This window comes from Rhamphochromis sp. 'chilingali' (assembly GCF_963969265.1).
Source record: "Rhamphochromis sp. 'chilingali' genome assembly, chromosome: 22".
NCBI classification, from domain to species: domain Eukaryota; kingdom Metazoa; phylum Chordata; class Actinopteri; order Cichliformes; family Cichlidae; genus Rhamphochromis; species Rhamphochromis sp. 'chilingali'.
The window spans coordinates 18443690-18514550 of record NC_137950.1 but is presented as its reverse complement, the minus strand read 5'-3'; the positions used below and the strand labels follow the sequence as shown (position 1 = coordinate 18514550).

The following is a 70861-nucleotide window of genomic DNA, read 5'->3' as shown; positions in this document are numbered from 1 at the left end:
GATTATACGAAAAATGTCCACAACTGGGAGTTAAAATAGAAGCCTCCTTCATCTTTGCCTTGCAGCATCTTTTGTTGTGATGCCTGTGTGCTGCAGCACTGGAGTGCAAAAGTATTAAAATACACACGAATTACAGAGCTGCAGGTTTAATGTCAGGCACTGCAATGCGAGTAATCGCTTTACTGAAGGCATCACCGTGCAGCTGATAGTGCTAACAGTTAACAGCCTTTCGGTAAATGTCATAATTAGTTGTGAATCTGCAGCTAATCAGCGCTCCTTGGGAGCCAACTAGGTCACTGTTTGTCTGAGATGGAAAATGGAGATATTCAGCGCTGACAAGTATTTTATTTTTATTCCTATTTATTCTATTTATCCCCTTCGTATATTTTATTTATATTGTCTCTGTATTTATATATATGTGTGTGTGTGTGTGTGTGTGTGTGTATTATATATATATATATATATATATATATATATATATATATATATATATATATATATAATATTCTGTAACTCTGTAACTTCTGTCGGTGCTGTGCTTTTTTGGAAATCGAATTTCCCAGAGGAACCCACCCGAGGGATTAATAAAGTTCTATCTAATCTAATCTAAGTAATTCTGTGATTGTGTCAGCAGCTAAGATACATAATTCAGTGCATTTAAACTGGACCTGTCTGGTGAAGTGAGTAGCGCCTGTGTTGTTGCTTCAGTACATCTGTCTCCTCGTCACTTCGGGAGTCTGACATCTCTCTCAGCGCCGTGGCACAATGGAGGAAAGTGCACTTCCGTGGCGCAGGTAAAAACCCGCCAAGGGATAGAAGGCCCCCTCATGAATAAATGATTGTGACACGCAGCAATAATTTGCATCCGTGTAAAAGTGACGCATCAGCGCTTTTGTCTGCCAAGAAGTCTAGAGGTGTGTTTTTTATTTTATTATTTAATGGAAAATGGCTTTCATTAACAGTGGCAAAGCAAAAGGTGTTGACAGCGATGCACCGACTTGTCAAGCCGATCACAGCCTCTGCCTTTTTTTCTCTAATTAGGCATATGCTGGAGGCATCATAACAAACACTGAAACAGGTTTGTCCTTGCCTAATCCGGGGAACTAATTTTTAAGGTTATTATGCAAATCGATACTGTTTACAAACATGAAAGCCGGCGTCCTATTTTTGATCTGCCACATCGGTTTTCGATGGCTTAAAGCCCGCCTCAGCAGGCGTCATGTCAATAACAACCAGCAATCGATCAGCGGCCGTCTGAGGGGGATTGGGACAGCAGGGCCTTGAGGTGTGGAGGGGGATTTTCATCAGCTAAAGGCTCAGACACAGCCACAACATTACATTGTTTCTTCGTGGACACGCAGCCGACACTGTGGCTATTGTTATGTTAAAACAGCACAGATGTTTATGGTTTTGTGGGACTTCTCATTTCACTGTGGTGACTTAGGTCTAAGAAGGAATAACATCATTTTAGGGTCACACAATTACGACTCTATGATCAATACTAGCCCCATGGCCTCGCATAGTGCTTACACGGACAATAAGATCTAGTTCAAGGTCTCAGGAAGATTAAAACATTCATTTGTTTGCTTATAAAATAAAGATAAAATTACATAAAACAACATAAAACAATGCAAAACTGTTGTTTTGGTGTGATATGACTTCAAATGATAAATATTCAAGCTAGCCTTGGTACTTTTGGCAGCTCTTCTGTGGAGTTATCAATATCACTGGCCCCTGTTTCTTAGTGAAATCTGACATTGACTCTGTGATCCTGACGTCAGAGTTCAGCGAGGACTATACCCTCAGGTTCAGGACATCTACAGGTAGTTATTGCTTCACAAAATATGCATCTGTTTAGAAAAAACTGGTCGCGGAAGATGGCCTGAGGTTTCTTCCTGTTAAAAGGGGATTTTTCCTTCCCACTGTCACCCAACTCCTTGCTCATAGGGGATCATATGATTGTTGGACTTTTCTTTGTATATATTATTGTAGGGTCTACCTTACACGATAAAACACCTTGAGGCAACTATTGTTGTGATTTAGTGCTGTATAAATAAAATTGATTTGAATTGAAAACTAGGCTAAATTTGAAATATACATACAGCAACAAAAATGCTCCGCCATATAGAAGAATGGTTTGTCCCATCAAGCAAATATTAAATATTTTTAAAATTCCCAGACAGAATAGTCTTAATAAGGTTGAAAGGAAATTTAATACAAATGGCCTATATTATAGTCCCCATTTGGTTTACCTAAAATCCTCTGTTCTTATTTGTATTTATGTTTAGATTTGAATGAAGAGGAGAAGGTGGATTTTTAAGTACCTTTTACAAAAGAAATAGAGAAAAGATATTTAAAGTCTGACTTAAAGGCTTTAAATAGTCCAAAATAGGAGACGGCACTTCTGAGATTATGGTCCATATGGTAATTGTTGAACCAGCACGAGACCTGGCTGTATGCCAGTGCTGTTTGCATTATTCTTTGCCCTTTGATGTATACCACATTAGCCATGTAATGCACTCGGAAAAGGTTTGAGGCAGGCATGGGAGTCAATCTACACTCAATTTACAACAAAACAAAAGCGCAAGTTGGGTTTGCAGCTGGTCTTTTTCTGAATTCTTGGACTTTACTTCGACCTGTTGTCAATTGTCACACGTGACGACTAAACATCTTCCTCGGCTTTTTCGGTTCTGCGAAAAGAGCAGAGCTCCTTTTGATCTGTGGTGCACCACAATGTGCACCTGCCCGTCACATGAAGGGATCAACAATGTACATCCATGATCAACACACACTGCAAGCTGTGTTGGCCAACACTCAGCCTCCACTTTCCCTGGATCATACGTACCAGCCTTTAGCCTTCAGAACTTCAAAGCTCTAAAGGCTAAAGAGAGATGTATTGTGTATACTTCCTGCCTCCGACATGTTTGCCCTCCTTTCCCTTCAATGGTAAATACATGTTGATAACTTTTTTTATTCAGCCTGGAAACAAAAGGTCCAAAATGGGTCATGTTTAATTGTTAGTTTATCCTTTATTTTAAATAATATATATTACTTTACTTGAATATGTTATTAAAAATTTGGCCTGAATCCTAATGTAAGTGTTTTATGAGTTGCAATATTGCTGCAGTAATCATGTCTTTTTACCTCTCTGCCATGAAATTACATTTTTAGTTGTAAAAACTACAGATCAGTTCCCAGGTTTTAGCCTTTTCCTTAACTTCGATGTCAGACATTTCCTCGTAATTTCAGTAGAGCTTTTCATTAAATCAATCAAAACTCTGCTTTTCTGAATTTTTAAACTGCAAGTTTTCAGACTGAAACAAGAGCACTTCTTCTTCTTCCTTTTTTTACCCCTGCCTTTCCTCTACATGCTCGGTCAAGTTCACATCTTTGGTTTTCCTCCTGTGATTTCAGTCCAGCCATTCATTTATCAAGTAATTTATTCATACATTTTTTTGAAGCATCGCTCAATAGCATCTGACCCTGGTGCCCCATCATCCAACTCTCCCTTCCGAGACAGAGCACAAGTGTTCCCTCAAGAGTGAGGGAATGCGGGTCAGAGGCGGCGTTTACTTGGGGTGGAAGGAGAGGGGGGGTGTGCACAATTTTCACATTGCGCCAGCGTTAAGCGGGTAATCATAATGTGATAGTGCTCTAGCTGCTGGGGTCATGTATGCTTATGAATGTTAAGGAGGACTGTTTTAAAGGCCTTCAAAATTACCCCTGATATCAAACACTGACCTTTTGTTGAGACTCCAACACACTATGATGATTAGAATTACAATGTGTGCAGTTTTTTGTTGTTGTTGCCAAATCAGGGAACGCTAACCCCCCTTCAAACTTCCTTGTATTTTTGTAAAAAAACTGTACATAGAAACAGATATTGACATATAGCTAGGTAGACACCTAGATAGCTAGAGGGATATGGATTTTAAACAATGTAACAAAAGTTGTAATAGTAGTTGGAAAGATATGCCCCATTAAACATCGACACATATTCACTGTCAACATGGGCGTTTACCAGAAGTAACTAAATGATCTCTCATTTGACACGGAGTGTCGGCACCGTCGCGAGGTTACCAATTAAGCTCCATGTGTCTTGAAAGTTTTACTCAACTGATCAAAACTCATGCTGCTATGTTGCACTTTAAATTAAAATACAAAGAGATTTATAGATCTATTTATAATATTCCGCATCACCTTGTTTTCTTTTTCTTTTCTTTCCCTTCACAGTAATCCCGCCTTCAAGTGCTATGAAACTGGGGCTTGGAAGTTAGAATACACAAGACTTTGTCACCAATGAAAACTTTCAGTTAACTCGACGAAGCACACTTCCAAAGGAGTTCAGCTCTTATCAGAGAGCAGGATAATTGTTGAAACAGGTGTAGCTGTCGAAGTGTCAGCGTGCCGCTGTCTGTGTTCTGGTCCCTGAACCAACCTCTGCCTATGACTCCATCTCATAAGTCTTTCAGACAACCTTGGTGTGATTTCTTGACAAAAGCGCGCTCGCTCTCAAGGTGCACTCGAGAGCGATATAAAAAGGGACAAAGACAGAGCCTGAGAGAAGATAGGAGAAGAAATGGATTTCTTCTCTAATTATGCAAGAAAAAGAGACTTTGTGAAGATAAAGTTGGGTGACACAAGGGCATATTGAGGGACACACTCACTTTAGGAAGATTTTTCAAAGTGGGAGGCACAAATGGATGTTTGTGCTATAAGCTATTGCTGCTAATTGGTACAAACTTAATGAATGCAGGGTGCTGTGTGGAGACAGATGCTTTGTGCAATGTGGCAGATTTCAGTGGCTGCGCGTCTCTCTCCATCGCTGGAACATCAAGAAGAGGAGAACATTTGGCAGGTCACGAAATTATGCGAGGAAAAGGGGAAGCCCGGGAAAAAAAAATGTAAACAGTTGTTTATTTTTTCGTTAATTTATGGGTGACTGTGTGTATGTGTACATTTGTGTGCGTGCGCGCGTGTGCGCTGAGCGTGAGAGTTAGCAGTTCTCAAGCGCTCGTCTATTTGTTTGAGCCCATCGCTTTTGTTTTGGCTTTCTTGCCTTGCCAGCTCTGTGGCTCTCAATTAGCGTGCAAGCCTCAGGGACCTAATTAACCAGTTCAATTAATAAATAATTTTCTTAAAAATCCCATACAAGCCATTCTGACATTTGTCAGCCACTCAGGAGCTGCTGTGTGTGTGTCTGTGAGAGAGAAAGAGAGAGGAAAGGAGGGGGAAAAGGACAGAATGATTAGCTTGTTTGCAAGCTCTGCTTATCCCCCAGGTGGCTTGATGCAGGGGACAGTGTGTGTGTGTGTGTTTGCATATGTGTGTGTGGCTGGATGGAGAGGGGCTTACGCACAGCGCTGGACCCCATAGCAGAGGAGGGCCCCCGTGACCTTTTATCGAGTGTCCAATCAATAATGTGCGAGCGTCCATCTCTTTGAGTTGCAGCCTGAGCCTGGGCTTCTGAAGGCCTGTGGCCAGCAGCAAAGCAGGATGGGAACAGGCTACACAGTGGGGCAAAAGAGTCCTTGGGGGGCCACGAGTGGAACAGAACCAACCGCCTCATGTCATTTACTCATAATGATGTCTTCCTTTGGTCGAAAAGGGAGGGGTGCATGGGATGGAGGAGGGGGCAGTGTCCCCCTCCTTCACTAGACACCGCAGATTCAGCCTCTCTCTTCCTTTGTCTGAATGGTGAAAGCATCCTCTTTGGTCTGTCACCGGGCTCTGTGATTAAGCAGCAGAAACAGACCCCAGCTTTTTTCACATTAGAATCCCATTTAGTGGTTCTTATCGCAGGCATCTATCCGGTCACATGTTGGGATGGAGTTATATTTCATTGTTTTGTGAACTGTAACGTATATTCCCTCGTGGGCACAATTGGACAGATGTGCTTGTTTAATTTGTAGCATTATCTCAAAACATCGACTTTACAGGATCCGGTTGTCACCGCCAAAGAGGCAGCGCTGATGGATCTGACTGTGTACCAGTGTTCATTAAACACACTCCAAACAGCCTTCAAACCGACTCTATTAGTGGCTGCCTCCAGAACAAGAGGCGCCTGAATGCAATTTTTGACCATGAAATGCTCTTTAAGCAGATGAACGAGACTTGAAAGATGAGCGGGACTTGAAGTTTCCTTTTTTTTCCCTTGAAAATGCCAGTGCGGAGTCAATCACTGGATATCAAAGCAGCGGGGACACGCACACAGACACACACGCAAGAAAATCCAGTGATAATAAAACGTAAGGCTTCCCACACCCACTGAAGCCCGCTAAGATGGCCATCACAAGTATGAGCGTCGACACAAAGAGCAGACATCGGCCTTTCAGCGAGCAGCTAGCTGTCGCTCTGCTTTAGCTGCAGGCATGCGACGACAGTTTGCGTGGAATCGAGATCCGGTTTTCCACGTAGCTGAGCAGGAAGAGACCAGAGACTTGTTCAAGATACTTGGCTGACCCACACTGCCTACAGCAGGCAACATATGGCTCCCTGGTCTGGCATTGCCTTGTTTATTATGTATGCTGCAATTTATTTCTGCACTGCTCTACTGAGAATACCCACACAAAATGAAGCTGCCTGACTAAGTGAGAAATATATTCTGGCAGCCAGATGAGATAAAAAAGTGAGTTAAATATACCAGCAGACAAATAACTATTAAAGTCTGCATGTTCATATTAAGCATCATCTGTGGTAGTCATTCCTTATCACAGCTGAGCTAGAGAGATTTCAGCCTATCGATCGGTAAAAGTAAGTGTGTGAAAGAGAGTATGAGTCAAAAGGGGATCTGAAGGTGGGCTGACAGATGCAATACACATGGAGGACCTAAAGATGGAGAGATCACGTTTGTTCTCTGTCAGGTTTGACCGAGGCCTTCTCTGCTCAGAGGTGACTGTTGCTCTTTCTGGTGCCCTCTAACACCCCCTTGGGATCCTTCCACTCAACTCCACTGCCTCCACTTTGATGCAAAAAAAAGAAGGGGGGTGGGGGGGAGTTATTGTGTAAATATTTTGCTTGAGCATTTGAGCATCTTAATCTTCCATAAGGTGATCTTTGGAGTGGAGCAACATGGGGTGCTGATGTTCAGAGGAGCTCCCAGTTGTAGAAAGAAAGAGGGAGCGAAAGAGACAGAGAAGGGAGGGAGAGGAAGAAGAAGAAGGTCTGTGTACTTGCTGGAGTGCTGGGAGCTAGAGTTCACTACGGGGGCGTAAGTGTGTCAAGAAGAGCGCTTTTCCCCCATCCGCAAGCCCCGGGCCCTCTCCACAACATTAAAAAGCATAAACAGTCAATACTGAATGTAACTCAGAGAAAGAGCAAGAGAGGGAGCGTGGAAAAAAAAAGAAACAAGTACGAGAACGCAAGGGTGTTTCAAGCGTTACACAACATAGTGAGATCAGAGAAATGGAGGCTGGGCTATAGTGTATAGTTGCAAAGCTTTCTGATGGAGGAAGGGAGCCTCTCCAAGTGAATCATTCATTGCGGGCGGCAGGGGTGTAAATATGAAGGGGAGGGTTGAAGGAGAGCGGGATCAAGGAAATGCACACCTGGTGCAAGACAGGGGTCAGATTGGCCCTACACAAAAGGAAACGAAAGAGAAAAAGAGAATGAGTTGTTTGGCATACCTCTGTTTAGATAGCAGCAGTGCTTCTATCGGCGCGCTTGTGCAAAGCAGGACAGAATGGAGTAGGTAGAAGGTGCATATGGTGGTAGGCTGTCTGTGTCGATACACATGCTGAAAACACATGCTTTCTATGCCGATGAGAGGGAGGCTCGTCTTATTTATAAGGAAGAAAAAAAAAAAGACTTTCAAACGTTCAACATTTTAGACTTCCAGTTTTGAGATGTGAGGGCTTGTTTATCTGTGGCACATTGTTCCTGCTCATAATCGCTCAAGAGTCTCAATCAGTCACTCCCTCTCTCTCCGTCTCTCACAAGTTTTTCAAACGACATCTCCCAAACACTCGACACCTGGCTGGCTGACTTCAGAGCCGAAATCAGCGGAGAAGTCTGTGTGTCTCTGTGTTTCTTTTTTTTAATCATCCATTCAGTCGCTCCTCACATGTTCAAGCCTATGCATTCGGGGAGATCTTCCTCTATAGACAGATCATAAAGACTCAGAGCTTACTGGAAAGCAGGTGTGGGCAGGTTGGTACGTGACGGTATTGAGGACATGTGAATTGTTTGTATGTTTGAGATTAAAACCAGCCTCTGTTTTTATTTTTTCTTTAATTAACTAAAATGCTCACCATTCATTTTTAGCCCTAAAAGGAGATCTAAACTGTGAATACTAAAGGACGTGTCAGGTGAGAATTATTTAACAAGAAACTGTTTCTTTAAAAATAAAAAGTGCGTGTGGCATGTGTGTTTATTTTCAAGGTTCTCCAGTTTATAGAGAACTTATGAACCGCTGCTTTCCTCTTAAAAACCAAGGACATTCAGACCACATGCTGTTTTTTTGTTGTTTTATTTCTCCTTGAGAGAATGTTCTCCTGGTTTATGGCCAAACAAAAGTTGCTTCAGTGCAAAGTACTGTTTGAGCCACTTCCCCTGCCAGAGCAAGACTCCATATTTTAAACATTTGGAGGAGGAAACAATATCTATGAAAAGTGTGAAATTTGATTTCTACCCCACGGAATAGGCCGTTTCCTTCTGTTGTCAAACAGAATGACTAAACATGCTCATTCACATGCTCCCATGGTAGGACGTTATTAATTTATCACTTCAGAGTTATCTGTGCTCTGTCTCTCACATGCACGCACACACACACAAACACACACTTTCGTACACGTTTGCTTCTTGATGATTGACAATGTGATAAATTTTATTTGAATATGGCTAACATGAATTATGTAACCATAGAGACTGGTGGCTTTGTTGCTTCCCTCTTGCTCTTCGCTTTTCCTCCAAGATAACATACAGTTGATAATTTACAGTAGAACACATTCTGAAACTATAAAGAAAGATATAGCGACAATGCCCCGCAGAGAACAAAACAGAGTGCTTCAGTGCAACCAGCCGAGCTGATTGTGAGAGTTGCAGAGGAGAGGAGAGCCAATGTTCATATTGTGGCAATGCTGCCATAAGATTAGGTGGTTGACACTTTGACACTGCTCTGATGGTAGCGATGAGGTCTCAGGGGAATGGGTTAGGCCAAGAGAAGAGAAAAAATAAACACAAATGAAAGGAGAAAAAAATCAGCACAGCACCCACGGTATCTGATGTTGATAGCTGTGGCGAAAGACAGTCTTTGAAAGGCTTGAGGGAAGTGACAATACAGTATGTTTTTTTCCTTGTTGATGCTCTTCCAGGCGGCTAACAAAAATACAAAAAAAAAAAGAAGAAGAAAAAAAACTCGTCTGATTGGTCTGAAAAGACTGTCAAATGTCAAGCAGTTATCAAACAGAAGACTTGTTTTCTTTTAAAAAGATACCAGCAGAAGGAAAAGCCTAACCTTTCAGCAAGTGAGTGGAAGTCACTCAACCCATCATGTGCGGTACTCTATACAAGCAAAAGCCCTCGCTCTTTACAAGGCTTACACTTTCCCCTCTGATTCAAATCCATAGCTGCTGACACAAGTTGTCGATGGCTGAAATAAATGGAACTCTAAAAATACCCGGTTCTGGGGAATTATTTATCGGTAGCTCACAACCGAGCAAAAGAAAAAAGAGGCCAAACTAACATTCACGCACAAAAAAGGGAGTTTTCTGTAGATGTGGGCACATAAAATTAAGTAATTTTACAGTAAGTAACCCACCCAGAACTCGTGTTTTCCCTCAATTCACGGTCACATTTAGATCTCAGATTTCAAGGTCCTTACTGCAGGTCCTTGCTCTTCCGTCTCATGTTTACATCTCAATAGGGCCCGTGCAGGATTTCACAGCACCGTCGACGACCCAGGCTGACAGAAACAGCTTGCTTAACACTGCACATACAGTTGTATTTCGGTGTTCCAGTTCCTGCAGCTGACGTTGTTCAACTCCCTTCACGCCGAGAGAGATGGGACGTTTTTTTTCTTTTTTTTGTCCTTGATTTTCAAAGCGCTGAGACTTGTTAATGCCCTCGTTTTTATGTAAACCACTGAATCAATCATCACCGCTCCATTGTACCGTTCAAACAAACTTCTGCACAACTTTCACATGAACCTGCGCTTCTGCTCTCATTATTTTTTGATTTTATTCGGAGGAAGTCTGCAGCTTTGTGCTCGCTGCACGGGGAGGTCAGAGATCAGGCTGGAGCTGGCAGCGATTCAGTGTCTTGCTCAAAGACACTCGAGCAGACTGGGTGCTCTGCTACTGTGGGCCCCGAGCTCAGCTACGCTGCCCTGCAACTCCAACACTGGCAGTTGATATGAATCTCAAAGACTGAATATTTTTATCCTAGACTTTTATTCTTGGGCTGTCTAGAGAGGCAGAGCGTAATCAGTGACTTTTGTCTCAGAATAGGAAATTACAACATCCCTAGAAATGCTTAATCTGACCTGCAATTCAGCTACACAACAGCTCGAGTGAGGTAATTACCTAAGAAAGCAAACAGAAGCATCTTGCGTATCTGCCAAGTTTAAAAAAAGAATATTTTTTACTGGCGATGGAAATAGAGGTGAGGAAAATATCGGAGGCTTGTTGTCACACTCTTCTCCATCTATTAACTGGTGCATCACATCAGGTGAAGAGTTTTCTTCCTGAAGATGCTATTGTTAAGAATTGAGTTGACTCATATCCGTTATTCCAGTTATCAACACTCTAAAGAAAGAGGATTTTTGTATTCTTCCACCAGATCTTGGCACTATCGAGCTTTTATTTAAAGGGGAAAAAACTACTGCAGACAAGGCCACAAGCATCACATCTTCAGTTTCAAACAAAGGTGAGTCCAGGACAAACTGTGTACTTTGGAATTTCTCTGCATTGAAGGGAGGTGAAAATGAACATTAATATGTACAGCTGGCTCTTTGTATCACTCGTGCTGTGCTGCCTTTGGTGTGCTGTTGAGAGAGTGTCTAAGCAGTGTACCATCAATAGCAGGGAACAAACCCAGAGAAAATATCAAGTCTTTTTCCACAACTGCCTCCCTGCCTTGCTCTGCCTTAAGATTAATCTAATTTGGTCTTTATTGAGAAATGGGTAAGAGCAGTTTTGTTTTATTTATGTATGTTTTTTTTCCTCCTCTGCTCCTTTCCTTTGTTGCTTCTCCTCGGCTGCCTCTGACAAAAGACAACCAGCCTGCCAAGCCCGGTGTTGCTCTGGGACGGACCTGTCAATCACTCCTGACGGCACCCTGACAACATGTACGTTAAAATTTCAAACGGGACTCAAAGGCGGCGCGTGACAGCCGAGCCTTTGAAAGTGGCTGTAGCGCTTGGCGACAGCCAGAGGAGTACGGATGGAAAACAAACTAGAAAACAACAGTGCGGAGGGAAAAGAGAAATAGAGTCAGAGACTGAGAGGGAGAGGCGAGAGAGGAAAAAAACAAACCAAAAGTTAAAAGCAAAACAGTGAAGAATGTGGGTCTTGATGATGGGAACTGGCATTAGTTTCTCCCTTAGTGTATCATTGTTTTTTAATTTGGTTGAAACTCCCCTGAGTGGAGCTTTCGGTCTTCCAGGGACTGTGCCGAGGGCCCGTTCTCTCCGCAGTCCAGGGACAGCAGCATCTCTCTCCTGCTCCTCCGAGGCCTCACTCAGATCAAGTCAAGCCTCACGTGCGTCTCGCTGCTACCCTTCAACGCAAAACAACTGTGCACCGATCTTAATAATATTCTTGATTCCACCTCGCATACATGCGCTTCATGGCTGCAATTAATTCCCAGTGGGAAAGGGAAAAACCAGCAGTTTTCACAGAGATAAGTATAGAATTTATAACTCTAAAACCTATAGTCTTCAATACCAACTAGAAAAAGGAGAACTCAATTTGGATTCTTTCCTTGCTATCCCAGAATGGTCAGGACAAAACACTTTTAAAGCAACATATCTGTGAAAAGCCTTTGCGGTTGCCATATGGAGTAAAATGCGCACGCACGAGCTTGAGGATGCACTTTTAAATGATCACCTGCCACAAAACAGAGAGAGAGAGCACCACCAGTCTCTTTACTGTGGCTAAATGAACAGTGTAAATGGTGTACGACACAAAAGGCCTGGGCTGTGCCAGACCCTATGGGAGAACTGCCATCTCTGCAGTCCTGCAGTTTGTGCACTGATCCTTCAGTCAGCATCCACATCTGCAGTTCAAAAACACACAGTGGCTTGAAACTGCTACAAAGCTAACTGTTCATTGTCTATCTGAGACTTTGTTTGACCATGCTGTGTGGGTGTGTGTGCGCACACAAGTGTGTGCCCGTCTAGTCAAAGTTTGTTTGAAACTAGCATTGTAAAACCAACTCTAGAGCGTGTGTGTTTGTGTGTACAGCGTGTGTGTTTGACTTCTACAAACAAGTGGACAAGCAGTGTGTGTGCTGAGGGACACAGGTCATGTCAGCCTGTTAGTGATTTTATAAAGTTCTCCCCTGGTGGAGCCATGTTGGACCACTGATAGGCGCCAGTACAGACACGAGTCGTGGCACTGACTTACACGGAGCCGTACCACATGAAATTGTGCCATTGTCTAACTCGTGTCTATATACATGTGAGTCCAAGCTTACCTACTAATGTATAGATGCAAGCAAACAAACACACATCGAAGCAGCTCTGAGATATGGCTGTTGTATAAAGGACTTAAAAACAGCCACCAGGCAGCCAGATAATGCTTTAGCTTCCAGTGCCCTCTAGTGCTTGGAGCTGATTGGCAAATATCTTCTGAAACTGGCCAACTATCAAGACAAACTGAGCCCCACTGAAAAGTCCCAGTATAACAGAAAAACAAATCTGTATGTGTCTATAGATTTAATAGTAAAGTTTGAAAATATGTAGTCTTTTAGTGGATAAGAACAAAGAAGCAGCTATTGGAAATTTCCTAATAAGTACACTGGCATTAATACAGGGAGTAAAGCAGAGTTTTCAAATAACAATAAATATACGTATAAATATGTTCGCTGTGCAATAATATAAAATCGAATTATCACGTTTCAGGCAAACAACTGATTATTAATAGATTCAGATCATGAAGCAATCAATCGTTTAACTGGTTGTTAGTGTGTAAAATATTCTTAAACTTTAAAATAATCATTTCGTTCTTACTAAATTGCTGCTAATAATAAATATTTGTCTAAAAATGATTTGGAAATTTTAAATCAAAATCAGTTTAAAAAATATACAATGTTATTTAAACGAAAAAAGGCTGTTTCATCTGTTCACTTTGTGATATTGATCTAATTTTTTTAAAATCACATAGCTTTTAGTTTGTATTTACCTTTCTAAAAGGTCAGATTTGGGGCTTTTTTTTGGATTTGACATTAGAACATAAAATAATCAAAGTAAGCTCTCACTTTCTTTTATATGATAAGGTGGGAAAATCTTGAAATCAAATGAGCCAAAACCTTGTTTAGATTTCAGTAACTTAAATGCTTCTCAAAGCTGGGATGTAGGCAGTAACATAATAATACACATAAAATAAAAAGGCTTTATTAGCTATAACAGTTTGTTTAAACTGAGTGTAATAGAAGCGAGTCATCTAGGACTTTAGGTTATTTTAAACCATGGGCCCGTAAGCATACGCGTGAGTCGCGACAGAAAATAGACCCTGTTATTATGCTCTTTGTTGTCTATTATTCATGTGCTTTGTGCACGCACGCACGCACGCACACACACACACACACACACACACACACACACACACACACACACACACACACACACACACACACCAAAATACAAAAAAAAATCTAAAAGAAGATTGGAGTGTCCAAAAATGTAATGTTGTTTGCTTAATCATGAAACTCATAGTTTTATTGTTTCTCTTTATAGCTTTATTATAGAGTTAAATAGTTATAATACACTTAAATCTCCCTTTTTGTCTTCAATTTCTTTATTCCTTCAAATGATTGAATTCCCTCACCTTTCCTCATTTTTGACACATTTGACATGTAAATATAGTCAATTATACTAAGGTCAGGTGGGCCAGTCACTTTTCAGCAACTGGATCCTCCACGTGAAGATATTAACGTAGTTTTATATATACTGCCTAATTTAATATAGTAATGACAGGGTTTAGTAAATGATATGCATGCATTTTTGTGCATGCATGACAAAGCTGGCAGAGGTGGGATTTGAGAGGCACCTCAAAGATATGATTATCCTGAGTGTCTCTGCTCAATAATGTTACCTGCTGGGACAGCAGCACTGCTCCTCTAAATAAATTGCAAGTGGCCTTGGGCAATAAGAGGAACCCTCCTTTGATCTGCCTGACTGCCAACGAGGAAAATGTGCAGGCAGTCAATCAAGCTCTTAAGGCTTTGCAACAATGAAGCTGACCCCACTTTATTATTTATTTTCTAAATTGATGTATTTCATTATCACAAGGTGTCTACTTGGTGGGGTAGTGGGGGGGGGGGGGGGGGTGGGGGGGGTGGAGGAGAGAGAGTGTGTGTGTGTGTGTGTGTGGGGGGGGGGGGGCAACATGATCAATAATTGATATGCGGTGTGAAAAAGCTGATTTGCTGCCTCTCCTCTGGTGCACTTGTCACTAGCTGTTGTCAGAACACATTTGCTTTGATGACAAATTTGAAGAAGTGAACAACAGCATCACATCTTATTATAAATTTAGTGAGTTGGTGAAAGGCACGGGGCCCTTCTCGCTGAGGCTCTGTTTGTTCAGGGCGCTCTGGAGGAATGACTACCAAGCTCTGAGGTGAGTTACAGTCTTGTAAGCAAAGAGATGAGAGGGGGGTTGAACTTTTTTGTCATGTGTCAGTAAACAGCGTGACTTGTTTGAAAGGCACCTCGATTACAGGGTGAAAAGTTGCTCTTTAAACCTTTAAAGCTCTGGGATACGGGAGACACGCCACGTCAAAAACAAAGTGTGAAGATGAGGAGTGAGAGCAACTAAAAGCCATCACTCCCCAAAGTGCGTCTGCTGAGAGACGAAGGAGTCGTCCTGCTTTTCACAGAGTTTGGGTCATGGCTGAGCATCTCAAACTGATCTCGTCAAATAAAGAAAGATGCTCGGTTCATTCGATCGGCACAGATTTGTAAAAAAAACAAACAAACAAAAAACAAATATACAGATAAGGGAAATCAAACACTGAAGAGTGCTGCGAATAACCTCTAAGCTTAAATTTAATGTGTAAGCACAACACAGAAAGGAAGATCTGACATAGAGGTTGGAAAGTGTGGCCCAGGTATGAGAAAACTGCCACAGCAGATAAAACAGAAGGTCATAAAAAGTCATAAACCAACATTAACAGTTGTATCTTTCTAATCACCTGTGGGCCATCAGCATCGCACTAAAACAAAATCTTTATGGTGATTTCATTGCTAAGAGAAGTTCTTAATTAGCCTACATATATTTTTTTAATTACATGTAGAGTCTGAAGATTTACTGCAAACTTTAAAACTAAATCCTGATGGAGAACAGTTCAACACAAAATCTCAGAGAAAGGAAAACAAACATATCAACAATTCAACATAATTGACAGCTGCATCCATTTGCTCATTCCAAGCCCCCGGCCCCTCCCTCCTCTCCTGCTTTTCCACTCTGTTCTTCCAACACCATTTCCTCTTTTAATTATCCCCCAGCAAAAAAGATGGAGCACATCAGACGCATCGCGGTAAATCCTGGCCCTGGCACGGGCTCACAGTGGCTCCTGCGTCTGGCAATCCCGATAGAGCCTGTGCGCTGGCAGTGACAAGACAGGGAGGATGCCTGGAGATTTTCTGACAGAAAGAATGGAGAGGATGATCTCTCAGCAAAAGAGAGGTCCTCATTCTACTCCCGGCGTGGGAGGCTTTTTGGCAAGCGCTTTCCCATCATACCACATTTTCAGCACCAGATTAGCCAGTTCTCAGGAGCAAAACTCACATAGAACCCTTGTTTACACCTCAGTACATAGTGTTTTTGTAATGACTGCACACTGCACACAAGCACGGTTGCTCTCCTATCTCCACCAGCAACATTTTAGGGGTGACACTTATTGTATGTATCAGGGTCAGAGAGACTATTGTCTGGATTAAGGGAATATGATTTGTTTCATACTGAAAGAAGTCTCCTCTGACCAAAAAAACTGTGTTTTACTGACTGAATTGCTCATTCAGATTCTAATTAGGTATCAGCAACACGAATGGGTTTTGCTTTGGGAAGCCAGATAGATGAAAAAGGTTGCAAGTTAACTAGTGTTGGGCTGCTATCTGTCAGAGTTTCTCCTCTATTCGTGGAGTGTGCATCAATCACTGAGGTCCCCAACTGACAGTCGTTCTGTGGGCTAATAGTGTCGTCATCTCCCATGCGATTACACAGATTGTGCAACGAGATCCTCGGACACAATGGAGCAGCGAATACAGCCCCCCTGTCTCCACCCCCATTCTGTTCCCCTCTACTTTCCTTTTCTTCCATCATTCTAAGATGAAGAGTGGAAAGCTCCGCAGCGGGTAGCTTTCTTCTCCTCCGGGGGGAACTAAGAAAGCAGGCAAGGGTCTCTGTGATGTTAGTTTCCCTTCAGGGTGGGGAGGAGATGTCTTGTAGCACAGCTAAAGATGATCATTTGAGAGCCCGTGAAACAAGGTGCCAAAGAAACATGGCGAGGTCCCGACTAATGAGTTAGGGTTAGCTGATGTTCCTCAATGATGAAAATGAGAACAATGACAGTAATGACAGTGGCAATCACTTTTTTCCCTCAGTTTAGACACTGTATTGCACCACAGTTACACGCTTCTCTCTGCAAATAGGTCAGGGGTCAGGCTTAGCTGTAGCCCAACTCAAAGACACCTCAGCACAAAAAAAGAATAAATTCTAGCAAATGCATCACGGTCTTAGAGCTTAAACGAGCATTTGACGGAGTACAATTTCTTGCCCTCTTGCAGCTAAAAAGGCTTTACGTTTAATTAGCGTGATGAAAGAAATGATTAATCTGTGAACATATGAGAAAAATCTAAACATGTTTCTTATGCATTCCGATAAAAACCTTTCTCCCAAAGTAAACATTTGCTCCAGAAACTCACAAAACAAAACAACATCCCATCTGATAATCTGCCACAATTACGCTACACAGCATGATGAAAGGATATCAATGGTCTACTTATGTCACAGAAAAAGAGAGGAGCTTCAAACATGAAACCTATTGAAGCCTATGAGAGTTTCGAGTCGATCAGTGATCAAAGGAGCAAAAGCTTATCAGTGCCGTTTCTTAGCATTGAAATAGTGTCATGTGGCTTTGGATATACTACCAGGGTAGGAGTGTTTATGCCTAGAAACATAATGGCTATTGTGTTTTCTGAAAACATTAGCCCTTTTTTTTCCAGAGTTAAAGCTGTAAAAAGCATACAGAGTGGAGAGGGGGCACGAGCTCTTTATCCCCATGAAAGGCTAAAGGATGGAACTGACCTTTCTGGCATCAGCTGGGCTTTGGGAGCACAATACATGGCGGCAACTCTTTCTGGCCTTTTCCCCTTCGGCTCTGGGCTATGCTTACAAGCCAAAGACTCAAGTCCAAACATCTATCATTTTATACAAAGACTCAAACGCACACATGCCCCGAACCCCTTCTTTTATATCATAAAAACACACACACACATACAAAAACAGACACACACTGAGCAGTCCTGTCTGTTCATCTGCAAACAGACCAGTCCCGTCTGACATCACAGTACAACTGCAGGCTATGGAAGCAAAAAGAGACAACAAATCACTTTAGATTACATCAACTCAAAAGCCCAACTCAGTATCAACATCAACTCCCTTTAATGGAAACTGAGCAACAGTTAAATTAGAAGCTAAACCTCGTCGGTAATGCCCCGATCTAAACTTGAGCTGGGACCGGATGAAAAGCGACTGTTACAATGTGACATCCAAGCAAGACAAAATGAAAAGCATGACCTCATTGAGTACAACTTCAGCGAGTGCTCTGCAAAAATGACCTGAGCTGCTGTACACTTTAGACGCTTTGTTGTCAGGGGGGCCTCACACCCAAAGAGCCTTTGTGTTATATTTGAAAAGGCTACATCACAAGGTCATGGCGGAACAGGGGTCACGCAAATACAGAATAGCACTTGTATGGTGGTCATTTTTGTGAGTGAGGGGGGGTTGCCAATTCTATAGGTAAACTCTAGCAGTTTGGAGATAAGTTACCCATAGGATATGAGACAAAAGAGAACAGTAGCTGGCATCTGAAAAGGTAAAGATAGTAGTCCCCAATGTGTCAGAGGCCTCATGGTCAGCAGGAGAGTATAAAAGGACCTCTAAGTGTGTCTAACTCTACGGTGCGCAAACATCCACAGTCCTACAACCATGGGAAAGGTATGAGCTCACCTGCAGTAAGGCAACAGCTTTGGACAGGTGGTGAAGGAGAAAATAGCATTAATTGAAAACATGCAGTCATGTATAGGAAGGAGATTCAGTGAAGGAGAAGACAGGGCAGCAGAAATACTCTTTTGTCTTTGTTTTGATGTGTTTGGATGGGACAAGCAGAACCCCCCCCCCCCAGCTCAAACAGTGGTTTTAGTTACCTTATTTTTCATCTGTTAAGCAGTGCAAATAAATGTGTAAAGAAGTGTAGAGGGTTGGTAGAGAGAGCCTATTCACGAGTCTACGAGATAGCATTTCTTTATGCCGAACATAAACTGTATTCTCTCTCTCTCCCTTCTCTCCTCGAGATCGTCTTCTACGAGGGCCGCAACTTCCAGGGCCGCCACTGGGAGTGCAGCAGTGACTGCATGGACACCTTTAGGCACTTCAACTACTGCAACTCCCTCCGTGTCAGCGGCGGCCACTGCGTGCTCTACGAGAAACCTCACTACATGGGATACCAGTACATTCTCAGCCCTGGCGAGTACCCTGACTACCACTGGTGGATGGGCTTCAACAACTGCATCCGCTCCTGCCAGATGTTCCCTCCTGTAAGTCAATCAAACAGACAGATAGAATTGGTAGCACCCTCCCACCCTCCCACCCCCCGCTACACTCACCTTGTACATCAAAAGCTGCTTTGGATATGGATGTCAATCACTGGCTTTTTGATGTCATTTACAGATACTCACACAGGTCATAGCATAAAAGTCTCTGCTGCAAGGCCCACAAAGGAGACCGAGTCAGCCTTTAAAAAGAATATGACATACCCCCCATAAGACTTGGTGCCTTCACTCTAATTCTGTTTGTCACATTGAGTGTTTCTGGCAGTTCAGGGAGGAGGAAAAAAACTAATTCTGTCATGCTCCGAAAGAGTTGTTGCTCAATCTCGTTTGTAGTTAAAGAAACCAAGTAGTACGAGTACTGAATTAAAAAGTTAGCTCGTTGTGGGAAGAGTTCTCTAGAGATTACACCTATTGAAAATAACATAATAGTCATGATTACCCTGTTTTCTTTCACAATGCAGTATAGGGGATCCTACAGGATGAGGGTCTACAACAGGCCAGACATGATGGGACACTCAATGGAGTTTATGGATGACTGCCCCAACGTGTATGACCGCTTCCGCTACCGTGACATTTTCTCCTGCAACATCATGGAGGGTTACTGGATCTTCTACGAGCACCCCAACTACAGGGGACGCCAGTATTTCCTTCGCCCTGGAGAGTACAGGGCCTGTGGCGACTGGGGCTGCCACAATCCCATGGTGGGCTCATTCAGGAGAATGAGGACTCTCATGTAAACTGCACCCGTGTGCATCTCAAATGAACATTAAACACAAAACTTTAAAATAATGATGTCCTTTGTGAGCTTTCTTTTTTGAATGTAGACATGAATGCAACTTGCAGTGACACTCTAGCAAGGCAGCATATTTGCTTCCTGATTATATTCAACCAACAAAGGCTGCTGCTTGAATGGGTTTATAATACAAGTCAGATCTCAGACTGTTTGCTGCTCTGTCTAGCTTCACAGTCTGCATGCAGGTTTCAAACATTCATGCCATTAAAGGCAGATGTTTGCAACTCTTATTGTAGGCCTTTGAGAAAATGCAGTTGGACAGTATTTTCCATAGACAGACAGAGCTTTGACAGAGACAAAGCGGCTGCGGTGGCTCAACAGTGCCATAGTGTTGTGAAGTCTATAGAGCGCACTGTGCTGACACGACAAAGCTTTGTTTCACTATTGCAAAGCCCTGATCTAAGCAGGGTCTATAAAGAGGTCTGGGAGAGCCCCGCATCTGGTCTGGTCTGAACTTAACGCAGTTACAATGGGCAAGGTAAGGAAGAAATTTAACAAATGTAATGTTTCACTGATATTTGATGTGCGGTATACCGATTTGTGTAGTAAATATAGTGCTTTACAAATTTGTTAGATCACCTGTTATATATATAAAAAAGAAAACACAAATATTTAAAAAGCATATTTTTATTTATTAGGAAATACCAAACTGAATTCACTTTTTCCCACTGGACTTCAAGCATAACATTTAACCACTAAAACAAAAGTTTATTTTCAGGAATGCAAGTAAATACCTATAATTTGGTAAAAAATAAGACTTAATTTGGCTTTTTAGTAAGACTGTAGATTTAAAAATTAATGGAGAATAACAATAACTATATTTTAGCATTAAAAATATCATTTTATCATTACCAACACTGCCAATTTAGGGTAGCTATGACAAAAAACTGACTTTGAGTCGTGATCTAATATATTTGTTAAGCACTATAGATAAATAATTAAGTTGAACTAATATATTCTGATAACGAGCTGTAAAAATATATACATCTTTCGGTCATATGAAACGTAAAAGACCTTTAAAGAGTAACAACGTATCGCTCTCTGGGTTAAACATACCATTAGTTCTTTAGGACTATTTACCATATTTACATAACCTATAAATTAATGTAAGAAATGCTAAAAGTGCAGGGAAATGTAATTCTTCTCTCAAGGATAGTAGAAGCCTCAAATATTTAATTGATCTTATAGTCCTATTTCCTGTGAAAACAGACAAAGAACTTGTGAAAAGTATTACACAGTTCATTCATTAAAATGTACCAAATGCTATACTTTATTTTATTCGGCTTTGCTTCTAGCACATCTTTTGGGACTTTTTTGTACTCCCTTAAGCTTATCTTTTTTTCAAATTTCTCCACTTACAAATTTTCTACTCAGAAACTTTTGTTAGATAAAACTAACTTTAAAAGTCTGGCTCAGAATACTGAACAGTGAACACTAAGCGTTCATGTTATTAGTGTTTAAGAGCCTGAAAACCTGACAGGTAACTACACGGTTACATTTCTGCGGTGGTCTTTGGAACATCTTTGTGGTGATACACTAATGCTGAGCCATCTGTTCTGTGCAGATTATCTTCTATGAAGACAGGAACTTCCAGGGTCGTCACTACGAGTGCAGTACTGACTGCCCTGAGATGCAAAACTACTTCAGCCGTTGTAACTCGATAAGAGTTGAGAGCGGTTGCTGGGTGGCCTACGAAAAGCCAAATTATGGCGGCTACCAGTACATGCTGCACAAGGGAGAGTACCCCGACTACCAGCGCTGGGCAGGCTTCAATGACTGTATCCGCTCCTGTCGTATGGTGCCTCCTGTGAGTTTAAACTCATTTTCTCTTCAGGATCATTTGGTTCTTATGTCTACTGCTGTTACTTGAAGCATCAATGCCAGTAGCCAGGATTATTTTAACACATCTCGAAGTGTAGACTGGGTAACTAGTCAGGATAATTTATCCTGGCTGACTGCAACAAAAAAGACATTTTTACCTTAATTTGTGGTATTATCTTATTCTCTTATTTCTTCCCTAGTATAATGGGAACTACAGGATGAAGATCTTCGAGCGATCTGACTTTGGCGGTCAAAACATGGAGCTAATGGAAGACTGCCCAGACCTGAACGAGCGTTTCCACACCCGTGATATCTCCTCCGTCAATGTCATGGAGGGCTACTGGATGCTGCACGAACACCCCAACTATAGGGGACGCCAGTACTTCTTGCGTCCTGGAGAATACAGGAGGCACAGCGAGTGGGGAAGCGCCAGTCCCACCATTGGCTCTCTGAGACGTGTCACTGAGCTCAACTGATTCCCATTACTTTTATTTTTAACCCTTATTTAATCCCATCATTAAGAATACCACCCTCTTGTTCCCTTAATGGCTGTATTGTTTCAGTGTGGTCTCAACACTGATGTTCAAACCTGAAATCATACATTTTAATGATGCGGGTTTGGATGCGTCGGATGTTGGGGTTCCCGTTTTATTGCTTTGCATTGTTGGGTAAAATTACTACCCAACTTAGTGCTCAAGCAATGCTTTGGTCGTTCCATAGCAGAATGTTTTGCCTCGCCGGTCCCTAACCTCCTGTCCTCCTGGAATCACAATAAATGAAAACTTGATGAAAGTCAACTAAAGGAAGCCTTTGTTAATTTTCTATTGACTGCTACAGCTGTCACTGTCAAAAGATCAGGGGGATATAGCTTGTCATAAATCTGAGGGGTATTTTTCTCTTTAATATGGTGATTGAACTTTAGTTTCATCAGGCCACAGAGTTAGACACTGTAGTGGAATCACTGAGGTCCTAACAATACCAAGAGTTTCTACAGTTTTTCGTGATATTGCAGATCCACATACACAAAGAAAAATTATCAAGGAAACAGAAGCTTATTCTTTGAAGTTCACTATTAAAGACCATAAAAAAGGGTATCTGAGGATGGGCATGTTGGAGTCTTTATGAGATCACATGGTACAGAGTAAGCGCTTTGGGTCCATGAAAGATGCCCATATTAGATCCACATCACAAGGCCAGTGCCAACTCAAAGAGTTGGAGTCAAAGTGGCCTGGTATTAGCCCCGAGCATCAAGCTCTCTCAGAACAAAAAACAAAACCCAGTCCATATCCCTGCTCATGCATTTTTCATCAGCCCAAGATACTGAACCCTTTCAGAACTAAATATCAATTATTGAAATTGTTAATTAGACACTACGTAATTGGCAAAGATACACATGAATAAATAACACTGACCATTAATTATTGATTCAAAAAAAATTGAACCCCAGCAGAGAGTGCATTTGAGAATCTCTTAAGATCAAGCACAACAAGAAATATGAGTTTTGGCCTTGAGTAATGTCCAATTAAAGGACTGTCAGCTTTGCTGTTCAAGTCCAGTGATTTGCCCTTATCATATTTTTTTTATATCTGTGGACAACAATGCCCAGCAGACAACACAACATCAACAGAGTGCAACATGGGATCTGATCACCCGGGGTCTCAGGGCAAAGCCAGATAAGAGATGAGAGGAAATCTTACAGGCTGCCTAGCCTGACACATAACTGGAAGTTAATCCGAGGTCAAAAGGAACATCGACATCAGATATTTACAAAATTCAGTAAGGAAAGCATTTCAGGCATACACAGAACTACAGAAATTGCTCTGCATATAATGTTGCAGTTAAAAAAAAGGGTGCATGCTAACCCCCCCTCCCCAAAACAAACAAACCCAAAACAATCATGCAAACAAACAAAAAATAAATACTGCAAATGATCTTGCATAATATTCCGTATAGTAAATTTTACTTCACTGTCCACTTTTAACATAACTGAAAAATCTCCTTGGTAGATAAGGACAAAAGTTACAATACTTTCTCTATTTTTCTATATTTTCATCCATCCTTTTTCTTCCACTTTTCCAGTTCAGCGATATCACAGTATTTTCATTGTTGGTCATCCCAATATTTCTTCCTTTGAAAGCTTCAACCAAGTCAAAGCTTGAATTCAAAAACAAACCATACTGTGGAAACATTTCAACCAGGCATCTGTAAAATACAAGGGCAAAGTTTTATCCATCCATGCATTCTTTGCCACTTATTTGGGTTTGGGTCGTAGGGGCAGCAGTCAAACTAGAGATTTATGCTTCAGTGGGAAATCTAAACCGTAGGTATGTTATAACTGCAAACCCTCTGGGCACCCTACTGCCTGATTTAAACTCCTTGGGTGAATCTTTGCAGAATCTACGATGTAACCTACACAGTCAGGCTGACCAACCCAATCAGACCCTTTCTACAGCCTGACAGCTCCTTTGACTTCCAGTGTGACTGGGATTACTGCTACAATTGGCACCAGTTATCTTGCAGCTGCAGCTCCTGATGACACGATCACAAAACTCGATTACTGACTTGCACCTTAGCGTGTCTTGCTGCAATGTGCACTAATTGACATCTTATGCTTGATCAGTAATGGAAGGCAGTAACTCCCAATCATACCCTGAAGTCAATCAGCAAGACAACGAAATCCCCACATTAAACACTCTGACACCCCACCAAAGCTGGGTACTCTGAACTGTCATTTGGCAGGTACACAAGAAAAACAATCAGGACCAGTCCTCTGACCTGAAGGTACAGGGAAGCAACCATCTTGTCCACTGGAAAATATCTTAACGTGCTGGCACCAAATTGGGGGGATACAAGTATACTCTGCCAGTCGCATTACGCTTGGAGCAAGTCCAACTCCTCTCCACAAAACTGATTCCAGAGCCTAAATTGTGCGTTGAGCCAATATTGGATTAATATTGAATTAATATCCCTCAACCTCACGTACTGCACCAGTGAAGTAACATTGCATGCGTCACAATCCATATAGTACTGAACCCCTACAGCTCCTGTAGGTAGTGGGCCCACAGGAGGGCAGACCCATGTAGCTGCTTCAGGCTAAGGCCCAGCAACCAGACATCTCTCCCATGTTAACCCTGTCCCAGGAAGGGTAAACTGGTCCTGCAAAGGTTTATGTCAATGCAAAATGGAAATTATATTTAAAATAGCAGTTTCAGTTAGTAACCTCCCTGGTTCATAACAGAAACACTCCTCAGTGTTCCGTTACGTAGAAAACTCCTGTTACTACGTGAACTAGATGCACACACCTGCACTTCAATAGCTACTGTAACAAACAACTCTTTACACTTAAGAGATGGTAAAATACAATTCTATCAAACATTATGTATCAAAGAAGCAATACTGAATGCCCCTAGATTGTTCCTTCTCTACCTCCAGTCATTTAGATGATATTTTCAATCGCTCCACACATAAAAAGGACAAAAGAGTGAGATCCGAGTTTTGTCTCCCTCTTCATCTCTGAACCCTTTGGACTTGATGATGGGAAGCTGATTGAAGGGTAAGTAGTGCGTTTTGGAGAATGAATTCTTTAGATGATAGAAAAGAAAAAAGGAAAAAAGAAGAAACCGAGAAACCCAGAACATAAGACTGTGATTCCATTATTAGTCTCAGTTCTCCTTTTCTCCCTTTTCATTTCTGATGGCTGGATAATTAAACCTCTATAGTATTGTCTTCCATGTTACTTGCCCCACTTCCAGCAATGCGAATTCCCCTATGGGCAACTTTAAAAAGGGCCTTTTTAGACATCTGTTTTTCAGATCAGTATGACTTTTTTCCCCATTAATTTGTGTTCTTTGTGAAAGTAGAAAGACTAGTGCCAGGACAGAGATGAACATACATGTGAAAATGCTCAACATTTCATCTGCCAAAAAAAAAGAAAAAAGACAAAAGAAAGAAAAATATCCAAATATTCTTTTTCAACTTTTTATTCCACAATACTGCTATTAAATAACCCGAACTAATCCTTAAGTGTGCATTGCAAGACATCTGATAGCAGCTCAGAGGCTGGAATGTTACAAAGCTTAATTTAAAGGCAGTCGCATTCTCCCCTCCAGCTTGAAGGAGGCAGCTTGTCAATTACGATTCCCGCTCTGACAGAAGCTTTGGGCGCCAAAAGGAACAAGCAGGAAAGCAACAAAGCATGGAAAAATGAACACAACATGCAAAAATAATCAAATAAATAAAAAAATATGGGAATATATGGATGCATGTAAATTGGAGTGTATTTAAGTGTCATTATTGCAGAGAAAATCTCATTTTCTGATGTCCTAGAATTGCATATTTTTAATCCTATTAGGTAAGATTTTACGAATACATTTACAAGCTGCATGTCTGATAATGTCACGGGTCACGGGTATTTTCAAAAGACAATATATCAGAAACATACAGAAAGTTCATCCCAGAATTAAAGCGGGGGGTACAAATATTGTTTGAACAAAGAAAGCACTTACAGTACAGTCAGTGTGAACCTCGTGGGTAATGAACCGATGTAATCCACTGAGCCCTTAGTCACTGAGAGGTTACAATATTAAATGTAAATTTAAATTAAATGATCATTTTACCATAGTAATACTGTAGTGGCTAGAGAGAAGCCATTAGCAATGTGTATCCATGACCACACATAATAAAGTTGGGATAACTTCTAATGATAAACAAGTGCATTTTGTTATAAATATTTTTGGATATTTTTGATCAAACTGAAAAATCATGTTCTGTGATTGTTTAAAACACACTGCTAGAGGTTCTTTTTGATATATCAATTATAGCAATGAAGTGTTTTTTATAGGTTATTAGAGTAATGTGTAACTGCGAAGGTACTTAGAGTCCATTACTAATGTGTGCTTAGAAAGATTCTTAGTTTGCACAGTTACTGTCAGAGTAATTAAACAGGGGCTCTGGCTTCTTGGTACCAGACATATGTTAGCTAATCAGAGTCACTGCAGACAGATGCATGCTAGTTATCTGTAATCAGCATACAGCCACACTTTTCATATAGAGAGACAGGGACCATATGACCTGTCAGCTTAACCTCCTAAGACCCGAACTCTTCCACGTCATGCATTTTTAATTTCTCTTTGATATTTGGGCATATTGGGGCCCGATGAATGTAAAAACAAAGAATTACCAGATTTTTTTTTAACCTTATTTTTGTTTTTAAGAAAAATAAGAGCCACATATGAGGATATTCATTTAAAATTTTGATATAACAGTAGCAGTATAATGTCCTCGTAAGTGGATATCAGGCCCATGTAGAGCAAAATTGAGTATTTTGGTCTAAATAACCCAAAATGTGATGTCCACATATGTGGACGCCAGGTCCTAGGAGGTTAAAGTGGGAGAATAGTCAGACAACCATTATTAAAGTGAGATATTACCAGGAAATAAAGGAAAAAGAAATGACATCAAGCAAGGAATTTGAAGTTATTAAATAGATGTGTAAATAAATGAACAGTTTTAATATCGTTTTCTACCAAAATCTTTAAAAAAATAAATAAAGTAATTTAATTAAAAGATACCATTACTAAAATTAGTTTTCCCAGTGCAAATTCAAATGAGAAAATAATGACGAATCTCAATCTGTGTGAAGTATTTTTTTTTGCATGGTTTAAACACCGTTTGGGGTTTTTGCATAGTTTAATATTGGGGCTTATTGACTTACCCAACCTAAGCTGAGGTAGAATATTTTCAGACTCTTAGTCCTTAAATAGGAACCTCTTTTTAAATGTAGTAATAAAATGAACCATTGCTGTTTTGAGCAGCTATGTGCTTCAAAAGTTGAAGATCGTGAAAACAGTCAACCATCATCTTGTCAGACTCTCTGGCCTAGTTGCTGTCTCTCTGTCCAGCTAAAGGCTGCCCAGCAGGCAGGTTTTCATGCAGGTACTTCATGGTACCATGCTCCGAGAAGTCGGCTACTGTGTGTCCATCACCTCTCAGGACCCACTTGGTTGTGAGCAGGCCCTCCAGGCCTACAGGGCCTCGGGCATGTATACGAGCCGTGCTGATACCTACCTCTGCTCCTAGAGAAAAGTACAGAAAGAGTGCAAATAATGAGGACTACATGAAGAGAACATATCAGTGAAATATGAGTAAAAATATTCAGGCAGGTTTAGAGAAAACAACACAGAGGATGTCAACACAAGACCACCACATACCCAGTCCAAAGCGGTAGCCATCTGCAAAACGTGAACTAGCGTTCCAGAAAACACAGGCGCTGTCCAGCTGCTGAAGAAACTTCTCTGCTGTGTCCTCTGACAGAACAAAACATCTCATTAGTGCTATTGTGTCTGTAAACACTTTTGGGGCTTAATTTAAAGAAATGAGAATAGAAACTGCGCTAAACTGACACATTAATGCACTGAATGAGACTGAAAGCTTATATAAAACCTAAAACTATCATTTAAAGCAGGGGTGGAGAACTCCAGGGCTCAAGGTGTCCTGCAGGTTTTAAATATCACCTTGTGTCAGCACACCTGAATCAAATGATTACTTCATTGCCAGTCCGCTGGAGAACTTCAAGACATGTTGAGGAGGTAATTTAGCCATTTAAATCAGCTGTGTTGGATCTAGGACACATCTAAAACCTGCAGGACACCAGCCCTTGAGGCCTGGAGTTCCCCAATCCCTGATTTTAAGGCTTTCCTGAAAACAAAGATATGTCCCCTGACATAATCTTTGAAATTCACGTGAACCGTGCACATCCATCCAAAAATATATCTACAAGCAGGCTAATGAAGACAGCGTATTCACCATTTTTATCAATCTTCTTCTCTGATAATATCCGACTTTGATACAAACTGATTAGTCTGGAATTCACTGAGGTTCCTTCTGTAGTCACTAGATGGCAGCAACACATCCTCTACTGCACGTGAGATCATCCTCAAGGTGGAAATCTTACCAGTAAACACTTTGCTTTATTTTTTAAAAGTTAATTCTGACTGCCAGAATAAAAGCACATCATATTTTTAATATTTATATTTTCAAAGGAACGTGAACCTGAGTTTCTTTGCCTTACTGAAAAACTAAGCTCCCACCATTCAAACGATACTAAATAGTGTCCACATGTGAATAGAAAATTGTAAAATATATGAGACATCAGTTTTGTCCACATGGTAATGACCACAGCCTTAAAGTGAGAGAACACACTGGAAACTGCACAGGATAGCTTCTTTCAAGATGAGTTAAGGACACACAGCATGACGGCTCACTTCAAAGACAGAAGTGTGTCTGAGCATGTTTCAAAGTTATGAGAAGTCTTTTAAACTGTTAATCAGCTGCTCTACATTTTAAATGGGCTCCGTCCACAATCTAGAGTCACAAAGGGAGGATGTGCACTCATCCTGACAACACCTTGTCACTGCTCATTAATCGCTATGGCAGAAAGTGAGACGTAAGGTGGACTGAATCCAACAGAGAGAGAAGGAAAACTTGATGAATATTAAGACACGGAACAAAAAAAGAATGACCAAACTGACAGGTGCTACTCAGTCATGGTGAGGTAAGATGTGACAGGAATTAAAAAGCAAATTGGTAGAATGTATTTAAAAAGAGGGAGAGAGAAAGAGACTAGGCAAGAACAAAGTACTAACAGCGAGATATTGCATCACCTACCATTTTCCGTGATTATAACGTCTGTGTGAAAGCTGCCATACTTATGTATGTGCTCTACGGCCTCCTGCATGCTGTCCACCACCTCCATGCAGCACTCCAGCTCACCATACTCTGTCCGCATAGACTTTGCCTCTGAGGGGCTGAATGTCAGGTAGGAGGCAAACCGAGGGCCTGCGTGAATCTTCACCTAGTCTCATCAGACAGAAATAAATTATTTCTAACTTTAATATTGTTGGGGGAAAACTCTGTAAAAGACCCAGGAGAAATAAAGACACAATGAGACAAAGTTACTTTCTTTATCAAACGTGTACACGGGTGAGCTGCTAAGAACAACTCACACCATGCACAGTGGCTTGGTAATTTTTATAGGCACAGAGCACAGAGACAGTGAGAACAGGATAACAAATAATAAACAGATAAAATAAAACAACTCCATATATGGTGCTAGTCTCGTCAGCAGAGAGCTAGGGAAGATAAAACAATCTAAAACAATATGTCCCAGAAACAAGATGTGTTTGCTGGGAAAGTCTAAAAAGATAATTCTAAACTAATCTAACCATAGGCAAAGGGCAGACAAAAGGCATCTTTGTACATTTAAAAGAAGGTAAAGAAACATAGAATCATTTTTCCTGTAACAAATATATTATGACAAAAAACTTTTTCATTTTGTTGGATGACTAGTGATGTATCTAAAAACGAGTAACATTGAAAGTCAGCCGCAGGTTTCCTTAATTTATCAATGCGTGTATTTGGCATTTTACCCGTTCAGTGCGGAGCATGTCGATAATTTGGTCGAACATAGGGGTCCTGAGGATGTCCCGGTGAATCAGCAGAGTTTCCATAGCGTTACATGCAGCTGGATAGTCACACTTGGAGTCTCTCACTAGAAGAGGAAAGCATTAGTCAGTCGCTGGCATGTTATGACTGACAGGCATTTATATGGGGGGGAACTGTTCTAACTGACCGATTTTTATGACTTTGTCAATGCTGGCTTCTGAGTCCACATAGACGTGACAGATTCCCTCGCTGTGACCCAGCACAGGAATGCCCTTGGCCGCTCGCTGAATGTCCCGCACCAGCTGGGATGAACCTCGGGGGACGATCAAGTCTATCATCTTATCCAGTCGGCACAGATCCTCCACTTCCTCACGGGTGCTCACCTGGGAAGAAATACGGGTTTGTGAATCACATCAGATAGAAGAGTGTGCTGTAAAGTGCTATAAAGATGACACAAGGTTCTCACTGCTTTTTAATAAATATGTAGGAAATCAGTTTTACCATCTGCACAGCCTCCTTGACTCCATGCATGGAAAGAGCTTCCTGGGTGAGCTGGTGGAGGACATGGTTGGTGTTGGCTGCCTCTTTTCCTCCTTTCAGCAGGAGGGCATTGCCACTGGCTATTGCCAGTGTTGATACCTAGTTATTACAGGTGTTCCGAGAAAGTGACAAAGTACATTTATAAAAATGGAAACCAAAAAGTTAGCTAAGCATATAAAGCACAGGATGTGTTATGGTAAGTTCTGCAGAAATACAAGGTGTTATTATTTATTCATGCTAATCTCCTATTCATAGTAACTTCCCCACATATCCATTAACCTCTAACATTTTAGTTTTATCCCAGTCTAATACATGTGTGTGATGAAATACAAGGACATTAAGAGGTCAAATATCAGCCTTGTCTTGATATTGTCCCATATGTAATTTTTGTCAACAATGTTCAAGTGTTTTATATGTTTTTGTTAAGATTTAAGTTCTTCTGCAGCAATACCTGCGGCAAGCAGTCGGGTCGGGCCTCAAATATGACCAGAAGCAACCCGATGGGTACAGTAATCTGCTCCAGCTCTAAATTATGAGCCACTCTGGTCCTGCGCAGCACTCGACCTACACTGTCCTGGGCGGCCGTGGCTATCTGGCGGAGACCTACTGCCAAGCTGTTAAGTTTGGCCGGTGACAGACTGAGACGCTTCAGCATGGCTGGAGGCAAATGGCCTACAGAAAGAAGGCATAGCAGAGTTACACTTTGATAGCAGGTAGTGAGGTATAAAACTCATATGTAGAGAAAGGGAAAGTCGCCCTCTGGTGGCAACACATGAGAATGTTATCCCTTAGGTTCAATGTTGAAGTTATTGTAGCAACATACATGCAAAAGCTGCTGAAGTCTGGAAATCAGTTACATACATGGCACATGAATTTATTATCCTTATTTTTTTAAGAGAATGTGAAAGCACTAGCACTACAATACCAACATAAAACATCAAACAAAGAAAATGTCTCTGCAAGTCTAGTTTATATTTCAAAAACCAGACAGACTTGATGTGGTGTCCTGTTACCTGCACTGACAGCCAGGTCCATATCCATCTTGTTTGCAGCCAAAATCTCTTCCTTCCTTTCAGTCAGCAGATCTGCTAGATGGCAGATGATCTCACTCCTCTGACAAGTAAACAAAATAATTCAGTTTTTCTCTTTAAGTGATAAAGCACCCAAAGAGCTGTTTACATTTTTAAATGTTTATAAAAGATATTGCCCGAGTCCTTTATCTAAAAACATGTGTCACCTGGTCTGGATGCAGAGATGCAAGGGCTCTTCCAGAACGGCGCGCCATTTCTGTCTGTTCCTCCACAGATGGGCCTGAAGGAGAGTCAGGACAGAATTAAACATCAGAGCCTGCAGATGCAGTTTTACAGCAATAAAAAAAATTTATTCAGCTCAGGTAAACTCACCGGCAGGTTTAAATTCAGAGAAGAAGGTTCCTACTTTCTTGCCTTCCACAATGTCAGTGATGACATGGCCTGTTACTTTGGGGTTGGTGCCATTTGCAATAACCACTGAGGTGCCACCGTGCAAGGCCCAAAGGGCAGCTTTGACCTGCAGCCAAGCAGAGATTTAAAAAAAAAATTTGTATAAGATTTACTTAATTTTAATACTCAGTCCAATCAAACGTACAATCTTTTATCGTGTCCAATATGACATGCAAACATTATCATATTGGAAGACACCATCTGAGAGTTGGGTCATCCCAACACGTTACATGTAATAACAAGCACAATCTGACCTCTTGTTGTTCATCTTATTTTATATATCACCGCTCATACTTTAAGGATTTTTCCCCCAGTCTGTGATATCTGCCCTGAGTTTTGTTGGTCGCTTGTATTTCTCATTTAGGTTTATGTAAAAGAATTTTCTGTAGAAAACTGATGCAAAAAAAAAGAAATGTACAGGAAAAACCTGAACTTTTCCTTATTGTAATGACTTGATGGGCAACTTCACCAACCTTGGCCTCCATGCCTCCGATCCCAACTCTAGACTTTGTACCATAGGTGATGGACTGCTGGTCTCCAGGGTAGAAGATGTCAATGAGCTTGGCATCATCTGTTCCAGGGGGGCTGTTGTATAGTCCTACAATATGACCATTACGCATATGACTTATTTGTTTGAGATGAAAATAACCAGCATTTACACATCAGCCTAAATTGTTCCCACATCCATTTTATTGCTAATGTTACTAAAGCCATAAACAAAGCTGGTGAATATAGTTTAGTTAGCAACAACAAAGCAAAGGTTATATCCTCAGAAACATCCCAAACACGTAATAATACAGATATAGAAAGAAACTGCAAGATCTCTGTTGATAAGAAAGCCCTATGTGATGATTGAAAGGTACTATTTTTGCATAAGTCAACCTCTTTAAAAGGAAAATCCTGGATAGTACCCTTTTATTGTGCATAATCATATGATAATTTACTATGATCACTCTTCTCTGCTGAAGTTTTGTTTTATTTAATATTCTAAAAGCCATCCAGATGATGCTGAATGACTGCAGCCGTGATTCTGTGTGTGCATGGACGCCATGTGTCAGCTCCATCAGCATTAGTTTCAAGCACGAAGGCAGAAGGTGTGTGTTTGTCTTTCTCATATGGCTCTCCATTGACCCTGAGAGGGATGTTTTTTCCCCCCGTCAGCAAAGTGACCAGACAGATGGTGTTGTTACCTAACAGCTGACCCAGAGTGTTGTTGCAGTGACACACATACCCTCCACATCAGAGAGTGCGATGAGCAGGTCAGCCTTCATCTCTACAGCTAGCCGTGCTGCCAGGCTGTCGTTGTCCTTAATGCTGATCACCTGCAGAAACAGAAAATTGCTCATGTAAGCTCCTGAAGGCAGAAAAGCGGCAGCAGAGAGTAACCCATGAGCTTATTTTTTAAAGACAGAACTAAGCAGATAAACTGAAACACAAATATGTTAATACATATGACTCTGCAACACTGTTGGCAGCAACATCTGGAAAATGTTAAACAGAGCTGATCAACTCAGAGATAAGCTTGTGAAGAGCTTTTTGATGCTTGAGGTTTGGCCTTTTTTGTTGTTTTTTTCCCCATCAGATGTGACTGCATTTGGACAGAACTGTGAAGTTAACACTGACTCCTTTCAGGACAACCTAAAGTTAAACGATACAAAAGTAGGTGTGGCCACTCTAATAGCTGATTTAGACATTGGAGATGAATCTTTGTAGAGATTTTGGAAATCTCCCACCAGAAAATTAGTGTCCTTACATTGATGCTAAGATTATTATTCCTTACACTGAGGTAATGATTGTTATTTTCTCACTGATAAATTCAAAAACTGCAGCGAAAATGTAACGAAAAAAAGCACAGGCCAAACATTGTGATTACTAGGGAGGTGCACGCCAGGTTACAATGTAAGATTTGTAGTTGTGACATACATACAGTGTAGATTTCTCACCACGGCATAAATTTTAGCAGATAAATTACATAAAATAGGTAGTTATTTTTATTAAAATATCAATTTTGCTAGAAAGTTTTTTTTCCCGAAAACAACTGTTTTCTGTTAATTAAAGAAAACCTAAAGTTATACCACTGACTTATAAGTAGTAGTCTTCTAGCTGCCTAAGTCAATAATTAGTAATATTAATAATACAAATACAACGCAGTAGAAAGTGAAGCTAAATAATCTGATAAAAAGAGGTAAGTTATCCTCACAGGATGCCCGGTGATCACATGCACTGCTGTCTATCCCCTCCCTGCATACACATGCCTTTATGGTTGATTGCAGAGCTGACAAGGTAAGGTGGGGGTGGCAGAGGTGTTTCAGCGTGCGTGCGTGTGTGTAAGATAGAAAATGTTGTAGTTAATGAATAGTGGATGTTAAAAAAATAAAAATAAATCATAAACACCGTCTGCCACCCCTGCTGCCACCATCACTACAACCAGCGGTGCCCCCATGCTGCCTGTACCCACATTTACCCCCTGCAGGTCGCTGTTGGGCTCCGGAGGGGGCACCACAGCATCATTGGTGTTGATGATTGGCACGATGTTCATGTGCAGCAGCTCCCGCAGTGTGCTGTTCAGGTTCTGCCTCTTTTGGTCATCGTGGAAATCCAGATTTGTCACCAGGACCTGACGGCACAAAATCAGAAAATGTAGTGAGGGGAAAATTTAAGCAGTAGTAATTAATTAAGCAAGAATTTTGCAAAGCACCTGTGCTGTACAAGTGCTGTACTGGGTGAACATGGCTTCATACAGGGCCATCAGACCGCTCTGTCCAGCTGCAGCACAGGCTCGGGCCTCCAGCACCGGCAAAGACTGAAACACAAACAAACACAAAGACAAATTACACCACACCGACCAAGTGCAATTTATAAGCTAGACAGAAAAGTGTGACCTACACACTCTATACACAAAGAAGAATAAATGTAAGCTAGTGCAACATATGATAGTATTTGCACTGAAGTGCACGTGTTTGTTCAAGTGAACTGTCTGATAAAGCACCATAGCATAAACAAAGTTTTAATTAACTGTAAACAATGAGCTTCAAAATAATAGAAATTATTGTGGGATTATATTGGGATGATATTTCATTGTATTTTCACACTGAAGAAAATCTAAAGCATTTGGTGAAGATTTGACTTACCTTGTCAGCAAAGTGGCAAAGTTTTCAGCTAACATCAGCATCTTTATTTTCTGAGATACCCTAAGTTCCCATCTTTTCTCACCATGTCATTGAGTTGACTGTGTCCAGAGTGGAGCGCCTGCCGAACACTCTGGGACAGCAGGATCTCATGTCTCAGTCTTTGCTTGCCGAAGGCCACAGCTCCACTGGTGACAATCATCATCTCCCTGCCTTGATTCTGCAACATAGCCACCTGCGCAACAACGGACCCATTTAGTTTCACTGCTGGGGCTATTTTCTTCCTCTTCAGGCTCACTAATGATTTTGATTTAAAGCTCAGTTTTAACCAATTATGAACCCATACATTCTGTAACTTGGTGATAAATGTCCATTTTGTACTATCTGTAGCAAGTACTACAGTACATGTGTCTACAGAGAGATAGAAAATGAGTTGAATCAAAGGAAAAAGGGACATTAAAACATCATCAGTAGATGGGAAACATCATGAAAACCCACAGATTGGTTTCCACGTCACTGAATTTTAAAACAGTTAGGTCAAAGCTTGTGTTACCTGATTTTTACCCCCGTGTCAAGAATTTTCTACACAATAATCTGTAAAATGTATAGAGTGCATCATTTTATTTGTTTTTTCACCTGCTCCACAATCGAGGCCAGCCTCCCAAGAGCCAAGCCACACTCATCTCCACGTGTAACGACGGCACTGCCGAGCTTAACTACGATCCTCTTGGCCTGACGCAGCTCACTGCGGTGTGCGAAGGAGCTGCTATGAGCCCTGCCCTGGCCACCTGGAAGATATTTTTCTGCTTATTAATCACACTTAACTTTTCAGTACTGTGCTTAATAAGAGCCAGCTGCTAACATAATGTTCATGATGCTGCCCACTAGACTAAATACTAAGATGATCTCATAATGCCTGATTACATTCACTCAGCATTCACTTTGCGAGGTACAGCTAGCAAAATGCAGTTACCTAATCAGCCAGTCACATGGCAGCAACTAAATGCATTTAGGCATGTAGACATGGTCATGATGACCTGCTGGAGTTTAAAGTGAATATTAGGTGATTTAAGTGGCTTTCAATGTTGCATAGTTGTTGGCGATGGATGAGCTGGTTTGGGTATTTCAAAAACTGCTGATCTAGTTGACAGAGAATGGTCAGAAAAAGAGAAAATATCCGGTGAGTGGCGAGTTCCCTGGGAAAAAAAATCCCCTGTTAATGTCAGAGATCAGAGCAGAATATCCAGACAGTTTTGAGCTGAAAGGAAGGCAACAGTAATACAAATAAATATTTGTCACAACCAAGGCATGCAGAAGGGCATCATGAATGTGGAGCGGACAAATCTGCAGCAATTGCATGATGCTATCTATGCCACAAAGAATTAAGGCAGATCTGAAGGTAAGGAGTCCAACTCAGTACAAGCACGGTGTAACAAATATGTGGCAAGTGAGTGTACATCTCTTTACTTATTGTAGTTTAAAAATGTCTCCCTTCCACATTTGCTGATGTAACACTATCTGGGTAAATATTTTTCCTTTAACTGACCACTTCAAACAACCATTTTTTTTTTTTTTTGCTGGGTTTCCGTTTCATTGATTACATGAATGAAGCAAACAGTGTGAGGCCCTTCCACACATCCATTTGCAACCTGGGAAACAGATAATCACAGCCTGCAAACTGCCACATCAGCAGGACACTCAGAGAAAGCCTGTGCTGACATTACACATCTCTGTGGACAGAGAGAGCGCACCAAAAAAAAAAAAAAGAAAGAAAAAGGAGGGGGAAAAAAACAAGGAGAAAGAGAGCAGTCGGTGACATCTTTTACAGAGTAGAGCAGGTCAGAAACTGCCCTGACCTACAAAATCAAATCGTTTAATGTTTGAGCATGTGACCAATTCACTATAAAAACGTTTTAGCTTGCTAAGATCACTTTAATTATCATTTCATTTGTGATTATTTGTTTAATTCTGGATCAATCGCTGGTCTATATGTGTGATGATTAACCGAAACAACAGTCACAATATATAGTTATTGTCTTTAAAATGTCTGTTTTCATAACCAATTCTTAGACAGTCCTCTGGGAAAAAAGATTTGCATGAAGAATTATTATTTTGAAGTGATTTACCACATATCAAAAAGTTTCTGTCCTGGGATTAATAAAGCAATTGACATATTACATTTATTTGCTGGTGTTCGACTGCCAAAAAGAGATTTTTAATGTTTCTGTGTGTTTTCTATGTGTAACAGCTTTGCTTATATTGGTAAACAGACAGTCAACAGGTTTTACAGAGGGGTTATAAATAAAACGAGGAAAACTATTTGTTATACAAGTTTTTTTTCCATGACTCTGTGTTATTGTACCTACATTATAATCAATACAGTCCTTTTTGGTCACTTAAAATATCTTTATAGCACTGTGATGGTATATCTGATGTCATTTGCCCTGTTTTCATGGATGGATTTCCATTGAAAAAATACATTTTATATGTCAATTTACACATTTTACCCTCCAAAAATAAAGGATATATAAAAGTGACTTTGCCAAAAACCATTTGAGGCTTCTATATTGAGACAAAAATGTTCTTTCTGGCTCAAAATGCTTTTCATCATTCATTAGAGATAAATATGTTTCACATATGTTTGACAGATTACAGGCCATCAAGACACAAGTTTAAATTTGTTTTGGTTTTTTTGGGGGGCAAATACCAGAAATAACTTTTTTGATACAGCCCAGACTGCCACAATATTATCTTAACACATAGAATAATCTATTCCTTTAACTGTCCCACAAGGGGAAATTTGGTTAAGGCACATAAAGCACTGGATTACTTGCCTTGTGTCGGTTTTCTGGAGAGCAGCTGGCTTAAGTGTCTTGGTGAATCCGGGGGGATCTTTGAACACAGGGTGAGCCTCAGCAGCAGCATGGTCATTTTTATGGTCTTTAGAGACAGAAACACCAGTAGGACAAATACATCAACTTTTTCCATCCACCTAAGACGTCTTCTTGCATAGCAACATGAAACCTGATTGCTTGCATCCACGTGCACAGTCAAAATATAAATAAACCTCCTGCTCCATGCATATTAAGATGTTTCTTCTTACTTAACCTCCTGAAGTCCCGGTATATGTTGCCCTGCGTGCTAACCAGCCCCTGTCTTCTGTTAATTCTTGTTCACCTTCTTCTTCTTTAAGCTTTGATTCCTTCATTTATCACAGCAGTGCTCTGAACACAGACGGACACGGCTCCTCCCCTAAGTGATGAAACTTTTGCTGCAGCTTACAGCAAAGAGAATGAACACGGAGCGTTTCGCTTCGTTTAAAAAATATTCGTTAAAGATATTATACTGATAACTACAATAAACTAATAACTCTCACTCTGTAGTCTGATATTTAAAAATAAAAACCGACGCCTTGTACATTGGCTGTGAAGTGGTAGGAGATGACGTCAGGCCGGCCGGCGAAATGCGGAAGAAGAACGGAAGACGGTAATTTTTTTCACTTTTCAAAATAAACCCCTGCCACCCGACAGTCATGCTGTCGTACAATGCTGTTAGTCACTACTGTAATACTGACAGTGCTCTACTCCAGTGACATTGGTGGAGGAGCACCAGAGGTAAGGGGTGATGAATAGGTAAGAGTTTCTAGTAAAACAAAAGATAGATCATCAAAAATAAATTGTGTTGTTTAATAAAAATCCTGACTTGTGTGTTGATGGTGACTTAAGGAATCTATATATTCTAAATGCTTTTCCAACCCATAACCTCACATTAGGACTTGTAATGATACAGAGGGCCACCGCAGTTTGAAACGAAAATATTTTTCATTAAATGCGTCCTGTATTATTCTCATTTAGTCAATTTAAAAGTAACTGGAAGTGGTGGATGCTGAAATCATGTCCTGCACTTCTATAATTACCTTGTCACCTATATTTCAGTTACTCCATATAGTTAAAAAAATATCAAAACATGAATTTATTTTGCTTTTGTATTTTTGTAATTACACTATTGTGCTTCAACAAAATAGAGTAACCCAGAGGAGACTTGACTCACACTGTTGAACCCCCACTGCCCCTGGGACTATAGATAACTAAATTGACTCCTGTTGTTCTGGCTAAGTGTGTATTATTCCATTATACCTGACCTGTTCTTTTCTCTGTTGTCTGTTTTATCCCTTTTATCTGTTCTTCCATGTTCCTCCTCTCCTTTGCTCTATTATCTGTCTATCTGACTCAGGGGAAGGAACTGACCCTTACCGTACTCCTGCCTGCACTAATCCACAAACATGTCTGTGCGAGTGGGTGGTGCAACATTTTAATTCTGTTTATTTTTGGCTCTTTTTAACTCTTTTTTAACTATTTTTGTGTTCTCCACAACGATTTCATGGAATTATTAGGACATACACATTCACGTCGCCCTCTTGATAACTACTAGGGTATATCAACCTCAGGTGTACTTTGTCTTCAGTTCTTGTTAGAAGTGTTAGCATCGTGAAATATTTAATAGTTTTGAGCAGACTGCACATTATACCTGCATAACATCAACGTGTTTTTATTTGAACTGTGAGCAGTGTACCGATATTCACATTTACCTCTAAACATTGAGTATAGCCCGAGTAAAAGTGCACACTGATATGGTTGAATCTTGTCATGTTCAGAATACAAAGCAATAAGACCCTCTCCTCCAAAACTTATACAGACATATACAGTGGTGTTAGGGAATAAACACTGGTCAAAAAAAAATTAAAGAACACATTTTAATCAGTGATCAGTGTAGCATCAACTTTATGTTTCCGTCTGTCTGACCCCAACAGGTTGCACCTCAGACCATCCAGGAGTGTCAGACATGCAAATAAACATCTAGACGACAAACAAACTGTAAACCATTTTTGATTGCTGCTGAAACTTTGGCATAAAAAAAGCCTGGTACATCTTTTTTTTTCACTTTGGTTTTCAAGCTATCTTTTAACTTAGCCACTGTAGGATGATCATTTTCATTTCCTTAAAATGTCTTAACACATTACCCAGTCATACCAGTACATACAGGGAGTGCAGAATTATTAGGCAAATGAGTATTTTGTCCACATCATCCTCTTCATGCAAGTTGTCTTACTCCAAGCTGTATAGGCTCGAAAGCCTACTACCAATTAAGCATATCAGGTGATGTGCATCTCTGTAATGAGAAGGGGTGTGGTCTAATGACATCAACACCCTATATCAGGTGTGCATAATTATTAGGCAACGTTCTTTCCTTTGGCAAAATGGGTCAAAAGAAGGACTTGACAGGCTCAGAAAAGTCAAAAATAGTGAGATATCTTGCAGAGGGATGCAGCAGTCTCAAAATTGCAAAGCTTCTGAAGCGTGATCATCGAACAATCAAGCGTTTCATTCAAAATAGTCAACAGGGTCGCAAGAAGCGTGTGGAAAAACCAAGGTGCAAAATAACTGCCCATGAACTGAGAAAAGTCAAGCGTGCAGCTGCCAAGATGCCACTTGCCACCAGTTTGGCCATATTTCAGAGCTGCAACATCACTGGAGTGCCCAAAAGCACAAGGTGTGCAATACTCAGAGACATGGCCAAGGTAAGAAAGGCTGAAAGACGACCACCACTGAACAAGACACACAAGCTGAAACGTCAAGACTGGACCAAGAAATATCTCAAGACTGATTTTTCTAAGGTTTTATGGACTGATGAAATGAGAGTGAGTCTTGATGGGCCAGATGGATGGGCCCGTGGCCGGATTGGTAAAGGGCAGAGAGCTCCAGTCCGACTCAGACGCCAGCAAGGTGGAGGTGGAGTACTGGTTTGGGCTGGTATCATCAAAGATGAGCTTGTGGGGCCTTTTCGGGTTGAGGATGGAGTCGAGCTCAACTCCCAGTCCTACTGCCAGTTTCTGGAAGACACCTTCTTCAAGCAGTGGTACAGGAAGAAGTCTGCATCCTTCAAGAAAAACAGGATTTTCATGCAGGACAATGCTCCATCACACACGTCCAAGTACTCCACAGCGTGGCTGGCAAGAAAGGGTATAAAAGAAGAAAAACTAATGACATGGCCACCTTGTTCACCTGATCTGAACCCCATTGAGAACCTGTGGTCCATCATCAAATGTGAGATTTACAAGGAGGGAAAACAGTACACCTCTCTGAACAGTGTCTGGGAGGCTGTGGTTGCTGCTGCACGCAATGTTGATGGTGAACAGATCAAAACACTGACAGAATCCATGGATGGCAGGCTTTTGAGTGTCCTTGCAAAGAAAGGTGGCTATATTGGTCACTGATTTGTTTTTGTTTTGTTTTTGAATGTCAGAAATGTATATTTGTGAATGTGGAGATGTTATATTGGTGTCACTGGTAAAAATAAATAATTGAAATGGGTATATATTTGTTTTTTGTTAAGTTTCCTAATAATTATGCACAGTAATAGTCACCTGCACACACAGATATCTCCCTAAAATAGCTAAAACTAAAAACAAACTAAAAACTACTTCCAAAAACATTTAGCTTTGGTATTAATGAGTTTTCTGGGTTCATTGAGAACATGGTTGTTGTTCAATAATAAAATTATTCCTCAAAAATACAACTTGCCTAATAATTCTGCACTCCCTGTACATATCCAGCAGGATTTTCTCTCCCATTGATATCTGTTTTCAGAGTATTTGTTTATTTTTTTAAGTAGTAGAAACTTAGTTACAGAATGTTTAATGTGCATTTTATATATTATTATGTCTGATAACTTTAGTGGAAACATATTTTTATATTTCCAGTCCCGGTGGTTTTTATATTGTTGTGGATTGTGTGTGATTTAGCAGCCCTGATGCATCTGATACCTTTGCATTGTTTTTTCTGGTTGGTACTGGAATTTCACCTGGATTTTATACATTGTGATTGTTGTTTGTCTTAAACAATGCTGATCACAGATAAATGTTGAATGCATCTGTCTTTGTCGTTTTCTTTTCAGACAGTATCAGTATTTTCTTTCTTTTCTCAGTCATAATTAACCATTTACATATTCTAATGAATTTAAATTTAAAGGATTAAATTGCAAAGTATTTATTAAATAAATCTTTCATTACACTGCTGATTAATACCCACAAACCTAATTAGCTTTATTAAAATGGGGCTCTTACATGTGTTAGACTCAACCTAACGATAATAGCAGAGCTTCACAACTATTTACATATTTTGAACTAATAACAATCCAAATTGTCTCAATGTGTGTTACAGTCTCCAGAGTGTGAAATGTCTGTGGACACTCAGGGGACAGAGGAATGCTTTGAGGTGAGCAAGAGAAAGATTTTCTGTTTGAGTGTATATATAAAAATATTTCAAGAGCATTGTAATTATATTTATATTATATATATATTATATTGTAATTATAGTTTTTAAAGCTTTATTTTAAAAACCGTAAGATTGTTTGTCTTGCTAAGATTGTTAGCAAGACAACAATCTTTGCATTCTCCTTTTTTTGTGAGTGTCAGTGAAAGACTTTACAAGTTTCAAACTTCTTTTTAAATCTTTGACTTCCTATGTGAGGCATACGTAAAGAGGCAGTCTTCCCCGCCTTTACTTTGCAACCACTTGATATTTCTTATCTCTGCAGCTCAGTACAAAAATCACAAAGCGAAATGGCCAACGAAGACAGAGACAAACTTGTTTGTCTTTGAGACAGACCTGTTTGTATTTTCGAAAGGGGTTGCCTAAGAACAAACCTGCTCAGTGCCATTTAACTCCAAAAGGCCCTTTGGAATGATTGTGTAGATATGAGAGGCTTTTGAAAGGTGGGTGAAGGAGCTAAAAGCCATATGAGGAGTCCATTATTGGGTCTAGTGTTGGAGGAAGCCCCCTGATCTGATGGTATCAGTGCCTTAGGGCAGGGAAAGTGAACAGAACAAATGCTATCAGGCAGCATCGACTAAAAAAAGAGGCTCTCTATCTCTGTCCATGAAACTCAGAGTAGCCCAAAGCAAAAGCACACGCATAATACCACAGATACACCCACACAGAGACACACAGACACAAGTATATAATTCAGCTCAAGGGGTCTCAGCAGCTTACCTGAAGACTGACCAGCCAAAACAGACGTGCAAGGTATCGCAGCAGAGAAAGCAGGATGATGGAAGAAAAAGGAAGAGAGAATGGAGTGGCAGCCATGAAAGCCTGCTACCGGAGATTTGATCCTGCTGCGTATCTACAGTACAACTACACTCCACCACGGGCTGACTTCACAAGAAAAGACAGTATTGTGCCGTGGAAACTGGCATGCCTGCACAGAGCTTTTACTGAAGGTAAGGAGGTTCTGGCGTATTTTGTTTCTGAAATGCAATAAAAATTTGCTTCATCACTCATTTGCTTCTTCATCTCCCCATTTTTCCTTCTCCTAAGATAAGATAAGATAACTCTTTATTGTCATTGCACAGTCATACATAGTACAGTAGTACAATGAAATTGGAAAACTGTCCTACGTCGGCACTACATATAACACAACACGACACGATATGACAGATCACAACGCAACAAACAACACAACACAGTATATTAAGAAGAATAAGTGTATGTGTATTGCACACTGTTATTATTGCACATTAATCCTAGTTTGTAGCAGAAAACAAATAGAGCCTTGGGTGGGTCCAAGCACTGCTGAAGAGCTTGTCCCTAATAAAAATAATAATTTTTAAAAAGGCAACTAAACCTCTTTTTCTTTTCCTATAAGGTTACTTAATGAATGATCACTTTTATTTTACTGAGTGATTCAGTGTCAGGATCTTTACATCTAATAAGATAATGTTTTAACCAAGAAAACTTTCCTTCATGATCTCACTTTGCTCTTTTTTTCTCCCCTCTTCCCAGGTGATATGAGTGGTGAGCTCCTCGTGGACATAGGTTCAGGTCCCACCTTGTACCAGGTGATGAGTGGCTGTGAGGTTTTTAGTAAAGTGCTCCTGACAGACTTCCTGGAGGTGAACCGGCAGGAGCTGAGGCGCTGGCTGCAGGATGAGGGACAATGCAGTCTTGACTGGACACCATACCTACAGCACGTCTGCAAACTGGAGGGACGATGGTATGGAAAAGATCACTTTGAACTATAGCTAAAGACTTGGTACAGCTTAAAATGATGGTTACTAAGATTCAGTGAACGTTAGATACCTGGTATTTTGTATGGCTAACCAAAGACAGAGAGAAAGAAAAACAAGATCACATATTTTCCTCTTTCTTGTTGATTTTCTTGAAGCAACACTCTTTTCTTGCACAGTCCTCAGAATGAAGTTGCCTTCTGTGTCATAACAATTTATTTTGGGTTCTATCATGGAGCGTTCTTCTTAATAATAAGACAAGAAAAAAGTGTCTAAGTTAGAATAAAATACTTGCCAGTTTAATGATAATGATAAAAAATCATGCACTGATTAGAATATGGTGCCAGTCTGAAAGAGCTGTTTTATACAGTTTGATGATTCACTCAAACAGGCCCTCAGCGTGGACTGAGAAAGCTGCAAAGTTACGTCAGGTCGTCGCGGACATCCTCCCCATTGACGTGCACTGCTCTCAGCCCCTGGCTCCTGACGCCCTTCCTTTGGCAGGGGCCGACTGTCTGGTGTCCTGCTTCTGCCTGGAGAGTGTCAGCCCTGACCTCGCTGCCTTCACCAGGGCCCTTGGCCACATCGGGAAGCTCCTGCGCCCTGGTGGTCACCTCATGCTCATCGGAGCCCTCGGGGAGAGTTATTATTTTGCGGGGCCTGGGGTGAGGATCCCAGTGGTCCCGCTGAATGAGGCCCAGGTCTGTACTAGTTTGAAGGAGAGTGGATACACTCTGATCCGACTGGAGGTTTACACACTGACTCAGGATATGAGGGTGGGGGTTGATGATGTGACTGGAGTGTTTTTTGTAAAGGCAAAGAAGGATTAACAAGGGAGAAAGTAAACAAGTGAGAGAAAAGCAAAGAAGGCAGATAAAAAAAATCTCAAAGAAGAAATTAAATAAGTCACTATTCAGACGGAAATAATATAGATTAAGCCTGGGTAAATGTTTAGCAGTTATTTAGAAAGTGGATTGCTGATAATGCTGAGAATAAAATGCACACATATTTCTGTTTTGAGTTAGAGCCTGTGCTTTAGTCATTTTAAGGTATTCCAGTTTCCACACGAATGACATGTTTCACTTTATTCCACCACATTTTGTCGCATTTTCATCATGTTACTCTGGACCTCCGTCTGTCTTTCTAAGAGGGAAAGTAAATGAGAGACTATTTTGCTGCAGAAGCACTTATTGGTTTAGTAAAGGCAGCCACCTCCTGCAGTTTCTACAGCATCAAGAATGTAAACATTAGTCCTACAGTAGGCATATCACATAAAATCCCCACAGGAATTACCCAGCCGTATGTAAACAGCATGTGCTTATCTTCGTTCAGCTGCTAATTATTCAAAAGGTTGAGATGATTTTTGATTGTATGAATAAAAATGCAATGCTTATTTATTTTTCTTGGTACTATGTGCTATTTTAGGGAATCATTTTATATTGCCATCTAGAAACGTCTTTGTGTAATTAGAAGGATTGAACACAAGGTGTCGCTACTTGATCATCTTGAGTTGCTCCTCAAATCTCATCACAGGCCTTAACACATCTCTTTAGTAAAGAGATATCATTGTTGTTGTTGTTATTATTATTATTATTATTATTATTATTATTATTATTGCTGCAAAACGGTTACTAATTGTACTCTAAATTAATTACAATGTGTAAAGACACTATTAATAGCTTATTTTGTGTTCCCCTAACATTAAAAAAAGCTTAACAAAACTAACTTGTTGCCTTGGGTAATACGTATTACACTCACATGTTCATTTTGCCTTGAGAACTGTTTTAATTTGTCATAGTAAAGATTCAACAGGATGCTGGAAACATTCTTCAGAGATGTGCACAGGACCTAACACAGAACTCTGGGCCCTATACACCACATTAAATAATAATCTAGGATATGCACAGTTTGACAGTTTGAAATCTCCATCTTCAACCCTTGTTTCTCAGCAAATTCTGTTGTTTGCGTCACACTGTCACTATCAGCAACAAAATAAGTGTCCAAACTTATTTGTGTTTATGAAACACTAAATTAGAGGTACCTTAGTTGAGAGCAACTAATAATAGTAATTAATTTTATGAAAATACACTTAAAAGTCAAAAAATCTGGGCCCCGGCCTTAAGTTTGATACCCTTGTTTTAAATGTTATCACAACACAAATGTTAGTGATGCCATATACATGTAGTAGCAGTAACATTTATAATCCAGAAATTCAATTTGCCCCTTTGGGCAGCTTTCAGATAAACAGAACCACAACAATAAAGATGTCACAGTTACAAACATCACAGATATTAACAAGATGGGCCTGAAACATCACCCAGAATCAAAGCACAGCTATGTGCAAATGACACTCTCGACGTTACACCTGGATTTATTCAACAATTACACTGCAAAGCATAAAAAACTTCTGGCACAAGAAGTTTGCAGAGGTGGAACCCCATACATTTGTCCTGATGGTAGGAAGTTATACTCACTATAAAAAAGGTGCGTCACTGAGGATGTCTCTCCACTTTTATACCTCTTAGGACTATAGAGTGAAAAATGCTAGACAATAAAGCAGAAATTAGAATTACTCTCCACCACTGAATAATAAAGACAAACCAGAATGTGTTAAAAGTCAAAAGCATATAAATCAAAAAGGGACAAATATGCACATTTTGGTACATTTATCCACTTTTGAAATATTATGCAGGGATCTGCTGCGCTGTAATGCTGCCCCATGGTTTTTAATTAGAACTATTTGAAGTTTAATAAATGATACCGTGGCGATTAGAAGATATAACTGACTACCTACAACCTTTTCTTTTCTTTTCATTCATAAGAAGTGTCATTTTAGTATTTTAAAATGCTGTTTTATCAGCATGAAACGCGGTGGCTTCCTTAAAATAACTCACAGTTAAGAACTGGCGGTCCAACATACAGTAAAGCGTAGTGCTAAGCTTTTGGTTGAGACTGCACTCGATATAGATGAGAACACAAGCTCCCACTGCTTCACTTTTTGGCTGTTCCTGGAATTAAGGACCTTGAGTTTCCTGGAGTTAAGTTGTTTTTAACAACTGCTAATAGCCAAACCATTCTTAACCCATTAGTTATGGTCTGGTCACATCTGTTTTGAAAGAGCTGGCTTCCTTCAGCTTGTTTGTAAGTGATGAACGTTTGAGGAATCAAAGTTCATTCACCCAACTAATTTATTCAGGCAATTTAATTGTAGCACATATTTATTAGGGGCAAAAAATTGCAAGAAAAAGCTTTTCATTCTGGGTTTACACACTCTCTTCTACTACTGGGGCTCTATGTAGTCGGTACCACTTTTCCTCCCACATCTGGTGACTGTCGAGATTATTTTAGTACAGGAAACTCATTGTCATGCCAACAAACCAGGCTTGGAATATTTGAGCTTTGTGACATGACACGTTATCCTACTGAAAGGAGCCAGATGATGGGTACACTGTGGGTACACAGAAAAGGATGGATATAGTCAAAAACATTATTGAGGCTCTGGCTTTAAACAAGGATTCATTGATACTAAAGTGGCCTGAAGTGTGGCAAGAAATATTACCCATACTATTACACCACCACACCAGCCTGAACCATCAACAGGTTGGATACAGGCTTGTTTACACTAGATTCTGAAAAATCAGTACTCATCAGATCAGACAGCATTTTTCCATGGTGAGCAAATTTTTTGCCTCAGTTTCTTGTTCTTAGCCGACAGTAACAGCACAGGTGTGGTCTTCTGCTGCTGTAAACCATCTGATTCAAATTTTAACCTGTTGTGCACTCAGTGATGTTCTTCTGTAAACTTTGTTTGACAACAACAAGGCATTTTCACCCAGAGCTGCAGGTCAGTGAATATTTTCTCTCTTTCAGACCATGACTGTATCCTCTTGAGATGGTTGCATGGGACAGTTCCAGTAGATCAGCAGTTTATGAAATATCCAGATTCACTTATAGTCAACCATCTTTCCTCCTCATTCTGATGCTCAGTTTGAACTTCAGCAGGTCTTCGCGATTATGTCTACATGCCTAAATGTATTTAGTTACTGCATTGTGATTGGCTAGTCAGATATTTGCATTAATAAGCAGTTGAGCAGGTGAACGCAATAAACTGGCAGGTGAGTGTGTACTGATAAAGAACACAAATACTCTTGGTTAAATCCCACAAACATAAAAAAAAAAGTTTGAGCTTAAGCTACATATGGCCTAAATATGGTGACATGGTTTGGTTTGAATAAAAATCAAATGAAATATGTCTTTCAAGGAAAAGAAGCATTAGGCATACAAATACACAAACACCAACAGCCTCATAAATGATTTATTATCAACCGGCACGAAACAGTGTTTATGTACAGGGTCATGAATGAACCTTCATATGTGATGTTTCTGAAAATCAGGTAGATTTTATTTCACTATCAAGCTAACATGTGTGGCATCCCAAACATATCATGTCCGCTAATCTCCATGTTACAAAAAAACAAAAAACCCCAGTTTAAAATATCTAGCCTCGTGATTAGTTGGATTCATCTGTTAGGATATAATCTGGTCTACTGTGACTGCGCTGAATTCGTCTGTAATCCTCCGTCTTTTGATTTCTTGACCTTGCAGACAAATGTCTGAAAGACTGAGGAAAGCAAACTTCAGAGATGGACATAACTCTGAAAGCAGTGTCACAGTTTCTGAGCTAAATTCCAGTTGAAACTGGCTATGGTCATCGCACTGCAGTCTGTTACTGTCTGCACTGATACTACGTACAAAATATAATCTTGTGCATTTGTACAACACACACATTAGCTGCAGATGTATCTTCATTACCCACTGTGACATTTGGCATTTGATTTCTTTATGTACTTCTTTTGCTTCTAATCGGACGTGAACTGTAAATTTAGCACCCGTGTCACTTCAGCTCATGCCCCTTTTACATGATGTCAACAAAGCCTATTTAAATTCTAATTCTTCAAACTCAGATGTCTCACAGTATTCCCAGACCTTCAAAGTGAATAAAACAAAACAAAAACAAAACACCTTTTTGAACTAATGAATGCTTTGTGAAAATACGAGAGTTCTTAGCTATTCTTATATTTCTTGTGCAGCGTCCTTGGCTGATTGGAATTTAGCCCTCGTTTCTTTGGCTGACGGCGAAACAGTTTCCTTCACAAGTCTCCAGCTAAAGATTTCCTCTGTCAGCTCAATGATATTCTGACCTTCATCATATAATCTCTGTTGTGTTTCTCTTTTTTCTCCACATTCCTCTTTTACACTGTATGTTTCCACAAACCCACAGACCCAATTAATACACACTCATACACATATCCATACACGCATATGTACGGCACACACATGTGCTATGCATATTGATTCATCATAAAACTGTCTCGATCAGGGCTCTCTTCATTTGTCATTCTGCATTTCCTTCCTCTCTTTCTTTGGCATCCTCTTTGTCTTTGTTGCGATGACCTTCTGTCAGACTGTCCAGGAGACCACGCTGATCCCTCTGTGCCTTGCTTTCTTCTTTTAGATCCAACATGAAAAGAAATTTCCAAAGTGTAAATGTCCATACTTGGTATAGTTGCCAGCAAAAATCCAAAAATGGGAAAGCCTATCCTAGCTTACCCACCTGAGGCTTTCTGCTGCCTTTCCTCATCATGTTGCTCCTCTTCTTCCCCTGAAGAGGACTCTGTGTCTACAGACTTCATGTCAAGTGAGGACAAATGGGCCTGTGCCATCTTCTGGACAGCTGAAAATACAAATCAGTTATGATGAATGAAGTTACACTGCAAACATTTTACTAACAAAAATACCAAATTTTCCAATCATCTGTCCATTGTCCTCTAGAGGACAAAGAATAGGTTGATAAAAGAGATTATTGTGTTTGGATTTGTATATCTAGAGTTGTAATGTTACACATCAACTGTGTGCAATGCGTGTGAAATCTAACACTTGCTCTTTACTAATTTTGGCTTTGATTGATTGACTTAACAAATGATATCCCCTTTGCTCTATTACCGCTATAACAGGATCCTTTGGTTATTTTGGTATGAAACTGGGTGAACAGAACCAGCCATGTGGACCTCATTTAGTTGAGCAGGGTGTGTGTTGTAATTCTACTAAGGGGAAGAGGCTGGGTTTTTGGTATTCCAGTGGTATATAGGGAGTCACAGAGTCATTTTGATGACTACCACTGTTTAGTTAATATTTCTGGATGAACTTCCAAAACTAAATCATCTATCAGTTGCCCTAACCTCCCATCTACAATAAGACCTGTACCATGTTTATATGAAATACCCTCTCTGATTTTTATTGGGTTAGTTGATGAGGAAGAAGATCTGATGATGTTTTGTCTCCAGATGCAGATTCAGACTTTGAAGATCCATTATCCAGTAGTTCATTTGTCCTCCAGTTATTCACTAAGCCAGAGTTTAATGACTTAGTAAGAGATTCGGATATGCCAAAGGACGCACTTGAGTTTTTTGTGTCTATGCTTTTTCTTTTAATAAGAATCATGAAAAGGATCCTAATCGATTCTTTGAAATGTTCTTTAGATAGAAATAGAATAGCCCTTTATTGCAAATGTATGAGAAAATAGAATAGCCCTTGTATGAGAAATTCTGGAAAATGTGCATTGGCAGCAGTGGGATTCGAACCCACGCCCCCGAAGAGACTGGAGCCTTAATCCAGCGCCTTAGACCGCTCGGCCACGCTACCATTGCTGGCTGACCACTGGGTGCAATGTGTTATAAGTACAATGCAGATGAGTGGAGGTTATTCATTGACAGCTCGAAACAGGACCTATAATGTGTCCTAGTGCACATTATAGGACACATTAGCCAAATGGCTATTATGTCTTGTTAAAAGAAACATATGAAAATTTGCAAAATGTTTTGGAGAAGCAGAGATACAATTAGCACAAATGGACCAAATGTGAAAAAAGGTGACAAAAAAGATTTATTATTTAAACTCAGCATCACTGAATTAGGTCATTTCAACTATTTTCTGCAAAGGTCAGAATTGTTTTTAATTTTTTTTATACGGGTTAGTATAATCATTTTGGAGTTAGGTTTCTAATCGCCTGTCTGGTCATTTATCTAATGATCAATATCCACAGGAAAGGACTATGTCATCTGCATATAGAGACAACAAGTTAATGCCAAGGTGAAGATAAATAATGTTCTATGAAGCAATGAGAATATAACAAACTCATGAAGCTTTTGAGCTATTCAAATAAAGTAAAAATCAATCTTAAAATTTTGTTACATTTTTTTAATGTGGATTTTCAATTTTAAAATATACATGCATGTCTTATGAAAGGAAAATTTTTTTGTTATATAAAATTATAAATGCAAACATCACTCAAATAAAACGAGCAAAACCCAGTTAATATTATGAGTGGCAACTGTCATGTCTGCAGGTGCCAAAGCCACAATTTGCACAAAAAAGAAGACGCATAAAAACGTCTGTTGTATAGATATTTATAACAACAGAGTTGGTTTTTTTGTGTGTATTTAAGTCTGTGTGACTCTGGTTGCATCTGATAGTGTGTGTGCATGTGCCAGCGAGTGGGTGAGACTGTGTTACAGCTGTGCAGCCATTCTATAATCCAGGATGATCCAGAACAGACTCACAGCTGCCACTGCTCCTAATCTTACATGACACACGCATGCACACACACACACTCTCATTGTGGTTGTGGAAATGTGCGTAGTCCAGACAGATAGAGACCACATGGTGGTTGCCACAGCAGAATTAGGTCTCCCAAATTCTTTCATTTGGTGTCATTTGTTATATAAACAAGAAAAACCAGTGTGTGGGTACAAGGGAAAAACACACACAAAATGATTCGAGTCAGGGTTCATTTACCTTTAAGAGATGGCGGCTGGTAGGTTGACATGTGAACCAGTTTGGCTTTCAAAGCTCCATTTTCCCCAAGAACCCACTGCTGAAATAAAAAATGCAAACCAGGGTTTACAGCTAAAAGTGTACGCAACACTTTTTTGTCTTATTGTTGCCTCAAACAAATGATACAATATAAGAAATCTAATAATCGCTCCTTTCCAGTTGCAAGGATTAGAGCAGAAAGGCAGTAATGCACAATGTGAAGGTTTGTCAGCAAAAGTCAATGAAAAGATAAAACAAAACGTAAAAGCACTTTCATACTTGTAACAGGTAATTATGGAGTAAAGCATAAATAAAAATGCCATCACTTATTCACATATTTGTTGCGTTATTAAGTGAAGATGCAGAATTAGTTGTCACTGTAATGTACATAATGTAAATAATCGAATTTGACATTTCCTATGAAAGCTTTTCTGCAGCTGTTTTAGAAACAGCTCGAAAATGTAGAAGCTGGTTTCAAAACAGAAAAAAAAAATTTCATCATCAATAAGTCAAAATTTCAAGTTATTATTTCAATGTAATAACTTGGAAATTAAAGTTATTTTTTTAGTCTCTACTTCTTTTCTCAGACGTTTGAGTTGGGAAGAGAAATGTTTGAGATACCTATCTGGAAATTTTGACATAATAACCTGAAACTTTGACTTAAATAGCAAAATGTGGGCTTAATGATAACAAAAAAAAACTAAAGAGACATTCACAATGCACATAGAAAGTCGAAACACCACATTTCCAATTATTTCAGAGGCCATGATTGCATTGTACTGTGGTCTTTTGGAACTTATGACTACTGTATCGTTGAAATTTGATTCAAACCTTTTACTGCTGGATCTTTAACTTGTATAATTCACATGCATATCTACCTGATGTGGGCTGCTGTCTTCTTCTGGTGATGGTGGGTCCGTCAATCTGAACAGCGTGGCAGGTGTCGGCCTCCGACGACGAATCTGCAGAAGAGAGAGATACAAGAGGTTTTTTTCTTTAGGGCTTCACTGCTTCAATAATCAGCATTCATTTATTCTAAACTGTGGTTTATGGCATGTATGCAGAGGACTTGTTCTTTGAAAGTTAGATGCATTAAAAAAATAAATGCATATCATTATGCAACAACATTCAAGAGACTGTCCAGCTTGTTTGTGAATGAGGATTACGTTTTATGATAGAAGGCAGAAGGATTATTTAAATTATAAATAAATCTAAATAAGGATTATTTAAATTTATTTCCTTTTCTGCTACAAGTTCCTATCGCTTGGATGAAATCACAGTTCTTTTGTAACATGTTTACAGTATGTCTCCATCATACAAAGCAGCCGGTACTTCTTCATCTCCTTGTCTTATATGTGTGAAGCAGGGAGAGTCAAAGTAACCACAAAACACACAAAACATTAAATATACACCCAACTGCCAAATTGTTAGGCACACCTGTTCAACTGCTAGTTAATGCAAATATTTAATCAGCCAATCACATGACAGTGCATTTATGCATAAAAACATACGGAAATAAAGTTCAAGCCTTTCTTTACATTTCTTGAAGAAAGATGATTTAAGTAACTAGAGTTAAGTTTAACTAGAGTTTACAGAGACTATGAAAAGAAAATATGCCTTGTTAATGTCAGAGGTCAGAGTGGAATAGTCAGACTGCTTTGAGCTGAAAGGAATGCAGCAGTAACTCAAATGAAAACTTGCTACAACCAAGGCAGCATTGAAGAGCAGAAGAAGAACATGTTGAACCTTGAAGCAGATTGGCTGCAGCAGCAGACCACACCAGGTGCCACTCCTGTCAGCTAAGAGCAGGAAACTGAGGCTACAGTTTGCACAGGCTCAACAAAATTGGACAACAGGAGTTTGGAAAAATGTAGCCTGATCTGGTCAGCCTTAATTTTAGCAGCAGCAACATTTTTTCTTTTCTAAGTTTACCTTTTTGTGTTTGAGTCCTGCATTTGGGCCCACTTCCTACCTGCCACAGCAGTCATGACACTGCTGGAGTGTAATGGTGTGGGAATATTTTCTTGGCGCACTTTGGGCACCTTAGTACCAACTGAGTATTGTTCAAACGCCACCGCCTCTGTGTTGTTGCTGAGTGTGTCTGTCCCTTTATGACCACATGTATTTTCCAGCACCTTGTAGGGTCTATTCAATGAAAAATGAAGGCATTTCTGAAGGTATAAGAGGGCCCAACTCAGTACTAGCAAGTGTCCGATGAGTGTTTATCTACAGCATATCCCGACCTGTCACATTCCTCTGATAGTTGGGCATTACAAAACTAAGCCTGTCAGTAATATGACTTGTAAATGAACTCTCTAACTTTTAATTTGGTTCAAAAAGATGCAATTTGAGGCCACGGGGCAAAATTTTGCTGTATTCGTCACCTCCTGTGACACGTGAATACATTGTATTAGTAATGCTCTTGTATTCTTGGACCTTCAGTTTATATTTTACTTTCCCATAACATTTCAAAGTGAAATAATGTACTTTTTCATGCACTATTTCTGGATAGTTTTCAGATTAAGATTTTAAAGCAGAGTTGTTAAGGTCATTTCCAGGTTTCAAAGTTCCAAAAGCAAAATACATAACACCTGGGTAAATAAATTACTGATTGAAAATACCATATTTACAAATCTGCTCCACACTAAATAAAGTAGGCACAATTAAGAATTTATTTTATAGAAACAGCAAAAATCCAATAATATAACACTGTTAGGATCCTTATTGTGTCCTTTCATAGAATTTTTACTTGTAATTAGATTGATTACATTTTCTCACCATTATTTTTATAACTTGTTATTTATGGAAAACACACACTATAGTCATCGCCGGCTCTCTTTTGTGATGTGTGATGGTGATAACATTGTTATGAGATACAAGTGGCTGCCAAGCCAATCACAGCGAAGAGTGTAGGCATTGAAATGTGTGGGCAGCTTTCACTCTGGAGTAACTCTCACAGCTTCTGCTTCCCTTTGTGCACTGCATTCATCCATATTCATGAGTCACACACTAGAATTAAATATGCAGCCCCTTTTTTGGGGGGGGGGGCATCCTATTAGAGGTTAAAGATGTGTTAACATGAAAATATGAGTGTGGCAATCCAATAAACACACAAAACATGTGCACACAGCACTCAGGAGGGGAAAAAAGGCATGTGGGGCCAAAGGACCAAACCACATTTGGAGCACCTGTCTGAGAGCCTCTTCAGACATAGTGGCCTATGTTTTGTTAACACTGTAGTCGGAAGGTCAAGCACCTGCAGGGAACATATTTTATTTTCATCAGATCCTTGTTGTGCATGTCTGAAATTCCTGTAAATACCACTGATTGCTCAGTGTGGCTGCAGTGGACGTTTGATTTCACTGGAAACAAATTAATGTTTCATAGTTCCTCCTCACATGCTGGGCTTATTGTCTTTGTTATTTTAGAATAATAAATCATTTTAACATTGTATTTTATAATATGGACCTTATTATTTAGGTGATATTCTATTCTTCAGGTTTTTAAAAACTGTATTACCCAAAGCGTTTTTTGAAAATGCATTTTATTGGTCCAATAATGTCTTAAACCAGTGAGGTCCAAGTTATCATGTTATCATTGATGATAAGAAGTAACCTTAACCCTAAAAAATGCAAAGTTTGTTTTTGATATCAGCTGTTGGTTTTATGATATTTATCTTTTATCCCCTGATTGCTTTTTGAGACTTCTGAGGCGACTTTTCAGGGGACAAAGTCCCTCTGACATGTTCTGATAGCATAGGGTTAAGGCTGAGGATTAGGATACTGATAGAGGGACAATAAAGATAGCAACACACAAAACTGAGTGAGGGGTCTGACAAAAATTTGGAAAACAAAAAGCAGAAGGAGAGTTCTTTAAAGAAGTTTGGGCTATTGTTTAAAACATAACAGAAACCTCTCTAAATGAATTATGTCTAACATTTCCTTTTAATAGCTAACTCTTTACTCTGTACTTATCAATATCCAGAAAAGGTCAACTTATTGATCATATTTTTCAATCCACTTAGAAATGTAATGTGTTTTAAATGTTACTGGAACTTGTTGATCGATGCTTTGGGGTTATAAGAAGCCTTTTTCTGTTGCCGCTACCATCAAAACACAGACACGTCTAGAAAGGCAAATTTAAGCAGCAGCATGGGTTCTAAGTTTAGTGGTCATGTAGTAAATCATTAATCCCACACCCCATTTTTTTTGTAGGTCAGATGACCTTTAGTTGCATAACATTCAACTCCAATGCGTCATACTGGATGTTTAAATGAACAATGACAACACTGAGTGGGGGGTAGTGACCTAAAAAGCCTTTTACGCAAAAATAACTTCTGTGCTTAATGATTAAATGCATGCACTAAAAGTATAAAACTGTGTACACAAAACACTTTTCAGGGAATAATCCTTTGCAGAACTTGATTTGACCACAACACGACTCATGACTTCGGACTTTTGACCTGGTTTTTTTTGTGTAGCGTTGGCCTGGATAGTGGAGAACAGGAGCTGAACCCACACAAATTAAAGAAAACACAATTAATGCACTTGAAAATAGAAACTTCCCATTGGAAGACTGGAACTGTCTTGTTTATTTTATTCTCCTGCTACCACCTCCCTTTGTCAGCTACAGTCACTTCATCTAGGTCTGAAGATTTACCAATATTAAGACCAATATTAAGCCATCAGCCCACTCTGTAAATAGCATTAATGATTAACAGGGGTGCGTATGCTGGGTTTGTAAGAATAAGACCCTATTAGACTTTAGAGCTTTTTATTTGTGCTCTTGGCAGGAGCTGCCCTCGCCCTTGATTCATTCCTCAGTCATCCACAGCTAATCTCTTTCTTTTTAATCAGTCATCTCCTTGGCTGATGATTTTCCTCCTTTTGCGTGTCTTGTTCGGCTTCTGTCAGCTATCTTTGTCTCTTTTCTTCTGCCGTTTTTCCCTTTCCAGCTCAATGTGTTCCGTTTATTCCTGCCTTTATTTTGATTTATTCTAGATGTTTCAGTCGCTATCGACGGGCGGCATTTCTCAAGGACCACAAAAGGACAAGAAACTCTTGATGAGACCTCACAAGACAGTAAGAGAAGGTGGCTAAAACCTCAGTAAACCAAAATCTCAAGGACAGAAAAGAAAAAATACACTTCAGCACTGCTCCTGCAGCTCTCCACTTGTTTTTTGAAACAAATTCCACCACTGGACGGAAACAGAAGTATTACAAGACAGATTGTATTAACTAGTCATGCTGTTGCACTCACACATGCATACAGTAGAGGCTCAAGACTGTTTGGTGGCAGCTCATCTACTTGTCATAGTAGAAAGATTTAGGTAAGCAAGCTGATATTGTCCATAACATGAATTAGCATGTTGTGTGAGCTCTGATGTGCTCTGTTGGCACACTGGAAGAGCTGTTAATGATGCCAAAATATCATGTGACGCAGGTGTAGCTCAGGTGTAACTTATAATCAAAACGCTTTTAAAATCAAAGTAAGCACAATTTATTTTTAAGTATTAAAAAAATCAGCTCTGACTGCCTATTATGCTCTTGCAATTTTGGATTTAAAGTTATTACTCTCTCCTCTTTCACTCATGGGACCTTAAAAAAAACTGTCAAAATAACTGCCTGAGTCATTACTAGGATCGCTGCCAGGGTACAAGACTTCCTTACAGAGGAAATTTGCTGAATATAAGTCATTGCTGAGGTCTGGCCTCACAGGATTTGAATCTCCTCTTTTTCTACTTGTTGTTGTGTCACTTTTACTGTATGTATGAATTTGAAATCACTTCCTTTTATGTGTGTGTACACTGATGCCGAAGACGGTCATTTCTAGTTTAGCTTTTTAAAAAGTGATCAAGAAATTCAGCCGATGAGGTGCTATCAAGGTCTTTCGAGCTAGGAACCCATTCCCAGAAGGACTTGCTACATGTTGGGTTAAGTTATCGATGAGAGTTGTGGTTTTAAGCATTCCTACACGTCTCATTCCACATGATATGACCACAGGGCATTTTTGGTCAGTTAGAAAGAAGAAATTCGAAGATTATGATACAGTTTTCCAAAACTATAGATCACAAAGCTCTTTTTGCAGGTGAATATTTATCTCCTCAGACTGTTTCCTTGTATCTCTGTGTGTGCAGGACTTCCTTAGTTTGATCCCGTCCCTCTTATTTTCATCAACAGATGCCTGAGGATTATTATTTTGTGCACACTGTTCCAGCAGACTTATGGTCACTTTGGTGACGTGATGGCTTCAGAAACACAGAAAATGAAGCCCTGTAACCTTACTCCTACTTTGAAGGAAATGTGCTTCTTCAGGGTCCTCCTGATATATAATGTCTCTGGCTTCTTGCAGTCTTATTTAATCAGTGGAGGAAGATTGCCATAATCTTACTAAGATCTGAGCTGATAAAACTGCCAGAGCATCTTATAGACAAAACGAGTGAAGAAGTGAACAAGTCTATCAGGTAGAGTATAGCAACTGATTAGCATCAGACTGTATTTAAATTAAAATATCACTCAGAATTGTGCCATCATTGTGCATGGGCTTGCTTAGAAAAGCAAATAAATCATCCCTTCTGTACTGGACAGGGTATGAATCAAGCAAACAGAAAACCCAGAGACCAAGAGTGGGCTGTAAACAGCAGATGCAGCAGAAAATATCTGCCCAGAACTTATTGATTTATTAGGCTGAAACAAGCTTTCCAAACAGATGCCATTTGAAATTTTCCAAATCTCCTACTTGGAAAAAAAAAGAACATTTCTTACTCTGCACCTGGTCTCCAGTGAAACTTCCCTTAAGGGAGCGACTGAAGAGATGAACATCTCCTGCAGAAGGAATGGATAAGCCTGTCATTTGCTGCTTTTTGTGTCCAAATATTACCTCATTGGCAACTTTGTGACCTTTATGGGCTCTTGTCTTTAACACCACCAATAACATATGCACATCTCTGCTCATACTGTACAGCATAATACCTTCCCTCTTCACCCTGCCCTGCACTGTTTGCATTGACCAGCGCTCGCTTTGGGATGATTCAGCATAAGCAACAGATAACGGATCTGACTTTACATAATATGCTCACCACCTCCACGAGCGTATGAGTAATACCTTCTACATTTTGCTTCTTGTGTGTGGTAAAGGATTTATTACTCAGGCGCAACTAATTTTTAATGCCACAAATGGTCCTTTATCCCTCACCTCCTCCTCCTCCTCTTCCTCCTCCATTCGGATGGAAGGGCAAAGAAATCTCATCAACTTTAAGGACTCCAAAAAAAAATCTGTAGCTGCAGAGCTCTGCTTAATTCCAGCACTGCCCATACCCTGCTGCCCACAGAGTAACATACAAACATCAAAACACAGTTTTGCAAAGTCTTGCTAGAGCAGTCTGTCAGCCTCCGTGTTAAGCACTGATGCCCCTGAAGAAGCATTAATGATGGAACTGCAGGCGAGCACGTTTTAGATATTTACTTTTAAAATGTACAGATGCAGTTACCCAGCCTGAGCTTAACAATCCTTCCACACACACACTCATCTCCACAACCACTGTCATCATCCGTGTAGGCTACAGCCACACTCCCTCAGATCTCACCATCTCCACCTGTCGCGGGTCCAGCTGGGTGGGCACGGAGGAAGGCACGGAAAATTGGATCTTCCTCCTCGCATCCGCGTCTGCCTCTCGGTCCATCACCTCCGTCTCTGCGGGGAACAGCAGCAGCAGCAGCAACGAGTCCCGCCTGTCACCTCCGCAGCCGAGCGCACAAACCTAGAGTCCAGAGGTCAGCTTCAGTGGAACCGCCTGTGGAAAAACTGCAGTAAAGTGCTTATACTTGACAAAAACTCGCCGTCAGTGAGTAAACAGCGGAATCTCTCTCTGTCCCGGCGATCCTCTGGTCTCTGGAGTTCCGTTTAACAGCAGCGATCAGCTCCTCTTCCCCGCCTCCCCGCCAGTCTCCCCTCCCCTTCCTCTCACACTTTGTCCGCTGACCTTAATGCGTGAGGAGGAAAGAAGAGCAGTGAAGGTTTTGTTGCCTTTACTGGAGCCGCAAACTTTGCGCATTTGCATTTTAAAGTTGTCCGATAAAGAAATCTACCCGAATGAAGGGGAAATTGAAGAAAAAAAGCGAGGAAGTTACACAACTTCAAAGAATTTCACAAACTGATAAACAACTAAAGTCAGCATCGAGTCATAGTGAACTAAAATAAACGAATTTTAAGATATTAGGAAGATGCCACTCACTGCTATCTTAGCAAAAATGTGCCGAATCCTGGTTGGGAAGAAATAGATTTTTTAATTTTAATTAATTAACGAAGTAATTAATTTTAGGTAGGCACTTAAGGTCGTATTTTATTGCACTGACGTTGAGTGCAAATTTGCGTGCTCACTTTGAGGACGATCAACAAACTGGAAATATAAATAAATAAAGATCTAATCGCTCCCCCTCTTCCAGAGGCAAAAGTATTAACCTCTGCTTTCGCCGGTGCCCACCTTGGCTTTACCATATGCACAGCGAATATCTGCGAGGCACTCAGTTGCCATGACAACAGCTTTTCTTCTTAGAGAGCTGGCAGTGCAGGAAGTGTGTTGGAGTGTGTGCTTCGGCATAAGTTCGAGGAGAGGCAGGGCAAGAGAGGACAAATGCATTTGTCAGCGCGCAACACAATCAGCGGCCAAGCTGTCACGAACTGTCATTTATTTGTACGTGGGATCCCCCCGAGCATGTAGGCTGTTTCAGGCGGAAGTGTCCTATTTTTCATGTGTCATGCAATTCGTAAAGAAGTGGAAAAAGGTAAACTTTCACCCAAATCATTATGTTTTCCTAAAAGTCAAACAACAGGATACATTTGGTGACTAAATATAACCAAAAGGAGATTGAAAAACAAACTTTTCTAAAGGCTTTCTCCTTGTGGTGTATATTGTGTGTATATTGGAAAACGAACCAGATGCCCCTGTAAGCAGAGGGCCCCATGGTTGATCCCACTTGCCACAAGCCCAAGGGTTCACCCTCTACTGAAGTACTGGACTTGAGAAAAGCTCTGGACATCTGCCAGCTTCAAGAAGAGTTGCTAATGACAGCAAACTCAGGCCTGCTGGGCGAGGTCTGCAGATAAAAGAGCTCGCCACCTTGGACATTTTAAAAGAGCCCATCTGTGGCTCAGCTCCGTTTCAGTTCGTCTGTCGTCCTTGAAAACATAATGTATGTTTGCGAGCACTTTCAACAACACGTGACACCAAGCAACACTGGGATGACAAGTCAGCACCATCTTATGGCCAAAAGTAAAGAAATCACTTCACTGAGGGGAGGTTTGAATGCAAGTAAATATATGATAGTCCAAACTCACGACACAGCACAAAAATGAGCAGAGCTGAAGGTGAAATATTTATAAGATTATTGTGTTATTATAAATGTAATGTAGAATCCACAACAGATCATATATGTGAGCGTTCCTGTGTGGCACTGTGTAGTTACTGAAACCACCAGAAGGTGGCGACAACTGCTAAGAAAAAGCAGCCATTTCTAATTTCTTATGACTGACGTTTGCACAGAGCGATATTTAAATTTTTACATTTATAGTTCAAAGTATTGAAATAACAAGAATATTTATTTGCAATATTTAAAAATATGAATATTTCAATATATTTCACAAAACCTCAAAGCAATAAAACATGATGCAAATATCCACAGATTTACTTCTGCTGAAGAAGGTAATTATTTGGCTGTGTTTATTTACAACACACTCTAAATTAAAAACGTCGTTCCATCCTCTTTTGGAAAAGCTGAAAATGCGTAATTTTATTATATTTTACCGAGGACGTCGTGTATTTGCTTTCTATTTCCAGCAGGTGTCACCCACACATAACTGTGGAAAGAGTAGTCACTGAGAATTTCAGTGATATGTGAACCGAGCCGTAAAATATAGATGTTTATAAGATTGATAGAACCAAAGGCTTGGCAGTTCAGGACATATGAGGTCAAATTAACTTTAAAGCTTCTCCTAATCTCTTCATTTTCCTCTTTAAATATAATAACTCAAGGCAGATATAGAATAAACAATACTATACAATACTCTTCTCCAGGTTTTAAACCTTTTCAATCACAGCGGAGGGGAAAATGCATTTATTTGTTCATTTAGTTCTTACTTTTAATCTGAGCTGTGACATGACGCCTTTGGTGACTCCTAAAACCGAGAATCTCGAACTCTCCTTTTGCCTGTAGGATAATGTAATGATATGATGATATGCATGACGTGTCTTCATTATTTAAATGTCCATTTGATGTAAGTGTATGTTTGGCATTTAATAGTGAAAGAAAAATAGCATGAAATTCTTCTTATTGGGTTTGAGCTTTTGTTATTAACCCAAAGGACTCCTGAAAATGGCACATAATATCTCTCATTAACCTCCATTCACATTTGTGCCCGTGTATGACTTTTATCAGAGATTTAAATGTGTGAAAAAATAAAAAATAAAAATACTTGTCTGTCAGGCACTTTGGTTTTTCCACTGAGAATGCACAAATTACACAGCGGTCAGTCGAGTGAGGCTCAATAGCATGATGATGATGATGATGCTGATAAGCCTCCCCACCACCCACCCCGCCTTTCGTTCTTGCTTCTCTCTACCTCTTGCCTTGCCCCATCTTCTGGCCCCTCTCTGCAATCTGTGCCTTCGCCACCTTTGGCGTCAGTCCGGCCGCTGGCACCTGTGCCAGTCCTGGCAACCCAAACCAAGACGCCTTGCTAAGCTCAGTTTAACTGATTCGTTTAGGCAATTGCACTCTGACTCTGATCTGTATGAACGGCAACTTACTCATCCCAGACCTTTGTGTGGGGTGTGGGCACGCTGGTTTGCTCAAGTTTCTGTTGATGGAATCGGGGATGAGTTCAGTTGCTGTTTGTTTTTTTGGGCCAATATACTGTTTCACTGAAATACTTCCAAAATGTTCCCATATGTGGATGATTTCCATCATCATGATTTTCTTATCCTACACAGCTCATTTTAGATCTCCTCGCTGGGGATATTTGTTGTGGCGCAGCCAACTATATGAATGCTATTACATGTATATTACAATTAATGCTATAAGGGGATTTTCCTACATCTTCTATACGAGATTAACCCAATTTTCCCCAAAGATGGAGGTTAAGAGAAGCAGCCTGAATCCTACGTTTCTTTTTTTTGTGCCATCCTCTCCTTATTCCATTTTCTCTTTCAGCTCAGTGACAGATGGCGAGTCCCTCTCCCCCAGGGGAAGCCAGTCTCTGTGAATGCGGCCGCATGTCAATCACCGGCTCTCATGTGATGGCTCTTGCCAATGACGTGCCAGCCATATGGGCCTGGCATCAGAGCTGGTATGTAACCCACCCAGTCCTGCCTCTGAGGTGCCACACGGCTCCCTCCTCGCGTTTGGGCTGAGGATAGCAGCAGCAGACAGAGCAGGGTGGCAGGAGAGGAGAGAGAGGTGTGAGAGCAGAACGCAGCGCCTCGCTCGCACAAGCATCCGTGCAGGGCGTGTGGATGTGATGCCCACCCGGAGAGAGATGGTGTAAACAAACCCGCTTTGCCCCGTCACTGAGCTCCACCACGGAGGTAGGTTGCACAATTCTAGTCAGTAGACTATCAGATAATGATCCAGATTTGTTTTTGTCTTTGTGCTGATGTCTCTTACAGCCACGGTTAGGGGAGGGTAATTTGGGTTTCGATGCCAGATTGAGATAATGTAATGCTTTAAACCTGTTTTGGAAGAAGGGTGCAGTTTTCCTGGCTCTTTTTGATCATTGTATCGCAAGCGATATGATCAGATTGGGCTTGTAATCTTTTTTTTAAGGCTTTTTCATTTTTGTTATATATATATATATTAATGTTTTTATTATCGGAGGACATCGATCATGCTGTGTTTCATAGATTTCGTTTAAATAAATCCACACTGACCCTCAAGAGATAGGTTCTACTTGTCACTTTTGGCATTCATAATTTGCATTTTATTGTCTTAGAAAATGAGCAGCATGTGTGTGTGCGTGTGTGTGTGTGTGTGTGTGTGTGTGTGTGTTTGTGTGTGCTCTTGCATGATTCACGTCAGAGCACTGTGGGGGTAGTATTCTCCACAGAGATACATAGGCTAATTGACAAGGTATTGGTAGGCATTAATTACATTGTGCTTACAAGATTAGATAAAAAAATACGCCCTTGGACACCAAACGCACAGCTGAGCTCAGGGTAGTGAGAACCTGAGGAGATCTGTGGATGTGGCAGCTTTTATAATATCTTTACATTTAATTTTAGCACAGAACTTGTCTATTTAACCCGTGTCGTCGGTGAATGTGGTGACATGAATTCGGAGAGGATTTACATTTTGACTAAGTTGGTTTCAGAAAAAAATAAATAAATAAATTATGAGGAGAAATTTAATTAAAAGCTAGATTTGTGTAACTTAAAAAGAGCTTTGATCGGGCTGGAATCTCTGACGGAAAAGAAAGGTATTGATAGAATTATTTAAAAAAACAAACAGTCAAGGTCAGTATGAAAACATACTCTAATTTTCGCTCACAAATCTATGATTTATTTATTTATTAAGTCCAGACAAACTAAAGTCCTCAGATGAGGATTTATCTGTAGCCTGCGTGATCTGCGAAGGTGTGCCAAACAGGGTTCATGAACCCGCAGAGAGTTTACTGAGGTTCTGGTGCATTTCATTTTTACACTATCTGGATGTTATAAGTTAAACGCATATATCTAATTTTTTTTCACGATTAAGATTAAAAAAAATAGAAAAAGGTGTATTTTAAAAATGTAATTTTTAACAAAAATCTGTTTGCTCCCTTGGTCCTGTGTGCGGCCGGTGTGTAATGGAATTCCTCCAAGTTGGTAATTTATTGGACAGAGGAGGGACCCGCACCCCAGTGAGCCCCTTGGGGATTCAGCAGAAGCAGGCCAGTCTGCGCCGTGCTGCTGGAGGGAACAGATCGAAGCACATGCTGAGGCCGAACAGTGGCCTACACGGTTACTTGCCTGAAGAATAAACCAAATGCATCTGATTTTCTTAAAAAAAAGATAGTACTAAATTATAAAGTTTTTATTAAGAGAATCTCCCATAAATATGTTTTTGCTATACTTTTTTTTAAAAGGTGGAAACATTAAGTTTTCGTGACGAGCAATTTTATACGGCCAATTTGGTTAAGCACAATGTGAAACTAAATTGATTCAAATTGAAATAAATATTAAATGTATGCATTTATTTTTTTACACAAAAGATGACAGTTTTTTTTTGTTTAGCAATTGAACAATATTTCATGGCATATAGATAACCTGTCTTGTAGAATTTTGAACCCTAGGTGATGGGATAATTTTACAAACTGTCATAGCTCTATAGCTCTAGGTTGTCTCTTTTTCAAACAAAGATGTAACCCACTGTGGAACAGCTGGGATACCCTGCTTGGTGGATTTCAGTCTGAAGAAGCCTTGACGTTCAACGCAAAACTCGGTGATATAAGCCACAGGGCACTCTCACTGCTTATAAAATAATTAGCGAATAATAACTGTTTTTTTTGTTTCTTTCTTAAGATTAGGGACGTCTAGAAGCTACGACCCTATGAGGGCTCACCGGAGATTTTTTTGCAATGCGTGCTTGTTGGTGCGTAAAAAGCAGGGCGCCCAACAGCCAGGCTGAAGCGCTGTTTGTCTGTCTTGCAGGTTGCATGCCACAATGTTGAGCCGTCTGTTCAGCGAGGTGCTGCCAGACGTCCAGAGGCTCGCAGCCGACTGGGTGGAGGACAATGAGGTCGAGGACTCCAAAGCCAAGGAAGATGACCACGAGCCCTGCCACCTCGAGGAGGACGAGCTGGACGAGCCACTGGAAGGCAGCAGTCGAGCTGAGTCTGAGATGGCCGGCGACGATGATGAGGACGAGGAGGCCGAGGAAGAGGAGTGTGGGGATGAGAACAGCGGGGACAAACCCAAGAAGCGCGGCCCAAAGAAACGTAAGATGACGGCGGCTCGCGTGGAGCGCTCCAAGATGCGTCGGGTAAAGGCAAACGCTCGGGAGCGCATGCGCATGCACGACTTGAATTCCGCGCTGGACAACCTGCGCAAGGTGGTGCCCTGCTATTCAAAAACCCAAAAACTCTCCAAGATCGAGACTCTGAGGCTGGCCAAGAATTACATATTAGCCCTCGGGGAGATTTTACGCAACGGAAAGCGTCCAGATGTGGTGACCTACGTGCAGATGTTGTGCAAAGGCCTGTCCCAGCCCACCACCAATCTGGTGGCAGGCTGCCTGCAGCTCAACACCAGGAACTTCCTAACTGAACAGTGTTCAGACGGAGCCCGATTCCACATGCCGAGTTCTCCTTTCTCGGTCCATCCCTACTCGTACCGGTGTTCGCGCCTCTCCAGCCCTCATTACCAGCCTGGAACCGGTGCTCTCAACTTGCGAAGCCACTCCTACGGCTCTGGATACGAGGCCGTGTACCCGCCTGGAGGCACGTCCCCTGACTACAGCAGCCCGGACTACGAAGGCCAGCACAGCCCTCCCGTGTGCCTGAACGGCGGACTCTCCGGGAGGCAGCAGGAGTCCTCTGAGACTGACAGGAACTATCATTACTCTGTGCACTACTCTGGACTGACCACTTCTCGACCCAGCCACAGCATACCCTTTGGGCCTTCGGGTACGCGCAGTGGTGGTGCGCACTCAGAAAACATTCCACCATTCCACGACGTACACTTGCACCACGACAGGGCGCCCCCATACGAGGATCTCAATGCCTTTTTCCACAATTGATTCCATACTACGGTCCAATCAGGCTTATTGACATTCTAATGACAATCCTATAATGTTTAATATTGTTTGGGAAACAAGAAGAGTCTCTAAAGGGAGGTGATGGAGGTGGCAGAAAGAGTCTTTTGATTATCTTCTGTATTCTACTGATGTCATCCCTATACTGTTGTACATCATATCAAAGTGTGTCCAGTATTATCCTGTATGCAGAATGAGTGCAACTGACATAAACAATGTATAGGCCAACATGAAACATGTTATGACTCAAACGACTTAAAATAAAAAAGTGTTTTCTAATCGTCTGAAATGAGCGAACAAATCTTCTTTCTTTACTAGGGGAGCTTTCATTCAGTTACTGCAATATATCATGAAAATAATTCATAAAAAAGGTTCCTTGAAAATAAAAAAAAATAAAAAAAAATAGCACTTAACGGTTGTAACTCAGTAATATTTTTTAATATAACTAGGTGCAAATTTTCCCTGTGGTCAGCCAACCCTGTAAACAACACATTAAAGTCGCTTTTCGCAGAATACACAGGTCCTACAGCTCACTCGCTCTCAGGGCAGTGAAAGATTTACAGTAGACAGATTAGAGCAGCAGGCTAAAAGCCTTTTATCTCAGCTCAATGCCAATGTGTAGTTGATCTCTGCTTTATAAATTAAGAATTTATGTACGTTGCTAGACAACAGCTTATTAGAATCAAACGCAGAAAGGAAAATCATTAAATTTTGGAGTGAAGCCTGTGACCCTGGCTTTTAGGTCCCAAAATATCCAACGAACAAAAACATTTTGAACACAGCTGATAGTTAGAAAATCTGGACTGCTGAAGGCGTGGGTTAATTAGGTTAACAACCACTTGTAACAGCCTCTACGCATGCGCACTGTAAAGTAAAGGCTACGATAAACAGGTATAGAAATCAAACAAACCTGTTACACAAACTGAAACAGCACTTTGAGTAAAAAGAAAAAGAAACAAGAATAAATTGGGCTGTATTTCACTGTGCCATAATGTGCACTCATTAAAGGCACATTCTCCTGCCTTCCTAGCAGGATGCATCCTTGAACTTTGAAGAGGCCTGGAACAGAATTATCATCCATAAGGAGTGATGTACCCTGCTAAATGGCAAGTATGTAATGCTAAATCTGAGGCCAATTCTTTGAGGCGATATGTAACCCAGCCACAGGGGAGGGGGGCACAAGCCAGTGTAATCCTAGTGCGGCTCTCAAGCCCAGAAAACGGGGAGAGTTGCGCTAGGAAAAGACGTCGTTGCCAAATCAAATATGCGGATAATATACTTGAGATGTGTTGCTTTTTAAACACATTTTATTTTATTTTATTTTTAGCAGTTCACACGGCAACCTTAAGGAAACCCTCAAGTGTTTAGCGATAAAATCGTGCCACATCTTTTTTGGCTTCCATCTTTTTATTTTGTGGGTTGCGTTTTTTCCTCCTTATTCTTCTTTTTTTAAACTCCACGGTTTTAAATTCACAACAATGGAATGCAAGGGATCCGTTCAAGATGGATATAGTTTAAAGGCCCCTGAATGCAGAGCGTAGGAGGAAGAACAAGTGGTCTGCAGAAACTGAGCGCCTGGCATTCAGATTAGCGATTCTCTTTTCCAGCACACCGCGCATGGATCTGGGCCCTGTCACGCCACCGTGGTTTGATTCTCAGGTGAGTGTATTTGTCTAACAGCTTAAATAATAGAATGACCTTATTAAAGATTCACAACACTTACTTAATGCAAAACAATAATATTAATATTAACACTGACCACAAATAAGTTATTGGTAAAGTTTTTAATGCTCGCTTTAAACCACGTTTGAGCGAATAGTTCACAGTTTAATCATGTGTGGTCGAGATCGTATTTTTGGTGATTTCTCATATCACTGGAGAAAGCAGCCACCATCTTTGGACCAGTGCCCTGGGTCCCATATGTTGCTCTGGACATCCAGGGGAAATCAGTACCGGGCACCGCAGGGTGGAAACGGTCCCATCCAAGCACTAACACAAGCAAAAAAGAAAAAAATGTCAGCAAAAATGTACGTAAAAAAAGATTTGCACTGCAAAAACATCGATTCGGTGCTGTAAGAATTTCATTTTTGCATTTTAATTTAATTACATTTTACCATAAAAAAAAAGCCCATCTGACGTCCTAAAACGGTGAAAGAGATGTGCAGGTGCAAAATCAGGTGAGTCAGTGGCCCGTTCCCCTGAAGATCAAGTCCGTGCCAGAATAGACATGCACACACACCTGCACGCGTAAAGTCCAAACCACCAACATAAATGATACATAGTAGTAACATATATCCTGTATAAATACAGAAAATGCAGTTTTGAAAGGTTTTGGCAGGGCCGCAGTTTTGGTGATCGTGGAAGGGCAGACAAGCAAACATGGGTTAAAAGGCCATTTTTGGTCGGAGAAAGTTCTCAGATGACGAGCTTGATGTTTTTTTAGGAATTTAAATGATTAATTTATTGTAATTTATTTTACTTTAATGTTTACTAAACGGATCTAACCCATAAACAAAATTTTATTTATTCATTTATTTATTTCTACTTTTGAAGGGAAAATCGCGCAGTTTTGTATTATGCGTGCGCTCAACTATAAACTAACTTAACCTAAACATGGTTAAAAGCATTTGCACGCTAAGAAATATTTGATATCAAAGTGATTTTAAAAAATCGTAATTTGGGGTTTGCATCTTTTCTTTTGCATCCGGCGTTTAATATTTATTATGTGGTGCTGCCCACGAGTGCGTAAAAAAACCGCAAAAACAATTTCCAGAAAACAATTTTGATTAATTCAAGTAACGAAAAGCTTCTTAATTTGGGAAACTCTTAGATTATATATTAATTAGCCAGCATTAGAAAGAAAAGGAAACCTCTATGTCCCTTGAACGCTTGTATCCTACAAGTGGCTGCATGCCTGAAAGCGAGTGTGGCCACACGGACGTATATTTTTAATGTTTTGCATTAGATAAAATTAGGTTGCATAAAACAATCTTGGGGGGAAAAAGTGATCACCACCTGATATTTCCGGCATCCCCTCTCACCAGTTGACCACTATTCTTCCCGGGTGAAGGGCAGGTCTCAGAGGGCAAGGTGAGAGGGTGCATTTTTTACTTTATTTTCCGCTGTAACCTGACAGTTCGGTGGTGGACTTCTTTTAGCGAGGAGGGTGTCGGTTGGCAGTGGATTTGATGGCTGAGCTCAGTGCCAAGTCGCTAAATGTCTGAGCACCAGTAAAGCCAGAGACTACTAGAGCCCACCATCACCAACCCGGGTGCCAGCTGCGCCACGTGGCAGCCAGGCGGCCCCTGCCAAAGTGGCCCTTGTGGGAGGGACCCAGTATTTCTTTCCTAATTCACTCAGCATCTGTTCATTATTCTCCGCCGTTAAAGGAGGCTGAGTGCCCCGCGCAGAAAGGGACCCTTTTCCCCCGGTCGTGCACTTTTGAAGGAGACTGCAGAGAGACCGAGCGTGAAACTAATCGGACACTGAACTGGGTTAAAGAGGTGTCCGTTTCATCTCCCGTTAGTCCCTCCTGCAGCATTCCTTTAAATAGTGCATGACTTTTAACCCTTTAAACTCACCTGTGGGTCCAGGGGCATTCAGAAAATAAAAACAAATAATAATAATATCATTATTATAATCATTATAAATGTCAAATTAGCCCTTGAACAGTGTTCCACTGACACCCATACGACTATGGGCCTCGGTCTAAAGCAATTACCCGATTAATTATTTATCATTACGGGTTTCAAGTCAGATTTGCCAGATCTTAATAAAATATATTTTACATCTTACATTATCGTAGCTACACGTGGTATTTCTGGACAAATCTATGACAAATCGGGTTAAGTGACATTACTAATGACCAAAAAAATAATTTCTCTGGTATCGCGTTTAGGCGTAATTGTTCAAATGAGTGTTTATAAAATACCGTGCAATTACT

General features: G+C 40.5%; 5 protein-coding genes and 1 pseudogene across 9 annotated transcripts; 4 read left to right on the top strand and 2 right to left on the bottom strand.

Annotated features, from left to right (window-relative positions):
- The first annotated feature begins 18351 nt into the window (after positions 1–18351).
- crygmxl2 (crystallin, gamma MX, like 2) lies at positions 18352–19757 on the top strand. Its single transcript, XM_080873998.1, has 3 exons — positions 18352–18377; positions 18734–18976; positions 19453–19757. Exons 1-3 carry the CDS (start codon positions 18369–18371, stop codon positions 19726–19728), a joined length of 528 nt encoding a protein of 175 aa, XP_080730124.1. The 5' UTR covers positions 18352–18368; the 3' UTR covers positions 19729–19757.
- Positions 19758–20135: 378 nt separating this feature from the next.
- crygmx (crystallin, gamma MX) lies at positions 20136–22385 on the top strand. The gene is made up of 3 exons (XM_080873455.1): positions 20136–20262; positions 21349–21591; positions 21806–22385. The coding sequence occupies exons 1-3, from the start codon at positions 20254–20256 to the stop codon at positions 22079–22081; spliced, it is 528 nt and encodes a 175-aa protein (XP_080729581.1). The 5' UTR covers positions 20136–20253; the 3' UTR covers positions 22082–22385.
- Positions 22386–25587: 3202 nt separating this feature from the next.
- aldh18a1 (aldehyde dehydrogenase 18 family, member A1) lies at positions 25588–38650 on the bottom strand. 2 transcript variants are annotated; one of them, XM_080873178.1, is made up of 18 exons: positions 38300–38650; positions 38031–38136; positions 35833–35984; positions 35282–35431; positions 34767–34871; positions 34527–34685; positions 33300–33390; positions 32542–32666; positions 31991–32135; positions 31825–31898; positions 31601–31700; positions 31039–31259; positions 30549–30686; positions 30235–30430; positions 30032–30153; positions 29271–29457; positions 27815–27910; positions 25588–27679 (listed from the first exon to the last, which is right to left on the bottom strand). In XM_080873178.1, the coding sequence occupies exons 2-18, from the start codon at positions 38125–38127 to the stop codon at positions 27483–27485; spliced, it is 2355 nt and encodes a 784-aa protein (XP_080729304.1). In that variant the 5' UTR covers positions 38128–38136; positions 38300–38650; the 3' UTR covers positions 25588–27482. The 2 variants fall into 2 exon arrangements, with proteins under 2 accessions (XP_080729304.1, XP_080729305.1); XM_080873179.1 differs by having other exon boundaries at positions 34533–34685.
- A 4575-nt stretch (positions 38651–43225) lies between these two features.
- pnmt (phenylethanolamine N-methyltransferase) lies at positions 43226–45953 on the top strand. Its single transcript, XM_080873405.1, has 3 exons — positions 43226–43477; positions 44040–44250; positions 44655–45953. The coding sequence occupies exons 1-3, from the start codon at positions 43303–43305 to the stop codon at positions 45091–45093; spliced, it is 825 nt and encodes a 274-aa protein (XP_080729531.1). The 5' UTR covers positions 43226–43302; the 3' UTR covers positions 45094–45953.
- A 2617-nt stretch (positions 45954–48570) lies between these two features.
- On the bottom strand, positions 48571–60090 carry LOC308390220 (protein phosphatase 1 regulatory subunit 1B-like). Of its 3 annotated transcripts, none has more exons than XM_080871973.1 (6): positions 59974–60090; positions 59721–59894; positions 53014–53097; positions 52118–52196; positions 49878–49997; positions 48571–49771 (listed from the first exon to the last, which is right to left on the bottom strand). In XM_080871973.1, exons 2-6 carry the CDS (start codon positions 59814–59816, stop codon positions 49659–49661), a joined length of 492 nt encoding a protein of 163 aa, XP_080728099.1. In that variant the 5' UTR covers positions 59817–59894; positions 59974–60090; the 3' UTR covers positions 48571–49658. The 3 variants fall into 3 exon arrangements, with proteins under 3 accessions (XP_080728099.1, XP_080728101.1, XP_080728100.1); XM_080871975.1 differs by having other exon boundaries at positions 52118–52193; positions 59974–60071; XM_080871974.1 differs by lacking the exons at positions 59721–59894; positions 59974–60090 and adding an exon at positions 58900–58971.
- Positions 60091–63457: 3367 nt separating this feature from the next.
- LOC308390873 (neurogenic differentiation factor 2-like) lies at positions 63458–66903 on the top strand (annotated as a pseudogene). The gene is made up of 2 exons: positions 63458–63716; positions 65817–66903. The product of its transcript is annotated as a neurogenic differentiation factor 2-like (transcript).
- The last annotated feature ends 3958 nt before the right edge of the window (positions 66904–70861 follow it).

Bases quoted from the DNA above. Each gene is read 5' to 3' on its own strand.
- LOC308390220 (XM_080871973.1), bottom strand. From the start codon at position 59,816: ATGGACCGAGAGGCAGACGCGGATGCGAGGAGGAAGATCCAATTTTCC. The intron at 53,098-59,720 runs GTGAGATCTGAG...TCTCTTCTGCAG, and splicing joins ACCCGCGACAGGTGGAGATG to ATTCGTCGTCGGAGGCCGAC. The intron at 52,197-53,013 runs GTAGATATGCAT...TTTTTATTTCAG, and splicing joins AAGACAGCAGCCCACATCAG to CAGTGGGTTCTTGGGGAAAA.
- aldh18a1 (XM_080873178.1), bottom strand. From the start codon at position 38,127: ATGACCATGCTGCTGCTGAGGCTCACCCTGTGTTCAAAGATCCCCCCG. The intron at 30,687-31,038 runs GTATTGCTGCAG...TGTAATAACTAG, and splicing joins GACCCGACTGCTTGCCGCAG to GTATCAACACTGGCAATAGC. The intron at 29,458-30,031 runs GTAAAATGCCAA...TGATGAGACTAG, and splicing joins ACATGCTCCGCACTGAACGG to GTGAAGATTCACGCAGGCCC.
- pnmt (XM_080873405.1), top strand. From the start codon at position 43,303: ATGATGGAAGAAAAAGGAAGAGAGAATGGAGTGGCAGCCATGAAAGCC. The intron at 43,478-44,039 runs GTAAGGAGGTTC...CCCTCTTCCCAG, and splicing joins GCACAGAGCTTTTACTGAAG to GTGATATGAGTGGTGAGCTC. The intron at 44,251-44,654 runs GTATGGAAAAGA...TCACTCAAACAG, and splicing joins TGCAAACTGGAGGGACGATG to GCCCTCAGCGTGGACTGAGA.
- crygmxl2 (XM_080873998.1), top strand. The intron at 18,977-19,452 runs GTAAGTCAATCA...TTCACAATGCAG, and splicing joins CCTGCCAGATGTTCCCTCCT to TATAGGGGATCCTACAGGAT.
- crygmx (XM_080873455.1), top strand. The intron at 21,592-21,805 runs GTGAGTTTAAAC...TTTCTTCCCTAG, and splicing joins CCTGTCGTATGGTGCCTCCT to TATAATGGGAACTACAGGAT.